A 59,393-nucleotide genomic window follows, 5' to 3' on the forward strand; every position below is an offset into this window, starting at 1 on the left:
TGTCCTTATATACTTTGAAAAACAGCAATGTAATTACTGGTATTTTTCTGATAGGAAAACTATGTAGGATTTACTTTCTAGTTGGGCATCTTGATAGTGATCCCAGTAAATGAATAACACTTTATACCCTGTATATAAGAAGTCAAATTGTACAGTGAGACTCTGAAATTGAATGCTTCCATGAGAAATAAGGAGCAGGCAACGGTGCATGGACAAATGAGATATCTCCCCTTAGAACACACCCCATTTTTGAAGTGAAATAAGGAGTAAGGGAAGACATTTGAAAATAGCCTTAACCCAAGAGGAAAGAGGCATGAACGGAGGCACGGTGGGGATATTTAAGAGGCTCACTCTACTCAAGAAGACATTCTCTATGATAATCCTCTTGTGTCTTTTGATACAGATGCCTTATTGGAGGAACTGGAACTTTCCACCCTCCAGGACAGTGGTGAATGTTCCAGCCCAGTCCCTCCTCCTCTGGATCAGGGGCCCAGAAAGGAGAGAAACCCTGCCAAGACTTCAAAGGTCCTGCCTGCTGAGGACCGCACAAATCCTTCGTCGGTAACTGCATGAAGTTCCTTGCTTATAGATGCTAAAGTACATTTCTGAAAATCAGTTGTATCGCACATGAAATGATGTGAAAGGAGAATCATGTACCTAAGAAAGAGAAAAAAGTCCCCCCCCTTTTTTTAAAGATTTATTTATTTTTATACAAGAACCAGGGTACAGGCCAGATGCGTGGGAGGGTGAGAGGATTCACCAGAGACAGAGCGGGGAGCAGACTGACAAAACAGAACAGGCAGACTGACAAAATACACTGCTGAAGGGAGCAGTGGGCATGACAGGATAGGTCTGCCGTGCCATGTGGGACTCTCGCCGGCAGGCCAGAATCGAACCCGCATTGCAGAGGCTTCGGACAGCTTCACAGTGCTGCGCTCAACCGTCAGTGCCACCAGGGAGTCCCAAAATTCCCTTAATGATATCTTAAAGGTGGTTGCTTTTGGAAAGGACAAGAATTGAGAAAAACCAGCCTAGAGAAACAAAATATGAGAAATAGAAATAGAAGGCATGGTCATAAGCAGTGGATTTCCGGCTTCACATGGGAGATTCTGAAATCCCTGTTCAGCATCTGAGATGTATGAGGTGCTGGATAAGGCCAGCACTCACCTGGACAAGCCGATGACAGCTCAAACGAGTGTCCTTGGGGTGACTTTTTAAGGTTATCACTTTCCAGGTCCTATTGTCTGATGAATACATTAGCAAGTTCAATTAGGGGACCATCACAAACAAACTAAACTCTTAAGAGATGATGTCATTTATTTAAAAAAAAAAAACAAATCCCAATTTTGAATTTCTAATTAGAGTGAAAAAGTATTAAGTTGCATAGTATTTGCTGATAGATATAGTTTCTTCTTGTGGCTAAGTCTGCATGCATCTACATTACAGATTGCTTGATGAAAATGGAATTAGCATAAGAGGAATTAAGTAGATGCTCTTCTAATCTGGTCTTCATCCTTGTACTGTGTCATATCACCTGTAGCACAGGCCTGAAATCTGAACCCATGAGTTGGTTCTCCCTTTAGCTGTTCCTTCTTCCAGCTATATACACACAGTTTTAAGCTTGCTTATTTATCCTTCTGCTGGAGAGTTGTTGTCTTTATTGTGTTGGTTCTCCCTTTAGACTATAGCCTGAGGCTCCTGGCAGGTCCCCTTCCCTTGCTCTCACCCCCATGCCCTGCAATTCATTCTCTCAACAGCAGACAGGTGTGAAAACTTAGTTCATATCATTATTAAACTCAGAACCCCACCATGACTTCCCTGTCATTTGGCAGAAAAGCCACAGTCTCACACTCACCTTAGTGCTGTAATCACAAGTCTTAATACACGTGAAAGAGCCCTCGGTTTACGTGTGTTTTCCTGACATTCCATTGGCTTTATTTATATGATGTTTTCTTATGAATAAATCACCATGGACCTCCATAGGTGGTTCTTCTATTGTCTCATCTAGTGGCATGTAAACACACACACACACACACACACACACACACACAGAGAATGAACAGAGTTCTCGCTTTATTATGGCTAAATCCAAAAGAAGAGCATTGATGATTTGACTCTCTTATCCTGGTACTGATCAGATAAAACCTAGCTGGTAGTGCCCCTGTCAAGGATAATACGTAGGGTGAAGGCTGTTAAAAGTTAAGAGCTCAAGCACCAAGAGTCAGCACCAGCTAAGTCCTATGGTTTTAAGGGAGTGACAGGAAAGCTTTTGAGGCATTTTCCCCTGCTGGCTACTTGGTATACCAAACTTCAGACCCTGCTGTGGTCCATGTGTTGACCTATGAGGTGCACAGGCCCTCCTCCTGGCCAGACAAAAATACAGGAAATTGTAGCTTAAGGTTATGCAAATTATGTTTAGGAAATAGAGGCCAACCATTCTTTCCAAAACATTCTTGTTAAAGAAATTTTATCATTTATTGTACATGTAAAGCTATTTATTTTATTAATTGGTAATGCTTTTTAATATTTTAATTTTGCAATGAGTGCTTTTATGAGCATCTGCCTCAAAACAATACCAAAACCCAAAACTAGACATTCAAATTCCTTAAGGGGCCTCCCTGGTGGCACAGGGGGTTGGGATGCAACCTATGAAGCTATTCACACCCACTGCGGCACGTGTTTGATCCCCGGCCAGGGAGCTACCCACGTGGCACAGCAGACCTCTCCTGGCTCACCTGCTGCTCCCCTCAGCAGTGTATTTCATTCAGTCTGCCTGTTCTGCTCCCTGCTCTGTCTTTGGTGAATCCTCTCACCCCCCACACCTCTGGCCTGTCCCCCAGTTCTTGTATGAATAAATAAATCTTTAAAAAAATGTTCTTAAGGAAGTCAATGATGTCTGTGTAATTTGCACAAAATACTTGTCAATGTTTCCCATCTCCACTGTTCCTTTGAAAATCAGAAGACACGCATCTGGCAAAGTCACAGCATCTACTTCAAAAGTTAAAGGTTAATTTAAGAAGAATGGGCCTGAAGTTGACATTTCAACATGCGCAGCTGAGGAGATGCATTTGAATGTCATCGTGAGGCAACTTTGCCATTTAATATGTCAGTCGTTTTCATGTCTGTGTAGCTTTAGAGCTTGGTCTTACTCCTCCACATGCTGCACTCATCCTCCACTAAACCTTGGGTGCCAGTGCCCTTCCCCTTTCCCCTCCCCATTCCTGCTGGAAACCAAATTTTCCACTAGTTCTAAGAATTGCTTTTGCTGTGCCTTGCCAGTCTGTGTGCTGTTGTTCTTATTTATTTTCCAGATCAGTGAGTCCATTAGATATCTCTTTCACTTTCTGACTTCCCTTAGCATCATCACCTCGAATCCATCCATTTGGTCCCAAAGACACTTTTTTATCTTTTTGTAACAGCTCAGTAGCATTCCACTGAGTTTATATTCCATAATTTCTTTATCCACTCATCTGTCGTGGGGCACTTTGGTTAGTTCCAAGGCTTGGCGGGTGTGGAGAGCGCTGCTATGTGCTCAGGAGCAGTCTTTTCATAGTAGTGTTTTCATGGCCTTTCGGTAAATACCCAGCAGAAGTATTACCGGCTCATATAGTATTTCCGTTTTTTATGTTTTAAAGGTGTCTCTAAACTATTTCCCACAGAGGCGGCCCCAGATCGCCTTCTCCCCAGCAGTGGTTGAACACTCCCTTCTCTGCGGGCTCACCAGCCTTTGTAGTTTCGTGTTCGCTTCTTGTTCCATGCTCCATTCTCACAGGAGTGAGGTGGTGTCTGGCTGTGGTTTTGGTTTGCATTTCTCTTGTCATGAGTGACGTTGAACCATTTTTCATCTGCCTTAGGCCATCAGAATGTCATCTTTAGAAAAGTGTCTACTTCGTTCTATTGCTCATGTTTTGATCGAGTTACCTGGTTTTTATTTATTGTTTTATTTTTGAGATATATATGTTTATATTTTGGAGATCAGTCCCTGATCAGATGTGTAATGTGCAAATGTCTTCTTTCATTCTGCAAGTTGCTTTTTAGTTTTGTGATGATTTCTTTTGCGGTATAATACAAGCCTTTTAGTTGATAACTCTTCTAGATTAATTTTGGTCATTTTTCAATCCCAGGTTTTCTCGTGCCTGTAAGTAAAATGAACTGTTAGTGACGAATGAGTCGATCCCTTAGTAAACCACCAGATAACAGCTGCTGTGTATCTGTTCTATCAGAAACCTCAATTATGAAATTTGTTCATTCCAAAATGGTTTAATTTTGTCATCTAATCCAAAGGATCAAAATTAAGTATTTGCAAATTCATTCTTTTCTCAAAAATGAAACATCTGATGTTGTTAACGCCCTGGCTCATTTCGCTGGAGAGTTAAACATTAGTGATAAGAGGTTTGTGAGTGTGTGTGTGTTGGTAATATGAATACAAATTTTGCTGGAGCACAGCATTGTGGTAAAAGCAATGCTCATATATTATTAAAAACCTGCGAAGCAGACATAGAATTGAAAAGAACAACAGTTGTGATGTGTGCCAACTTCATGACCACATCCAAACAAGTGGCAGTTCAATCGATCTACCATTGTCAAAAGTTACAAATATTACAATTTTACATGTATATATGTATATACACCATCACATGTATGTATATGTGTCACCTGCAAACTTTTGTGCCAGAAGCTGATGTTGGTACAAATATTTCAGCACAGCTGCATGTATACTATCTCTCTATTGCCTGTCATCTGTTGGACTTTAGAAATGCCTGAGCCTTTGAAAAACCACTTTGAAAAGCCACTTAACTGTAGGTTGCATTATGTGCAAAATCAGCTGGAAATATTTAATCAGATTATTCAATGAATGTAGCATGAAAATTAGCTTTTGAAGCTTTTAGCAAGTTGCAATTATGTAAAACAAAGCTCGCAAAAAGAAAGCAAGCTCAAATTTCTCCGTATCAAAGCAGGGGAGGAGTTGAACAAATCAGAAGATGAGAACTCACATGGTCTATTACCTAATTTGAAAATTATGCTTTGGAAAAATCTCGAGCTCTGAATTTTAATTAGATAAATTTATATTCTCCTCCAGAATGGGATGAAATTATAAATGTCTATGATTTTGCAGAATCTGCATTTGATGAAATGTTAAAAGGAATCACAAATAGAGTTAATTGCAGAGATGTGTCTTGAAAAAATGTTATTAAAGAAAAGTGTTCTGAATGGAGGCAGAAAAACAGCATCTGAGAAAATATTGGGGCTAAAATATTTACATATTTTAATATAAAATAGAATTAAGATTATCTTCTGTTTACTAGAATTTGCTCTGAATTTATAGATTCATCAGGACCTCATGAGAGAGGATTTTACTAATTTAAAAAATCATATTTTTTAAAAAAAATTATTGTGTACAGAGAGGCATTAATTAAAAGGGTCAAAAATTTCAAATATATTAACCATAAAATGCATCTTTGTAGAAGATTGCATTTTTATGAAAATTATGAAAATAGTATCATGTGAAAAAGCCTTTTTTCAGAAAAATTTCCACATCACATTATTAGAGACAACAATGGCTAAGAAACCAATTGACATACATGGATATATATCAAGAACAGTTACTCATTGTACTACTTTTAAATGTTCAAATAATCAATGTAAAAGATTTTTTAAAATCTGAGGTCTGATTTTGCTTTATTATTCAGAGGTATGTGTACTTTAAGAATAGGCTATAAAATTTTATTTTGAAACTAAATTATTTTAGAGGACTGCCAATATAATAAAACCAAATTGTAGTCAATGTACATAGTTCAAAATTATGTAATGTTAATTATTTTTTGTACCTACTTTACTTTCTTTCCTAGTGCACTTTCCTAACCTGTCTCATTGGTTCGTTCTGCTCAGACCACACTAATCTTTTGTTAGTGTGTGACTGAGGGGTACCTAGGGATCCCCTAACTTGCATGCTTAAAGGAGTCCAGCCATCCACACACAGACAAAGGAGACTTAGTGGAAAAGCACTTTAATAGAGAAGGAGAAAGCATAATAGTTTCCAAATAAAGCACCAAAGTTACCCATCCCCTGCTGTGTAAATACCCAGCCAAATAGAGTTGGCCAGAAGTAGGCCCAAAAGCTTGCCAAAGGTCTAAGGCACCATTTGGCAGGGAACCACAAGAAAGGGGCCAAAAGGGCCAGGCGAGTCTGGGACAGAAGGAGCAAATCAAGGTAAGAGCTGCCATTGTCAGCCTCCCCATGTGTCCCTCACCCACATCTCTTTCAAGTGTCTCTGGACTCCACATGTCTCCTCCAAGTCCCCCAAGTCTCCGGTGCAAGTCCAAAGTCAAGAAGCAAGTGGGCCCTTTTTCTCTATGACTCATTCCCATGTCTCCCTTCCTGGGTCTCCTGAGCTCATCTGCCGTCCCTGCTAAACAACTGCCTGCTCAGCTCCACCCCTCATTAAGTAGGTTAGGGAACCTCCCCTTTCTAAGGACAGGCCTCTTTAACACTTTTGTTTTCTGAATGCCGCAGGGTGCTCTCTTCCTAGATCTTGTGCCCTGAGGTCTGCTTGCTTACCTCACCTCTTGTCAGCCCTTGCTCAATTGTCTCCTTCTCATTGAGTTCTTCCTGATCAATATAGTTATAATTGCCAAGTCTCCCCCATTTCTGGTCACCCACCTCCTGACTGATTTTACATATTAGTTCATTGATTTTTTTTTTCATATTTTTTTAAATCTTTTTCTCATCACCATAATATAAGGGGAGACAATTTTAGTCCATTTGTTTCTTTTTTGGCTGCTGCATTCCCGGCCCTGGCACATAATAGGCACTCAATAAATACTTGTCTGATAAATAAACGAATTTCTGGCCAACTATCCTTAGTGTCAAATGTTATTTCTTTCTCTGTGTTAAATTTAATCGTGTTAGATTCTTCCTCTAGACCCCATCCTATCTGGTTCAAGGGCTTTGCTCTGACTCATTTTGTTTGTGGCATGATTCCTGACGATGACTGACACCTCTATTTCAGTGTTTGGGGGCAGGGAGGGGGCTGTTATTTGTTCACATGCCAGCTCATCTGCTTAGAATTTGGCCTTGCTCAGTGGAATGGCTGGTATTTCTCTGCCTTGTGAAAGGAGATCTCAGAAATAAGCTAGAAACCTCTGCTAGTGTGAGTGTCCAGAAGCACTGACATACTAATAACAAAATTCATTCTTGTTCTTCTCTGTCACTTATAATATATCTTAGGTGGAGCTGGTGTACACTACCGACATCCCGGAGTCCAACATCTACAGGTATTTTATTTTTATTAAATATTTTTTAAATCAATGTGATTAGATGATTGCCATCCATTTGTTTTTGGACCGTAATTTACTTTGCAAGTGTTTATTATTAGAACTCCCGCCACCCTCCCCCACCTCCCACGGTCAGAGCAGAGGAGGCATTCGCCAAGCTGACGTGGCAGTTTCTCAAAGTCCTTGGCTTCCAGACAGGTCGTCAGGCTGAACTGCTCTGCTATTTCTTTCACCACCCAAAAAAATATAAATACACTGAGTCACCACAGATGTTGTACCTGGTCATTCCAGATGTCATGTCCCAGTTACAAAGAAAAAACACCTGAAGACATTCAGCAAGATGCCAACAAAAATCAAAGCTGGGAAAGGGACAGAACCAAGAGAGTGAGTCTCCCGGCAGACTCATGAATATGTCCTCCTTTCTTTATTGGCTCAAAATTTATTTAGTGGAAGGAGGGATCTCTCCTTAATTAAAGTTACATGTTAAAACAGACCCACTTACTAAATCATTTCTACTTGGCAAAAGCAGAATTGACAAAATTAAGTGGCTACTTAGCTTGTTTTCTGTTTGGGTATAGCTGACAATTTCAGAGACCAGATAACATTCTGGAAAACCAATTGAAGGACTTAAAGTTGGACGGCGAAGACTTGTGCTGGGTACTGAGGACCACACCCTGTCTTGGTTGGCCTGGAGCCAGCAGTTCACACACTTGATGCGAAAATAAGGGCAGGGCCTGTTCTATCAAGTCTTTTTATAACTTCCCACTTGTGGACACTTTCTGTTTGCTGGGACTGAGGACAATGTATGGATGCATATTGCCAGTTTACTCCAGTTCCAGGAAGGTGCCCGCCAAACATGCTGGCTAGACCTCCCCTGTCCCTCCATCACCAAGAAAAAGTGGAAACAAACAAACAAACAAACAAAAAGCAAAAAACTATCAATAGCAACAAAAGAGTGCCAGGGACACAAGGGATCCTTGGTAAATAAATTTTGAAATCCAGAAAACCAAGACTTTAATAGATGTTCTAGAGAATACAGAAACATGTTATAAGGAAACCAGCTTAACCAGTGGCCATTTTCCCATGTCCCTGGCATTGCCATCAGTTAGGGAGCACCAATACCAATGTACTGATACCCCTTCTCTGCACCATGAGTCTCTGGCCTACTTCCCTCAGAGTCAGTTCACCCTCTTTTGCCTTTTGTGGGGTTCCAGGAGAGTGACCTCTGGAGGTTGGGTTTTCAGGAACCAAGGTCAGTGGGTTTTTGCTGCCTCCATCCACTGGGAGATACTGTGGAGAAACTGCGTGGTGAAGGGGAAATTTAGGGTTTCCTTTCGCCAACCCTGTCTCCCCACGGTGTCTCTGTCAGAAGTTACATCTCAGTGGCCTCAGCTACAGCAGCACTGGTGTGTGTGGTTCCCATCTGTGGCTGTCCACATAGTCCCAGGCCTCTGGTGACTTTGCCTCATTTCTTGGTCCCTTTGGCTTCATGGCTCCCTCCCGTGGCTAAGCTCTGGGGTCCTGTGACATCTTCCATTTTGCTTCTTAGCTCTGGCATGACCTGTGTAATCAAATTTCTGGATGGAATTCCTTGTGTTTAGACCCAGTGTTTGTATTCTCCTGAGTGGGCCTTTCCAACACCTTCCTGCTGCTGAGATACTAGCTGTGTGGGCCGGTGTGGAAGAGTGAGAGGAATCCAGGTGACCCAGTGAAATGTAACAGACTGATGCAAATCCCCGAGCCTGGTCTAACTCAGAGCCACTATGGCTCACACACACAGAGATGACTCGGAAACTCAATTCCTACTTTCTGTTTCCACCACCCACTCAGGCCTGCTTAAATGAACCGAACACAGCTTTCAACCTTGAACATATGTTCCAAACCAGGTGTGAATCTAGCCCTGCAATATTTCTAATGTAGCTCTATATCAAGAGCAATAGCAGCAGCCATTTTGAAAGGATCTTTTACATGGTAAAAAAATAGGGAGAAACAATTCGTTAAAAATATCACCCAGAAATGAATGGGGATCAAAGCCCATCCCGTGCAGCCCTTCACTTGAGAAGCCTGGCTTCTTTTCAGCACAACTCCTGTGGTGTGCATTCTGTTTCTGAGGCATGCAGGAAGTTGTGGCTGATGGCAAAGCACTGTCACTATCCTAAGAAGCCAGGGACAAGTCAAAGGGTTTCTGACTCGAGTTCCTCTCTTTCCAGGAACATTTCTTAAGGTGATGTCATCACCAACTCTTCCAGGTTTCTCATTTTTTATTTAGAATGTCCTGTTGTTGACTCAAGGACTATTAGGGCATCATGGCAATGATCTACTTTCTCTCAGTGTGTTGCACTAGGAACCTCTTTAAACACTAGTGGGATGCATCACGAGTTAGACCTCTGCTAGGGAGCTGACCCACATAGCAGACCTTTCCTCTCTCGTCTTTCCCTCAGCAGTGTATTTCAGTACATCTGCCTTTTCTGCTCCCCACTCTGTCTCTGGTGAATCCCCTCGCCCCTGTACCTCTGGCCTACATGCCAGTTCTTCTATGCAAATAAAATAAAATAAAATAATTAAAAAAAAAAAGCACCAGTGTGTGTTCCCACTGAGAGAAGCAGGTTTTCAGGATTGTACAGACCCCAAGAAGAAACCAGCTCTACTCTATGGTGGGACACAGGGCCCAAGAATGTGCTCCCTGTCTTGCTGCCTTTTGTGCTTCCAAGGAACATGTCCCTGGGGACAGTCACCAAGGGATTATGAATGAAAAGACTGGAGAACCATGAGAGGGAACTCTCCATGGGTTGAATCATCCATCACTTGTGTGTCTCACTATCTTTGTTCCCATATTAAAAAAAATTTTAGGCTGGCAGGAGGTTTATAAGACAAGGTCTTTTATCTTTTTTTTTTTTTTTTGCAGGGAAAAATGACAAATCTTTATTGACATACCTAGAAATATATACTGTATGTGGACACAAAGACTCAGCCCATGGAGATTCTATTTTTACTTCAAATTCAACACAATTCCACATCTCACCAAGTTCCTTATTGTTGTGTGGGTTTGGTTTCCAGACAGTGACAGCCTGATCCTAAAATGAAAGATTCGTCAGAATCCTTCCAATAAAATGGAGGAGCAAAGGGCAAAGAGTAGTCAAGTCACTTGAAGAAAAACTGCAAAATGGGGCACCTTCTAGATTTACAATTTATTGAGAATGGTCATTCAGAGAGTGTGGCATTTGCAAAAGAATAGATAAAAGAGACCAGTGGAAAAGACAGGAAGACCAGAAAGAGAACCAAACACAAATGGAAGTGACATTTAACACCAGGGACATTGCAGATCAGGGGGCAAAACTGCCTTCAAGAATGCTGCTGGGCTAGTGCCATGTCCACACAGTGGGGCAATGAAATTGGATTCTACTCCCATGCAGAAATGTAGCCCAAGTGGAGTAAAGAACAAGGGCTTTTATCTTAAGAGGGGAAGGAAGCCACGTTCCTCCTCCATTTTACTTCTTGTTAAGTACTCAAGAGTAAGTCAGTCTGTAGTGGGACGTGTTGATTTAGTTTTTAAAGAGGGAGATACTTCTTTTCCCCCTATTTTCCCTTCTTGGTGTTAAATATATAAAAATAAGTAAAATAGTCTGCATTTTCATTTTTGAAAATATATTTTCTGAAATACTTAGAATATTTTGAAAATACTTAGAAATATTTAGAATGTGTATAGCTCTGTGTGTGTGTGTGAGAGAGAGAGAGAGAGAGGCAGACAGACAGACAGACAGACTTACACAATTCTTCCAAAACACTGTCATTTTTTTGGTTTTGTTTTCTGTTTTGTTAATTTATGCTATTTCTCCTCTGATTATTTTAGCTTAGCTTTTTTTGTTTGCTTTTTAAAAAACTTGTTGCATTAGTTATTTTTTGTTGTAGTCTTTCTTATTTTTTCGATATTACACTTGTCTATTAATATATTCTCCTTTCAATAACATTTATTCTCAATTCTGGGGGAGGTGGGGTGTGGGTGTGTGTTCCTGCTCTCATTGCCATTTATAAATAAATAGCTTAAAAATTCAGATATTTTTCTTCATCCCAAGAGTTATTTATAAATGTTTTATGTTTTTCTAAATGGATAGATTTTTTTCCTTTGTACTTTCATTCACCAAAATCTACGAAATATAGCCTTTATGATATTATTCTTAGAATTTATTAAGCTTTATTTTCTATCCTCAGACGGGGTCATTTTACTAAGGATCATGCCAGTATTTGATGGTATCTGTGTTCTATTTGTTCAACCTAAAATTGTCTTGTCAGTAATTTATTCCCAATCATACTGACATGAAGCCAACATCATATACAGTATCTAAACTCCACCAAGGCACATAAACTTATTCTATAAAGGGCTGACAGTGAGTCTTCCAGGCTTCCTGGACCCAGATCTCGGTCACCACTATTCAGCTGGTAGGGAGGCAGTGTGTGACTGAAAGGGCATGGATGACACTGACCCAGTTTTAGCTTATGTTTGTTCTATATTCCTATTGATTTTTTTGCCTTTTGCCTGACAGTCACTAAGATATAGTACTTCATAATTTAAAAAGAATAATGTGAAAATTTAAAAATACAAGCACCTGGTCTTAAAGCTCTTTGTAGAAGCTGCTTTTGGTTGTTGGGGGAGAGTGGCCTGCAGCTACATGGCTAGCCCTTTGCTTCCTTTGCTTGAGAATAATCATCAGTTTTGAGATGACCAGAGGCAGACACAAGCAAAAAAGGATGGAGACCATGTAATGATTTTTTAATCTAGCACTTATTTTTAAAAGTATCTTCTGTCTCTGGTTTTATATCTAACGGATTAATAGTTAAAAATCTGCCCCTTCTGATATTTTATATGTGGCTTCCTATTCAGCTTGATGTGTTAGGATGATGTTTTTTTTCCTCCTGTAGTGAGATTGAAGAGCCACAGAAATCAGCTGCACCCCCTAAGACCTCGGCAGCAGCTCAGCTGGATGAGCTCATGACCCACCTGTGTGGGATGCAGGCCCAGGTAAGCCCTCCCACCTGTGTACATTCTGCTCTGCTTCCCCGGTGGGAACTCAGTTCTGTGTGGTTATTCATTCCCCAGACCTTAAATTTAATTTAGCAGATCAACTCAGCCTTGTGCTTTGTCTTACCTGAGTAGGAGAGATAAGGTCATGATGGCTTTGACCTCAAGGAGCTTGGTGTTTAGTAAAATGAAGCAAACACTGCTGTTAAAAACAGGTGTTTGCCCATCTGTGGGGAGTGACAAATAGATAAATATTAGAATTTTATCCGAATAGATAAATATCAGAAACAAGTTTTAATGTCAACAATAAAGTCTGGTAATTTTCTTATTATTCTGCATATCTGCAAATACTAGCAAAACACCACCAGTTGGATTCTTAATGGTATTTTGTACTCTAATTGATTTAGTGTATGTCTTTTTTTTTTAAATAATAAATTTTATTTTTATATTCCCCATACAATTTCAACCCCCCTATTTTGACCCCAATTTATTTAAACTGAAAAACAATACCGGTGTATTTCTTGAATTAGCCATCCACTCACATGAACAAAAATTGGAAGTGCAAAAGTTTATACTCAACTGCACCCCATCTACTCTGTCCCTAGTCATCCAGTTCTGTCCCCTGGAGCTAGGCAGTCTCTCCTGCATCTTGGGTATCTGTTCAGAAGTGTCTGGAATATACAAGCTTGTAACTGTAGGTGTAAATGTAGATAAATACATAGCTATATTATTGCGGTTTTTAAAAAGATTTATTTTATTTATTTATGCATGCAAGAACACCTCTTGGGTGCAGGCCAGAGGTGCAGGAGGGTGAGAGGATTCACCAGAGACAGTGTGGGGAGCAGAACACATGGATCTACTGAAATACGCTGCTGAGTGGGCAAGACAAGAGAGGCCTGCTGTGCCCTATGTGGGTCAGCTCCCTGGCCGGGGATCGAACTCATGCCACAGTGGCCGGCGATAGCTTGATAATGCTGAAACTTTAACCCCTGTGCCACCAGGGAGGCCCTATATTATTGTGTTTTTACTTGTTATTTTTCATACTTAATATCAGTTACCCTCAAGGCCTTTTAGACATTCACCTTTTGCATTAATCTCTTCAACATTCACAAACCTTCTATAATAGAGGAGGAAGGAAATTCGTCAGATGACAAAAATTTCTTGAAGACAAAATGAATTCTTGAAGGGTGAGATAATGTGAGCCTCTTGCTGGCAGTAAAAATAGGGTTGTGGAGGCCTAAAGGCAGACAGTAACTGATCACACTCAGGAGACTCGGGAGCCTGGCAGCCTCGGACAATGCAGGCTCTTTACCAGCAATAAAAGCTGAGATTAGGGAGGTAAAGTGAGGGGAGACGTGGCTGTTGGATGCATGCACATTTGAATGCAATGGTGAGGCGGGACATACTACGTGAGTGGTAGCGGGAGCGCCATTGTTGGAAGGGAGCAGAAAGAATCAGGACGAAAGCCAGAAAGTGATGAAGGGTAAATTGGGAGGGTTTTGTTTTGTTTTTTTTGTTTTTTTTTTTTTGGTGGTGGTGGTAACATGAGGCTTTTCTTCTGAATGATTTATAATAACTGTTTTGGAGTTTTGCTTACATAAATCCAGTCCATCACCAAGTCTTATCTGACAGCTCCCCACCTTGTCCCCGAACACTGGTCCAGTCATTATTTCTGGTTCCAGCTGTTACCATAGGCTGCTGTCGAGAGCCTCCATTCCCCTTTCTCTTGCCCACACACGTCCCCATTCAGATACCGCAGGGATCTTATCCATCAGAGTCTTTCATCTTCATGCTTGAAAAGCCTCCTGAACTCGCCCACCACCCTTGGAACGAAACCCAAGCTTTTCCCACAAGGGCCGTGTGTCATCTTTGCCTTTCTCTCCATCCTTCTCTCCTTGCTCATTCTCACCCTCTCTGTTCTAGCCCCACTACCCTTCCTTCACCTTTCTCCTAAGAAACAAAACTGTTTCTTCTAGGCGCTCGCTTGCTCTCGCGCACGCTCTCTCTCTCCCACAAATATCTGTGGGGTGTAGGTGTCTAAGTACGTAGCTCAAACATCTACCCAAAGAACACCCTTTTCCAGGACCTTCCCCTCTCTCTCTTACCTCTATCAAAACCTCACACCCCCCCCCCGTCTCCTCTAACTTGATAACTAATATCTCCACCCGGCGTTACATCACATGTTCATATGTCTAGCTGTTTACTGTCTATCACCATTGTCAACCTCACAAGGCCAGACACACGTGGGGCTTGGGTATTGCTCCATCCCAAGAGCAGGGATGGCACCAACCAGCTGATCAATAAATATCTTGGGGTAAGTGAATGGAGAGAAGATAGGATTCATCGTTGACCCGAGATCATCATGGGCGCCGGCATGGGAACAGGAGATTATCTTCCTCCTCCACTTAGTCTCAGAAAAGGCTCATAAATGGAAGATTTATCTGATTTTGTTCTGCCCAGAAACTTAGAATGAGAGGAAAGCATTTTCATCAGTGTTACAGGGCGGCTTCGTCCATGCCGGTGCAGAGAGTGAAGGAAAGGGCCGGGGTCCTCAGCAGAGGGGAGCTCCTTGGGTCACGTTGCAGGTGTCCTTGAGGGAAAATGGACTCCTGGCTGGTTCTCTTCACAGTTCTCTCCTTGGCACCAGATGGCTGTGAGGCCAGATGCCAGCAAGTCACACTCGGTGGACAAGAAGGAACACCAGGACTCCCTGGACTCCATGCTGGGGGGTCTGCAGCAAGACTTGCAGGACCTTGGAATTGCCACCGTGCCCAAGGGCCATTGTGCTTCCTGCCGGAAACCCATTGCTGGGAAGGTGGGGGCACCAAATGTGTGTGTCTGTGCATCTCCCACTCACCCAGGACGGCTCTATCCCCATCCACTCTCAGTGCTTGTTCTAGTGCTTGTTAACAATTGCTGACGCCTATAGTGCCCTGGACACTGAGCTAAGTGCCTCAACAGTTGCTCCTCATTTACTGGTCCCTTAGCCCTGCCAGGGAGACTCTGTTTCAGCTACCTTTGTGGAAATGAGGAAACGGAGGCTCAGGGACATTAAATGTCTGTGCCCAAGCTGTAGTAAGAGGTAGAGGTAAGACTCGACCCCAGGAGAGTGACCTCTGAGTTTGTGCTTTAACCCCCTTTCTGGGCTGCCTTTACTGAGAAGGACCTTCCCACTGCCCGCCCCCAACACTTGACCCCCTTCTCACTTGACTGACTGCCATTTTCAGCTGCCCTCAGCTCCTATCACACCACAAACTCCTCTTTCAACATCAAAACCATAGTAAAGGGCTTTGAAACCCTGCTGGGCGCGAAAGATGTCCAGACCAAAAACTGCCACTTCTCCCCTCCCCAGAACGACTTCCCGGTCGTGCAATCTTGCCTGTCACTGCTGAGCTCTGGTTAGTCCCCAGCCCCCCGCACAAGGCAGTGGTCACAGGCATTTCCAGTCTTCTCTGCGCACAATTGGCCAGGAAAGTGGACACCCTTTTACTCTCCATCAAACATGGACCCCTGGAGGGAAAGGGTGGGAGAGGCCAGGTCCTGGCTCAGAGCCGTGTGTGTGTGTGTGTGTGTGTGTGTGTGTGTGTGATTGCCCCCTTTTCCTAGACCATGTGGGAAACGTGCCCCAGAGTTGTGCAACCGGCAGGCCCCTAGCACCTCCTGTGGGCCCTGCCAGGCTTTCTTCCTTCCTCTAGGTGATCCACGCTCTAGGCCAAGCGTGGCATCCGGAGCACTTCATCTGCACTCACTGCAAAGAGGAGATTGGCTCCAGGCCCTACTTTGAGCGCAGCGGCGCGGCTTACTGCCCCGAGGACTACCACCAGCTCTTCTCGCCACGATGCGCTTACTGCGCTGCCCCCATCCTGGACGTAAGTGGCCCCCGCCCCATGTGCCTGATGGTGTCTGACATGCCGCTGCCTTCTGACCTGCCTGTGGGTTCCTTTTCCAGAAAGTGCTGACGGCCATGGACCAAACCTGGCACCCAGAGCATTTCTTCTGCGCTCACTGTGGAGAGGTGTTTGGGGCAGAAGGTAGGACACAGGGTGGTTGCCAGGAGACCCGCAATTCTTCCTTGATCTGCCAGGCCCCTGGCTCCAGCTGTCCTGTCCCATGCGGTGCTGGGTGCTGGGTGCGGGGTACTGTCTTCACACCCACTGCAACGTTCATATATGTTGCTTAGTGTTGTTATTAATACCACAGTGTTCCAACCAACTGAGTTAACTGGCCACGTTATACATTTTGTTTAAAGTGATTTTTTTGAACATCAAAAATAATACAACTGCATAGTTAAAAAATTCAACTATTACTTCAAGGGGAATATGAAGAAAGAACTGTCAGCTCAATTATACATAAATAAATTTAAAAAATAAAAATAAAGTACTATTTTAGAATTAAAAAAAAGAAGAACAGTCCCTGGCTTTTCTTATCACATCCAAATCCAGTTCTCTCTACAATTTTTTTTAGATGTTTCTGTTATCTGCTTGTGTTTTAAAGAATACACTTCTATTACTATAGATTCCCCCCGCCCTCCCATCCAATTTTAACCATTATGTATTCACTTTCTACCAGGGAAGATAAGGATTTAGGATTTTTGTTTCTGCCTCGCCCCATGCCAGCATAGTCACCGCCTCCCACCCCCCCACACCTCTCCACCCCCCACCTCCCCCCTCACCTCTCTACCCACCTCTCAGTGCACAATCTGGTGCTTGCCCAGGTCAGGGCAGTAATCAGCGAGCACAGGCTGATGCTCCTGGAAACAGTCCTCACAGAGGAGCCAGGTGGCAAGTGGTGACGGCCTACGATGTTCGAGTCATCCAGCCTCTCACGCCTCACTTTCCTCATCAGTAAAATGGGCCGAAGAATAATGCTTACCTTATAGGGCCCGTCTGAGGATGTTGGAGACAAGACAGGGCCTGACCCAGGAGGCATAGTCATAGCTCATATTATTATTATTGCCATGGTGTCCTTGATGTAAGGCGATTTTTCACAGAAGCTAATATTCGGATCCCTTCATCATTCACTTCATTTTCATTGTGCTTATCACTAATTGATGGGCCAGAACTGTGAAATCCTTCCCCACAATGGTCAGTGCCAACTGGGAACATGGTAGTTACATTTCTTTTTCTTGGAGATATTAATTTTGGAGCTTTCCATCCTCCCTCTCCAGACTGAAAGGGCTTCTCCTCAGGCCTGCTGAGAACATTTTAGTTGGGTTATTATCTTGAGAATCCATTTTACTACATTGCTCTTTGGGTCCATGTCTTTGAAAGCTTTATAACTGCCTTTGTTTTGGTGGAACACATCCTTTAGTAGCTCCCAAGAAAGAATGAATAGGAGATAAACTGTTGAGATTTTGAATATTTGAAAATATTTTCATTCTGTTGTCTCCCTTAACTTGCCTGGGCATAGATTTCTAGATGGAGACTAATTTTCTTCTTAATTCTAAAGAGATTGCCTCACTGTCTCCCAGCTTCCATCGTTGAAAAGATTTTATTAGGATTTCATTCCTATTCCTGATTCTTTCTAGATGGTTCTTTTCTATTTTTCTCTCTTTGCCAGATTTTTCCCTTCTGTTTTGTGAATTGTGTTGATTTTTTTTTTTTTTTGACTTCTTATGTTTGTCTCAAACAAGTGTGACTCATTCATGGAATCAGAAAGCTTCTTTCTTTTTTTTCTTCTGGTATTAACTAAGTGGGAGAAAGTTTTGCTACTTTTTCCTAAATAAAAACTTGGACAGCACCCTGTCTTTTCTGATTAAACATAATACACAGTTCTAAATAGAAAAGCAGTTTAAGATACAAAAGACAAAACTAAGTCCCATGGTTAGTCTGTGTTCTAGCTAAAGCTTCCCACATATTCAAAATGACAGCTGTCCTGTCCCCTGGCAGGGTCACTAAGCTTCAGGAGACCAGGGGTGAGCAGTGGCCTTTCATGTGCCCTTTCATCAGCATCCACCCCCCTCCCTCACCCCATGGCTAAACTCAGATGACCCTGACCCCTTGAGGCTTGAAACAGGGCTGGAAGGAGATGAGACTGGATGGCGGGGGAGTTCTAACTTGCTCAGCACTGTCATAAATTTGCCTCATGCTCTCTGGGTTTGACAGTTGTTTAACGTTGACTTTTTAATTTGGGGGTATCCTGTTGTGGATTCATGCCAGGTCCAATGGCAAACACTTGCCCACCTCTTCCATGTCTGGACAGGCTCTTCTGCCCTTGTCACGCAGATATCTTTGAGATCCATTCCACACAGATATTTTTCCCCATAGAGTTTTTGTTGTTCCCTCTTGGTGCTCTTTTGGAAAGGATTTTGATGGTTCAAGATCATCCCTTTCTCATTTTCATATATGGATCACAGGAAGCTTGCACCTTTCTCTCTCTCTTTTTTTAAAGATGTATTTATTTATGCATATAAGAGCTGAGGTGCAGGCCAGAGGTGTGGCGTGCAGGCCAGAGATGGAGTGGGGAGCAAAATAGGAAGACTGACTGAAATACACTGCTGAGGGGAGCAGCGGGCGAGAAAGGAGAGGTCTGCTGTGCCCTGTGGGTCAGCTCCCTGGCCGGGGATAGAACTCCTGCTGCAGTGGCTGCGCATAGCTTCATAGTGCTGTGTCTTAACCCCTTGCACCACCAGGGAGGCCCCATGCACCTTTCTCATGCAGTCAGTAGGATGGCAGCTCATTACCAGGCCCTACAGCCAGACTCTCACCAGTGCACTTTTTCCAGGCATGAATCAAATGCCTTCAACTCTGTCCCATGAATGGTGGGGCACACTTGTCCAGTTCTCTGGGAAGGTGGTGCCCCTGAAGTCCCTATCTTGGCTCAAGTCAGCACAAACCACCCCTTTGGAGGGGGCAGCAGGACACCATTGCAGTTTTCTTCCTCTTCCCATTTGCCTGCTAGACGTGTTTTCTATCCTCAGTGTGAGCAAGGAGTTCAAAATTATGTGAGCAGTCCATGCTGTCTGCCTTAAGGGCTGTCTTGCAGCTCAATTTGGAATTCAGTAACTACTGCATCTTGATACTTTATATCTGGCTAGGTGGGTCTTCCTTGCCAAATGCTGCTGCTCGTTGGCTGCTCTTTTCCTCACTGAAGAAGGAGACACTAAAATGCTAATTGGAAGCTCTAAGGAGAGAGGCCCAGCTTGGTGACTGGGAGACTCCGCTGTGTGGTCCTCAGGGAGAATGCTCTGACCATTTTACTGCAGGACCCCTGAATACTAATATTTGAGGTCTTTTATTTTGAGTCGGTTTTACCAAGGACATGTTCTCTCTGCCAGTATTCTGAAAATGAAAAAAGGGAAACAATTTCACCATTCAGCGTGTCCACTTTTATTTAATTCCCATTTTTCCATAGAAAGCTTTACCTTTCCTCCTGGTGCCTAGTATCCCTGGTCACTGAAATGCACCACACTTTGCATCGCCAGAAACAATCCTTGCATTACATGGTGGGATGGGAGAGCTCTGCTAACAACTGACACTTTCAACCTATCCTATTTCCAGTGTTGAAGGCGATTTGATCCTTTCAGTCCTGAGCCCCTCTGATGTCGGGGAGCTCAGGACGTCTGAAGTATTATTGGCATCTGAAACTGCCCAAGTTTCAGTCTTTATTTCCGCCAAGCTGGTTGGCACTTTTTACCCACTTTAAATTCTGGAAAATGTCATTGCTATCTCATCAGTGACATCTCCTTTCCTTTTCCCTTTTTCTTTCTAGATAGTTCTCTTTTAAAGATCATGTTAGTGATGTTTCATGAGGGAGTGAAACTAACCCACATGCCCTGCCCTTCACCAGCAGGAGACTCCCCCTAAATGTCAGGCACATTGTCATGTATTCTCTTAACTCTTAGTCATCGAATCTCCACCACAACCTCACAGGAGTTATTTTATTCCACATTTTAGCTAGTTGTAGATGGAGATACTGGGCCTCTAGGGAGATGAAGTGATTTTCTTAGTCCTACACCTGCAAAGTCAGAGTTCATTTGAACTCAGGTCTCATTTCTGCAAGTTGCGTGTTTTTTCTCACATCCCCTACATTCCCTGCATTACCATAACTGCCTCTCGACAGAGAGCCAGCCCTCTCCTGCTGCTGGGCCACTTTTCTTTCTTGGTACTAACATGACACATTTTACTGGAGGGTAAATTCGGACACAGTGGCACTGATATAACTCACTAGCAAAGTGCCTTGTAGTAATTTGCTTGTTCACTGAAGCCTGTTGAGGGCTTTTCACAAACCATTAGGTATTGCATTGCTAGATTGCACTTTATTTAAGCAGCATTTTTCACTGAGATTTAATCAGAAGCATATGAAATGGTGTCATGGAAAATTGATGTTGTATTGGTAGCCATGGGTGTCTGTCAGCCGAGTAGGACAGTTGACAAGTGGAAACTGCCCTTGAATGATTAAGGTGTGGAATCTGCTAGAGAGCATCAGGGTGCAGCCTTATCTCTGGGTAGAGAAAGACAAGCCATGAAGAGACATGAGTCAGATACAAAAACAATACACTGTTGACCGGAAAAGTACCACAAATGCAGCTGGCACCCAGTGTTTACGCATGCGCCTCTTCTGATGGATTCTCTGTGACCCCCCACATAGCAATGTGACTTTAAGTGAAATCACATTTAAAACATATTTATGGAGATGCTGACCATAAAAATAAATCTCTGTTAATCAAGTCAGAAGTTCCTCTTGGACTGTATTTTGGTCTTTATCTTGCTTTCTATTAGAAGGTCCCCTACCATATGGTTAGTTGATTAATTAGGAGGTGTCCTGCCTTACCCCAGTCACATAGTCACACACACAGAGTTTCTCTAATGACAGCCTACCCACCGCACCTTCTGGGAAATTAAATTCATCTGCATTTTTGTTTCAGTTCAGAGAATTCCTCTTTCAAACTCAAGTTTCTGAGCCCATCAGGCCCCAGAATCCTCCCTAGGGACTATGTCCTCAGCACCTACGTGTTCCTTTAATTGTTCGTTATCCAGGCCAGGGAGGTGCTTCCTAATTTCCCCTGCGGTGTAGAGCCTCACCACAGTGTGACTGCCCCCTCTCTCTCGGTGGCATCTCTAATTGTTAGTGTTTCTCATCTGTCCTCCTGGGGTAATTGGCCCCAGAGAGAGCCTCTAGGAAAGTAAGTGCAGAAAGTTTCTCCGTTTATTGGATTTCTAAATGCAGAGGTATCACAGCAAGTTCGGCTGATTGCTTTTCATTCCTCTCCTGAGACTCATCTGAGCTGAAACAGAGGCTGTTATTTCCCTGCTGTCTTATTCTTGAGAACAGCCACCCTGCACAGGCTGAGATGAAGGTCATTCCTAGGTCAGTTAGCATGTCTTATGGTTTTCTCAGGTAACACCTTCTTATAGGCAAGCTCGACTTTGTGTCATTTACTTTAGGAAGCATTAACATCACCCAGGGAAGTTTGGAAATGCAGATTCTCAGGCCCCATTCCAGATCCACAGAGTCAGAAACTCTGGGCAAAGGGCCCAGCGATCTGCATTTTGACAAGCTCTCCAGGTGATGGACGCATGCAGGGTTTGAGAACTACTGTGCTGCACAAAAGCAAGAAAGGTGGTGATGGGTGTTGGTTTGTTGTCTTAAACAGTAGGCCTTCCTGCACCAGTTGCAGATGACAGATTCCAGAAATTCTTTGATAAAGTGAAAAAGTAAAGTGAGCTCTTCTGTATCTCAGGGGTTTAGAAGAAGAATGTGAGCCAACTTGTAAAATTATGAACTTGCTCTTAGATCGATAAACCTTGGAAGTCTGTTAAATGGTCTTTTTAAGAAAACATAGTTGAACCAGGCAAGGCGTGTCAAGAAGTGACTAGAGATAATGGAAAAAGTGCAGCTACGACTTTCTCTGGCTGCTTCTACTGCCTTCCCCCCTGCACCCCCCCCCCCAACCGATTTGGATGCTAGTACCAAAGTGGATATTTAGAAAAAATGTTTCTTGACTGGGCTGCTTTCCAATTCACTGTGCTTGCTTTGCTTGCATGCAAATTTAGTAGGAGTGCAGATAGAGCTCTCATCATTCACAGAACTATTGGGTAATGATAGCTGGGCTCAGCTGATTCTGTCTCTTCTCACAGGTCAAGGTCAGCATGCCATTAAGTTAGGAGTGTGACATCCAAGTTAGGCTAATGAAGTGAGGCCTAGATTGGAATTTAGCTCCCTGACTGACTAGTTGGTTATACTAGAGCAAGTAATTTCTCTGAGCCTCCCTGGCCTCATTTGTTAAATGGGAGGGTTGCTGTGAAGAGTCTAATTTCAATTTAGTAGCCTAGGTAGGGCCATCGGTTGGAGCCAGTACGAAGCGGAAGATGTCTAAATGGGATTGCTAATAGTCATTTTCATGTAGACAGACTTTGCGAGTAAATACTAAGGAGGGTTCCTTGCAGAAAAGTTGACCTGTCTTTACATATCTTTGTTTATCCTGGGGTGAGACTTTAAAGGACAACTACTAAATTTGTGGCAATTTAATTGTTGTAATATTGTTTCCATATCTGCTAGCTCAGTAAATATTTATCGAGCAGTTACTACTTTTGTGTTAGATACTATTCTAGGTACTCGGGATACCTTGACCAAAAGCAAACTAACCCACACATGTGTTAGGAGAGAGAAAGCTGTGGGGTGTATGGGGAGTAGGGTGGTTGGGTTAGTTGTTCTCTTCAGCAGACCTTGGGGTAAGTGAAGTATCAAGCTATCTGGACATCTTGGGGAAATGATTTTTCAAAGCAGAAGAGAACATATCTCTCGAATAAGTGCTTGAAGATAAATTTAGTTTATTACATTTTTCTTTTTTAATATAAAACAATAAAAAGACCTCACAGAAATTTTCACTTATAATCTATTATCCTGTTCACCTAATACAACATAAAAAATTTCCCTACCTCAGTTTTTCTAGTTATTTATGCATCTATAAATACAAATAATATAAATATAACATGCATATATAAATTATAGTGTATGTAAAGTTGTTTTTTCTCCCCTGAAACATTTCCCCACATTACTCTACATAATAGTATAATCAGTTTAATAATATCAGTTATTCCACTAGAGTTTTATGTAAACAAGTTATAAAAATAACTATGTACCTGAGAATGTTCAATGGGGCATTATTTATAGTTACAAATATTGAAAATAATTAAATGTGTTCCAAGTAGTATATTTAACTTATTTCTGGTGTGTTAGTAGTGATGCAATGAATATCTTCAAATATAACATTTTCTTCTTTTGAAATAATTTGTATGGATTAGTTTCCAGGATCAAGATAACTCTATCTTTTGAGAACAATTCTTGACGTATATTATTAAATGACATTTCAAAGGAATAATTGCATTTAAACTTATTACCAGGACTATATTAATATTTAAACAATTCCATACATTTTCAGTTTTGGGTATAATCACTTAATACTATTTTTACTACTTAGCTAAGATTAGAAATTAAAATAATAATTAACAAAAAGTAGAACTTCATTTATTTTTTGAGAGTCATGGCTTACTTATAATGTCAAACATATTACTACTGAAAGTATTTCTTCTTGGACTATTGGTCTGTTTGTGAAGGGGACTTATTTTAAAGTGTTTAACTGAGTAATCACTATGAGTTTCTCATACCATTCTCTGAGCATAGAATCTGTAAAATTGAGGCCAGAGGTTTTCTAATAAATACTTAACATGGAATTTTAATGTGTAAAAGAGAAAGTAAAAATTAAGCTTGTGAAAGAGAAAGCATTTATGCCTCCATAATTGATTAAAAAAATTTGTTATGGAAATTTTTAAGTACCAAAGTGTATCCTTATCTAGCTTCAATAAGTATCAACATTTTGTCAAACAAATTTCCTCTAATCCCCACCCAGCCATCACCCTTTTTCTTGCTGAAATATTTAAGTAAATTCTAGAAATTATGTAATCTCACCATTTAAATACTTTAGCATGCATCATCTTCAACTAAGGACTTTTTAACAAAAATAACTTCACACAATGAAATCAATAAATATTCCTCATTATCACTGAGAACCCATATCCAAATTTTTCAAATGTCTACAAATGGCCCCAAATAGCCAGAGCAACTCTGAGAGAAAAGAAGGAAAATGGAGGTATCACACACCCTACTTTAAACTATACTACATAACAACAGTAATCAAAACAGTATGGTATTGGCACAAAAATAGAAATATAGACCAATGGAATAGACTAGAAAGCCCAGAAAAAAGCCCACACGAATATGGATAGTCAATATTTGATAAAGGAGCCATGACCATCTAGTGGAGAAGAAAGCCTCTTTAAAAATGGTGCTGGGACACATGGATGATTCATACAAAAAAATGAAACTAGACCCTTACTTAACTCCATACACAAAAATAAATGCAAAATGGAGTAAAGGTTTGGATTTAACATCTGAAGCCACAAAAGAAAACAGAGGGGGTGCCCTCTTGGACATCAACTACAAAGATGTCTTTGGGGATGCAATCCCAACAGCAAGGGAAACAAAAGAAAAAATAAGCAAAGGAGATTACTTCAAACTGTAAAGCTTTTGTGCCTCACAGAAGCAAAAGGCTACTACAGACTGATAGAAAATATCTACACATCATATATCAGATAAAAGGGTTAATTTTAAAAATATGTGAAGTACTTATATAACCCACAAGATAAAAATAGACAACCTGAACACATTCTTAAATGTCATTTAGTTGGTTTGTTTGAATCAGGATCTTAGCAAGGAATACATATTGTAGTTGACTGTTTTTTTTTTTTCTCTCAAACTTAAACATCTGTAACAATCTTTGCTTTCCCACATTTACCATTGATTTATTAAGAAACTGCAACCTGTGTTCTGTAAAATGTCTCATATTCTTTAATTGACTAACTGCTTCCTCATGATGTTAATTCATCTGTTTACTTTAACCAGCCTTCCTTTCCCTTCTGTATTTTGGTAAACTATTAGCTTAGATCTAGAGACTTGATTAGGTTGAGGTTCAATATTTTGGGAAGTTAGGGGCAAGAATAGGTTTCGGAGGGTAGATTCCATGTACTTCTTATTGAATCACATCAAGAGATTAGCAATGACTGGTGCCTACTTTTACTCATGCTAAGATTGATCACTGGTTTCAAATAGCATCAGCCTGATTTCCCCATTTGAAAGTCTCCTGTTGATGATTACTGCCTACATTCAATGATCTAAGTGTCTAAATCATAAAATCTGCATTGATTTCTACATTTATTAGCTTGAATTATATAAAAGGTAATTTTCTATCATCAACTATTTGCTTATCTTGAAATACATCTCACAAAGAAAAGTCGGGGTTAATGTTTGACCATTCCCTTTGTAAAAGTAACGACTGAGTTCATTGGCAATACCTAGTGGAGACTAATGAGGTTTAATTTTCTAAATGTTATTATGAACGATGGAGTTACATATAGTTGATGTTTTGATGAATTGCAGTAGTTTTGTTCATTCTTAAATTGCTTTATCTGAGTCATGGTCCCCTCAAGTACTTTACTGTATACTTTTGATGTGATACCAATGATCTACAATGTCTTTCTGTTTTCTTGGCACATCAAGATATTCAGGCTTATCTTGTCAATCCTGTCCCATTCATGAAATCATCTGTTTCTTTAAGGAGACTTGGCTTTCAGTGGGAAAATGTATTTAGAAACCACACTCTGGGCAATAGGAGTGTCCATTCCTTCTAGGATATCATTGCTTTGAGGTTATTTCCTAGACCGCTTAAAATCCATTTTTAAAAATATTTCTAATTTATGCGTAAGATTACAGGTAGCCCCCCCAACCCCATGTTTTATTTTATATGGATGCTCTTTTTTTTCACACTGAAAATTTTGCTTACCAAGTGCATTACTACACTTCTCTAATCAAACTACTGTGCTTTAAATGTGCTTGAATGAATCATGACTTTTCTTTGGTGGTATTGCCAGTTTGATATGCAGTTAAGCTAATTTTTTTCAACTCAATTCAATTTTTTAAGGATTGATTATTTTTGTGTTTTTTAATGCTATAAAACAAAAATTTAAATCATGCATGTATTTAAGAGTGCTTTGTGTTAGCTATATTTTTCTGAGCTATAATTAGCAACTATTTTCCTCAATTTGTCTTTGGCTTTTTAAATCAGGTATAAGGCATTCTTTTTTTTTTTTTTTTTTTTTTTTTTTTTTTTTTTTTTTTTTTTATAAATTTTATTGTTATATTCCCCATACAATTGCAGCCCCCCATTCTGACCCCAATCCCTCCCCTCCCGCCCCCGCCCCCCTAAAAGTGTCTCTGGTTCATAGTTTTTTGTTGATTTTGATTTTCACTTTCTTATAGTTATTCATTTTCCTGGTCCCTTATTTAAGTTTTCTAGATTCCTGCTATGAGTGAGACCATCCGGTATTTTTCTTTTTCTTTTTGGCTTATTTCGCTGAGCATGATCCCTTCCAGCGATAAGGCATTCTTTTTTTAATGTATCTAAATGTATTGCTCTTTAGCTTACTTTTGGAATTTGAACCATATTTGTGACAGTTTTCTCATTCCCTGATTAAATAGGACTCCATCCATTCATAATTCAAGTATCTGTGTGGTTTGAATGATTAAATCACTTAGATATTACATCTGCTTGGAAATTATTATTTAATAGCTCTTTATTTATTTTCAAACATTAGGCATTTTCCCCAAGATACTGTTTTAGAAACGGGAGATACAATGTAACAAGACCAACAGTATCTAGTTTCTCTTAGAGTTAGTGTTTCACTGAAGGAAGAGACACCACATGGATGATTTCAGATAAGCTGATGTCTGGGCTGATGTCTGAATCACAAGAGTTAACCAGCCCTGTCCAGTCCTGGGCAGAGCAGTCCAGGTTAAGGGAATACCTAGCAGCAAGGCAGGTAGAGGAATAGACCTTCATGCTTATTAAATACTTGTTATGAGCCAGGCACAGAGCTGACATACCCTCCCTGCAGTATCTCCTGTACTTCTTATAACAACCCTTGGAAGCAGTTCCCTACTAATAACCCTATTGTGAATATAAGGATACTGAGTTTGGGGGGCCTCAACCATCGGCTTCGTCTGAGTTTCCAGCATGGCCCTACAGTGTCTCCAACTGCTGCACTGAACCCTGGATTTCCTCTCTCCAGGCTTTCATGAGAAGGACAAGAAGCCATACTGCCAGAAGGATTTCTTAGCCATGTTCTCGCCCAAGTGTGGTGGCTGCAACCGCCCCGTGCTGGAAAACTACCTTTCGGCCATGAACACCGTCTGGCACCCAGAGTGCTTTGTTTGTGGGGTCTGTATACTCAGTTATCTCTTGGATTTAGGGGAAATGAGGGGTTCACCTCTCTGTGAGACTGACATGCAGCCGGTCCAAGGGAACACAGCTTGGGGTGAGGAATCAGTGCCAGCTTTCTGAATACCAAACCCAGCATCTGGCGTGGGCCTTTGCTTGTGCATTTTGCAAGTGGGGGATGTTCTAGCCGCTGTGTGTAGAAGGTCCAAGAGAATCCCTGCAACATGATAGGTGCCTGGCAGGGATTTCAAGGCTGAAAGGCCTTACCTCTTGACATCTGCCTTGACTTTCTTTCTCTTCTCTCTTCCCCTAGGACTGCTTCAGCAGTTTTTCTACTGGCTCCTTCTTTGAACTGGATGGACGGCCTTTCTGTGAACTGCACTATCATCACCGCCAGGGCACCCTCTGCCACGGATGCGGGCAGCCCATCACTGGCCGCTGCATCAGTGCCATGGGCTACAAGTACCACCCTGAGCACTTTGTGTGTGCCTTCTGCCTGACACAGCTGTCGAAGGGCGTCTTCAAGGAGCAGAATGACAAGACCTACTGTCAGCCCTGCTTCCTTAAGCTCTTCTCAGTGTAACCCCAGCTGAACCTGGGCCCTGCAGAGCCTCCACTCACTGTCACCCTCGCGATGGGGCCTCAAGTGCCATAACTGACCTTCTGTCCAACAGGCAAATAAAACAAGAGAAGGGGAACAAATCAGGTTCTTCTAGATGCTTAAGGGACTAGGCTTGTTGTCTAAACTTTAGCTTTCTGGGCCTCCCTAGTGGCACAAGGGGTTAAGCACCGCACTATGAAGTAATCCGCAGCCACTGCAGCACGAGTTCGATCCCCTGCCGGGGAGCTGCCCACATGGCTCAGCAGACCTCTCCTGTCTCGCCCACTGCTCCCCTCAGCAGTGTATTTCAGTATATATGTCTGTTCTGCTCCCCGCTCTGTCTCTGGTGAATCCTCTCACCCCCCACACCTCTGGCCTATACCCCAGTTCTTTTATGCATAAATAAATAAATCTTAAAAAAAAGAATACTCTGCTTTAAAAAAATGAAAGAAATACTCACCCTCCAAGACTGCTTTTCCCCCAATGAGTGAGTGTGAGTGAGTGAGTGAGTGAATGAGTGAGTAGTGACTCATTGTCATGTTTGGAGACAGGCCTTCTAATGTTGTATGCTGAGCACTCCCCAGGACACACCTGTGTGTCTTTTATTTACATCCACACAATAGGTACTTTTTTTAAAATCAAAAGAAATTTTAAAAATAAATTTGAAATGGATTCCTACTCACTAACTTAACTTTTAATTTAGGCTCATAATAGTCATATTCTTTTTTTTTTGCACTAAGATGATCAGATCAAATCATTTTAAAAGATGACAAATTGTTTTCATCACTTTGTTTGCATAAGGAGAAAAAGAAGATCTCCACAGGGCAGGTGGAGATTCATGCTTGTGGATGTATAGCTAGCTCCAAGTGCTTCAAATTGCTATGAAATATTTTCTGTTTTCTTTGTATCAGTTATAGATTAATAAAGTTGTTTAAAAATGAAAAATGCATTTTCTTTGACTTCACAGCTGTCTCATGAAGACATAGAAAGTGACTGTTCTCAGTACATCTCTGAGGAAAGAGGCTGTAAAAGAGCCTTTGATCATTTTCCAGTTTGGATTAAGGCTCCAAGCCCCAAAGGAAAATTGCCAATTATTTGTTCCTCTGCAAAATATTTGTAGAAAGTCACATTTGTAGAAAAGCTGATCATGTTATTAAAGAGCTGGACTCTCTCATGTCCTATTTCCAGTAAACTTCAGAAGTCTCGCGGCCTTAGAAGAGACAGATAAAGATCTACATTATGCTTTTCTTACTACAGTCTTAAAAATAATTTCTTGTTATAAATTAAAAAAAACAAAGTTATAAAGGAAACCTCTTCACTGGAAGTATTTAAAAAAATGGTACAGAATCTGGTAACTTTAGATGACAGTGGGAAAGAACTTCCTGGAAAACAGATGGATTAAGTGATTCTGGTTAAGCATTGTTACACCTATATCCTTTGTTGGAATGGACGAGAAAGGGATTTTGAAAGATAAAAGGGCACAGTAACAGTTGATTCTACAGAATTAACTGGAAATTAACTCCAATGTGTCCAAGCTCTGGGGGAGGCCACACAGCAAGGGGACCATCTGGCCCTCTGTCCGGTTCAGCTGAGAGCCCCAGACTAAGCAAAATCTGTCTTCAGCTTTTGAACTTGCTTCTGCCACCGTCCTCACTGTGTGATATCAGGCAGGTGTGGACCTGGCACAGTTGCAGCTGCCTAGGCAACTTGACAAAGTAAATCTGGGGTTTTAGCCCTTAAGAAAGAATGTCCAAGGGCTGAAAGCTGTTTTTTGGATTAGCTATTTCGAGATTTCAGTAGAATCTATTTTCAAATGTCAGAGAAAAGCCAGAGTCTCAAAGGTGTAATTAAGAAAATTTTGAGTCTTCTTCCAAGGAATGTAAGTGGTTTTATTTGTCAAGAAGTGATGCTGGGTCTCCCAGATGGCGCAGCTGGTTGAGCGCCATGCTGTGAAGCTGTCCATAGCCTCTGCAGCGCCAGTTCGATCCCTGCAGGCTGGTGAGAATCCCACACGGCACAGCAGACCTCTCCTCTCTCACCAGCTGCTCCCCTCAGTGGTGTATTTCCTCAGTCTGCTTGTTCTGTTTCCCGCTCTGTCTCTAGTGAATCCTCTCATCCTCCCGTGCCTCTGGCCTGTACCCCAGCTCTTGTATCAAAATAGGTGAATCTTTCAAAAAAAAAAAAAGTAATGCTGCCTTAAACTAGTGTTTTAATAATAAGGAAACCATTCACAAGTAAAAGTTCCCCTTTGAAATAAACCAGAAATACTATTACTCAAACTGATCATCGCTCTGCTTAATTTTGGTACTGAGAACCTTCTACTCTGAAAAAGAAAGACACTCTCAGAGGACAGGGTTTTTCCACCAATGAGTGAGTGAGTGTGTGTGTGTGTGTTCACCATCACCAAGACAGAATCTAAGTGCTGAGAACACAGAACTCAATTGGAATATAGGAATCCAGTAGAGGAGAATGAAATAAATTCTCTCTCTCTCTCTCTCTCTCTCTCTCTCTCTCTCTCTCTTCTCTCTCTCTCTCTCTCTCTCTCTCTCTCTCTCTCTCTCTCACACACACACACACACACACACACATACACACACACACGAGTACATATATACAGAAAACAATTATTTTCCCTACAAGTTCTAGTCTGTACTTGCCCTGGAGCTGGAGGATGGTGGCCCCATGGCCAGTAGAGGCCGACAGAGTGCCTTTCTCTAGCTCTGCTGCAGAAGTCGGGATTCATCCCAACTGGACTAGCTGGCAGCACATACCCACCAGTCATTTTTGCGGGGGTTGGGGGGGTGGAGGGGGGGAGAGAGGGAGGGGAGGGAGTGGATTGTGCAGCATGGCTTAAAGCAAAATGGACTATTTCTGGTATTAAAGGCAGGATTAAAATCCTGAAAACACAAAGACCCAGTAAAGGAGATGTAAATACTTAGGAAATCTGGGTATATGCACGAGGGCCATATTGGAACTCAAATTCATATGTTCAAAAGCAAAAGTATTAAAATGTTTCTGAGTTCCAAGGTAATACAGAAGGGAAGCAAGTGGGGAGCATGTGGAGAATGTCAAAAGCAGCAGGAACCAGGGATGATGGCAGCTGCAGAGACAGGGGCTGGTGGTCCCCCTGGGGCCCCAAGGGCACAGCATGAAGAGGCATCAAACAACTTCAGAATGGGGATCTGAGAAGGGAAGTCTTTGAGCTGAAACAAAGGTGAAGTGTGACAACTCTCTTTCGAGGCAAGAGTTTAAGGTATGAACATGTCCATGAAAGGGAAGTGTGGGCTGCATCCACTGAAATATGGAAGTGAAAAAAGCATAGCCTTCCCCAGAAATACCGCAGGGACTGGTTACCAGTTGAAACTCACCACTGGCGGAGGTGGAGGGGTGGGGGGCATACAAGTGCCGAAAACTCAGAGCGCAGAGAGAAATGGAAATCTACAGGGATCGACTGGAGAAGGAAGAAATCCCAACAAGGGCTGGTACTTGAGAGCTGCTTGTTGCAGTTTTATAACCTCCCTGGCGGCAGCAATATCTCAGACCTATTCTGCAAAAAAAAAGACAGTTTCTGTAGGAGGTTGCACTTCCCCAACTGTGGGAGCGCCAGGTAAACACATGGTGCTAAATTAATTTCCTACAGGAAGGCATTAGATTCAGAGACCAGGAATTCTGGACAATTGCACAGATTTTTGGGCACGCTGGGGAAAACCATCCATCTTCCTTTCTACCTTGGATCTCACCAAATCTCAACAAATACCATAGTCAAGGAATAACAATTTTGCTGGCTACCTCAGTTCAATGAGGGGTATCTCAGAACACAGGTCTGATGGGATGACTATAGCTGAGAATGAACAGGCCAAGAAATCGAAAAGCACTCTGTGTGCTTTAAATTTTAACTCAGAGGAGGTGAAGCAATCTGATTTTGGATTTTACTGCCTTTATACTTCACTATGCTATGTTGAGTCATATTGGCTCAGGGCAGGCATGTGATCTTAATACAGCCAATCAGATTGTTCCCCAGGACTTTTGATGGATTCACTGGGAATGAGGTTTCCAGATTTTGCTGGGATTCTAGCTATGAGGATAATAAAAACCCTTTGCTGCTGAGAAATACCTTCATCATCACTTAGGAGGAAACTGCCTTTGAGAGAAGCTAATACAGAGAACAGTAGAGCTGAGTGATGAGGAGGAAGATTCTTTCACATTTTTTTGTGCACTCAATCCTAGTATATCAGCATGCTAACCCCAAACTGAGAAGTTAAGTAGCAAATAAATTCTTTCTTTGTTTAGACTGATTTGAGTTGAAATATGTCATAAGAACAGGCATATTCTTTCTTGCACAGGCCTAAGAATTGTGAATGAATGAGTGAATGAATGAACAAACCCAGTAGTGGTTCAGAATGTGCATTGTATGAGACCTCCAAATCAAAGAGACAAAAATGATGCTTTTTTACATGAAAGCACACAGTAAGACTCTTTGTATTTTAAGTCTAAAGCAGCTATAGTTAGCTCATGTGTCTAGAAAACAAACTTCTGGTTTCCTGTCCAATTTATTAATAAATTTGAAGTGTTTCAATGTCGCTAAGGAGGAGGCGGGGGTGATGGGTGTTATCCTTTGAAGATACAAATATGTGCTAGAATCCATAGTCTACGTGTTGCTTTCTTTAGTGCTTATTCATAGAAAATTATTCAATTTTCAATGTTTCTGTAATGCTGTGTATTTGTAGCTAAATATAATTGGAAAATATTGATGTCCTATTTGCAAGCAAAAAGGAAAAAACAAATTGGAAAATTATAAAAGCATTGGCTCTACATTTGCCCTGAAAGTTGGTACTGGAAGAGCAGTGGGTTTATAAGAGTTTGAGGGAGAGGAAGAAGACATTTATAGTGATGCTGAGGGGACATCTTAGGACAGTTTTCAGGGCTTTGGAGGCTGAGAGGGATGATTTTCATTATGTCCAACAACACTTGGAAAATATTTTTCTTCTCCAGATGCTCTTGCATTTCCAGATATGAGTTAAGAAATATTGGATGCTCAAAGGAAAGTCAGGAGCTTAGAGAAAGGGATTTTCTTAAAATAATCTAAAACTTTTGAAAGAGAGGGAAATAGGTGTGAAGAAAATTAGAGGAGATATATATATATATATATATATATATATATATATGGAAATTTGTGAGCTGGGAAAGTGCCATTTCCAGAGCTTCCAGCAAAAGAGGAAGCTGAGAAACTAAAAGGCTGTGTTGTCCCATGCTGTGAGGGAAAGAAAAGTGATGGTGTGTGGAGGTAAGGGGAGGGGATCTGTCACTTAATCCCCTATACAAACTGCTTGGCGAAGCTATCACTTATCTTGGAGTGTCTCTTAATTTGGTTTTCCTAGAGGTGGACCCCAAAACTAGGAGTGGTGCAATTGTCTATTTAGGAGGTGATGTTTGGATGAAGAGTTAGGAGAGTGGGAAGTGAGATAGCAAAGAGACGCAGGCCAATTCAGCACTCGTGAGGACCTCTGGGCTCTAATATAGAACACGTGGGAAGCCCACCACCCCCACCCACCTCTGCTTCTTCTCTGCCCTGAATGCCAGCTGGCCAAGTTGTGACCAAAGAAAGTCCTAAGTCCCAGTTCCTGTCATGTTTAATAGGAGGCACGAGCTGTGAGTGCTGACAGATGTAGGCGAAAGTTAAGGGAGTTAAGAAGGGGTGAGCATCAAAGAAAAAGTTCACAGCAATAGTCTTCACATCACTGATAATCACAATACTTTGGATGCGTGGTAAGCCATTCATTTGCAGAGCCTTAAAATATTCCCAACTCTAGGAAACTCGGTGCATTCCAGCCAGTGTAAAAATAAGTAAAGAGGATTAAGGAAAAGAGAGAAATGCAGGGGTTATTATTATTATTTTACCTCTATAAGAAATGATCAACTGTATGAATAGGTCAAGATCACTTCATTTTAACAACCCTATCACCAGTAACAAAAATGGGCCTAGGAGCTTCCCTGGTGGTACAGGAGGTTAAGTGTCAGCACTATGATGTGTTCGCAACTACTGCAGCACAAGTTTGATATCCGGCCAGGGAAGTGACCCACATGCCACAGTAGACCTCTCCTATCTCGCCTGCTGCTCCCCTCAGCAGTGTATTTCAGTAGGTCCACCTGTTCTGCTCCCCTCTCTGTCTCTGGTGAATTCTCTCATTCCCCGCACCTCTGGTCTGCACCCCAGCTCTTGTATGCATAAATAAATAAATCTTAAAAAAAAATGGGCCTAGTTCTTACCTGGGACACTTTCTCTTAGGCTCCACACCTACAATATAAAACCCATCCCACAAATAAGGCCAAGGAGATGAGTTTTCAAGGGACAAGTGAGGACACTGGGGCAGGAATGTGATCACTGTTGTAGTCTGTGTTGTTTTGGGGTATAGCAGCTAGGGCTGCAATTTGGCAGAAGACAAACCAAAGTCCAAATGTTGATTCTTCCACTTACAAACTAGTTGAACCTTGGTTAAGTCACTGATCTTAAAACATCAATTTCATAGCATGGATAATAATACTTCCTGCCCAGGTTTGCTGTGGGGATTAACCGAGATAAATAAGTGAGAAAGGGCTTTGTAAACCACCCACAACCGTACATAAACGGTATTAAGGAAATCGTCCAGGAGATATGTGAAGACGTCAACAAAACTTGCATCGCTAGCATTTCCATGGAGACTGAAACTGTAGCAGCCTTTTGGTCTTCTTTGTATGATTTTAGAGATCTTTTTTAAGGCTCAGGAGGAAAGCTTATGGAATTGAAAATGCTGAGAGATTAGAAAAAGAGCCCGAGTTTGAGCTCATAATCTTCCTTTGCTGCAACATATTGACAAAGTAATGCTCAAGAGCAAATGGTTTCCATGGCACAGGAAATCCATCTAGTTAGCTGCTTCCCGGAGATAGAAAACAGCTAACCCGGTTAAGGAAACATGGGAAAAGTGTTCAGGAAACTTCCACAGCCATGATTTCCACCTGCCATCTAGCCACAGCTCAAGGAAATGCCCAAGAAAATTCTTGTCGTCATCATCACTTCTATTTGATTGCTCTGGCTGCCATAACCAAATACTGCCTGAATAACAAATTTATGTTCCTATACTTGGGAACACTGGAAGCCCAGATTCAAGGTGTCGGCAGCTTGGTTTCGCCTGAGGCCCCTTTTCGGCTTGCAGGGAGGAGCTTTCTCTCACTTTCTTGCCATAGTCTCCCCTTGGTGTTCGTCTACGTCTTGATCTCTTCCTACAAGAACGCCAGTCTTGCTGCAGGAGTAGGGTCCCACGCTTGTGACTTCACTTAACCTTAATTCCCTGTGTCTCCAAACACAGACATGCTGGGCAGTAGGATTTCAACATATGAATTTTGTAGGGACACAATCCAGTCCCTAACAGTACTCAAAAGAACGCTGCAGTCAAGATGTAATTCCTGACCTTCCTGATCACCAGTGAGGTGGTGTCCCTCTGTTAATTAACCCCAAACTACTTATCAGTAGCCAAGTTTTAGTCTCAAAAAAAAAAAAAAGACGCTTTTTAAAAACTACATATTCACTGGTGATAAAATATCACATTTTCTGTCAGGCACATAATAAAGACCTTGCTGAATGTTGAATATCATCAAGCTCGTGTGACTTGAGCACGGTTCTGAGACCAGCAACTCAGCACCTCCTGGGTGAGAGCAGGATTTTGTGGGGCACATTTCTGTCCTCATTTCTGCAGTTTCCTTTCATTTGATGAATACCATTCTTTCACTCTGCTCTTTTCCGGACTGAAATCTAATTTTGTTATCTATTAGGAATTTAATCATTTCTTTCATAAACTGTTTTTTCCCCCAAAGGACACAAAAATATTAATTGAAAAAGACACTTGCACCCCTATGTTTATCGCAGCACTATTTACAATAGCTAAGCTAGGGAAACAACCCAAATGCCCAAAAATAGATGACTGGATCAAGAAGATGTGGTGTGTGTACACAATAAAATATTACTTGGCAATCATAAAAGATAAACTCATGCCATTCACAGCAACATGAACTGTTGTTTTAGCTGATGTCTTTCAAATTTTATTTTCTCATTATCTGTTGGGAGGTAAGCCCATTCATTCTTCTGAAAAATAATCATATTTTCACATTAGCAATATGAGTCACTGCTTGCTGAAGTGTGATCTGCTCTATCTCTGTGACCATCTCTTGGAGATGGTATCCACATTGGCCTCCATGATCTTGGCCAGTGAAGATACAATGATTCCTGCTTGTTGAGTAGTAGATTTATTTTCTCAGGAGCAGGCAGGGGTATTTGGTTCATTTGGGGACCAATGTATTTAAGCTCTAGTTGAAAGATGGGGCAGACTTTATGACGTGTGTTGACCCAGCTCTACTACCATCAGTTCTGATACTGTGCACGGTATCATTTGATTTTTGATTATTTATTCACTCAGTGAATGTGAACATCTCTCTTGAGATACTTTGTGGAAATGAAAGGTGCATTAGAAGCATAGCTCTAAGGGTGATTAGAGTTGATGTTTGTGCTGTGAGGAAGAAGGTCATAGAGATGGAGGTATTAGATGAAGATTAAGATGAAGCTTTAAGATAATAATGTGATCAAAGCAGCCTCTAAAATTAGACAGATGAGGGTATCATCTAAGGAATGAGGTGGCCCATCTTCTATGACAAATGTGGCGTGACACAGCTGAAAGATACTGGGTTCCTTTTGAAAGGTGAGAGGAAACTGTGTATCAAGGAACCATTTTAAACTGTTTTCCCCCCACTAACAATCTCACAGGGTTTGCAAACTTAAAAATAGATCATTTTCCATTTTTGTTTCTAACAAAGAGAAAACACAGTGCTATATTTAAACTACCATGTCTGGTGATCTGAAATCGTTTGGTGAGTTAAGGACAAATAAATTTCCCTTTAGTGAGTTCCTCAAATGACATCTCTGTGTCTAGACCCACTTACTAAATACTCAGACAGGATTTCTATAATTCAACAGACTCAAGCTGCACTAAGTTCCAGGAGGAAGCCCAAGATGAGTGAGAAAGAGTCTCTTTCCTCAAGGAACTTCCAGTCTAAGAAGAGTCAAACACGCAGTCTTTTTTTTTCTTTCTTTTTCTTTTAAGATTTATTTATTTATGTATACAAGAACTGGGGTACAGGCCAGAGGTGTGAAGGGTGAGAGGAGTCACCAGAGACAGAGTGGGAACAGAACAGGCAGATTGACTGAAATACACTGCTGAGGGCGAGATAGGAGAGGTCTGCTGAGCCATGTGGGTAGCTCCCTGGCCGGGGATCAAACTCAGATAGCTTCATAGATTGTGTCTTAACCCCTTGCACCACCAGAGATGACCCAAACATGCAGTCTTAATGTGAGCTAGTCCATGCAAAATGACTTCCCCAGGATGCAGAGGTCAGGGTGAACCGAGGGGTGTGGAGGCCAAAAAAGTGAAAGCTGTAGGTTCTGGAAAAGGAAACAAAAGGAGGAAGATAATATAGAGAACTAAATACTACAAAGCAGTGTGGAAAAGTGTTATAAATAGAAGGACACACATATGTTTCTCATAATCTTGGAGAAAAACTTCATGGTGGAGATGGCTGTAATTTGAATCTATAAGTGAAAGAGATAAAACGGGACATTCCAGCTGGGAGAGGGTGTGGGAAGCATGAGGCAAGGCAGAGGGAGACAGTGTGCCTGGCCTGGAGGGAGTGAGAGAAAGCAACTCATTTATTGAGGATTGTTAAACTCTGTGACAGGTGGCTTTTTTAGGGGGTGGGTGTGGATAGAACATGGGCAACTGGGTGGTTGTAAAAGACATGAAGCTGGAAAGGTTGGTTGGAGCTTGTTTGCTTTGAATGTCAAACTGGAGAGTCTCCACATTACTGGGGAGGCAATAAGCAAATATTGATGACCATGTAGGAGTTGAGGGTCCAAGCTTCCCTTACATGCCCCACTGACCCCTTGGATTTTACTATAAAATAATGAATCATTTGAATATGGTAACTGCAGGGCATTAAAACCCAAGTATGGGGAGCTTCTGAGCACAAGGCCCTGGGTGATTATAATGGCCCTGCGTGTTTGACTCTTCTGGAGTGACACTGAAGAATGTTGTTTCTATAGAACGTGGGTGGGGGGGAGGTGGGGGTGGTGGAAATAGTTGAAATCAGAGTGTGGTGGATCAAGGCTCAAATGAGAGATGGTGTAGACAGCTCTTGATTATTTTGATGACGGAAAGAATGGGGTGAGTGTATGTCAGGGCAGGAGAAAGGCTTTGAGAGTATGGGAAAGGGGAGGGAGAACTTAAGCATGTTTGTGGATATATGAGGGAGAAGTATATAAGGGAGGGCATAAAGGTCAGGGAGTAGGTCTCAAAGAAGTATCCCACAAAAGCAAGTAGAGGCAGGGTCAATAGAATAGGTGGAGGAGCAACCTGGGCAAAGGATGGAGAGGTTGAGGTCAAGTCAACATTTGATGATCTCAGTGTTAGTAAGGAGCCAAGATGTATCTGCAGAGATTATGGATACCTGCATGGGACTGAAGAGTCAATAGAAGCTCAGGAAATTCTGGGGAAATTGATGGGTAGAAAGAACTTGGGTGTTACAGGGGCATGGATTTCAATTATGCCACTAATCAGCTGCTTGGTTTTTAGGCAGATCACTCCACACCTATGAGTCTCCAGTTATTCCTTGATAAAGTTAGATATTTACAAAATAACACATGCTTATACAGTGGCTGGCATTCTACTTTTGCTTTATGACTATTAAGTTAATTCTCACAACAATCCCATAATGAGAGAGAGGAAGAGAAAGGCTATGTGAGTCTTCCAGGACTTGGGGTGAGATCTGCGATTTGAACCCACACATCTGGCTCTGGGGAATGTACTTGTCCCCTCTGGGCTATGATGACTTGTGCACCTTACTACCTGTGAGATCTTAGGTCTTAAAAGACCTTAGGTCTTAGATCCAGACACAATGACTTTCGATGTGCCTGTGAAATCACTTTTTTAACCAAGCTAGCAGATTCTTGATTCGTATCTAAGTATACAAAAAATGCTTAAGTGAGTCAAAAGCATTTTTCCTCTGTGAGTTTTCTGATCGGTGTCTTGGAAGACAAGCGCTCTCATTTTCTTGCCATCACCCCAGGGAAGATTTGAATGACCGCGAGGTGGCAGCATGAACTCAAAGATGAAAGGACAGACACATCTGCTCTCAATCAACCCAAAAGTCAGACTTGCTCCTTTTTAAAGAAACTACTAACGTATAGGGTTTTGAAGGTGAAGTCACTTTTTGATCTTGTGAGAAGGCAACAGTGAAGGGGCCAGATATGTGTCAAAGCAGAAATATTCCCCCAGGAATCAAGAGATGGGGGAGGGAGAGAAAGAAGTCAGTATTAGTGCCAGGAGGAACTGCTGAGGCTGAGACTGACCATTTATCTGTTATCCGTTCAGGAAGCAGCAGGTCATAGGTCTCTACTTGCCAAAACCCGGGGGCCAATCCACTTTTTTCAATGACACTTTCAACAGTCATCATTTTAAGCTGTTTAATTTTTAGAATATTAAGCACCGAGGAAGGAGAGAAATTATTTTATAAAGCCACGTTTTGGGTAAATTGTCTCCCTCGTTAGAGTGTGAAACTACAGGTGAAATTTTTCCTTTTTTCTCTTCCCACCCCCTTCCTTTTTCTTGATCTTCTCTCTTCTTGCTCTTCCTCTTTCTCCCACTTCCTCTCTTTGTTTTCCCCATGGCCATTGTATTGACCAAATAAAACAATGGGGAGGAAATCTAATATTTGGTGTTGGATGTGTGGATCAGAAGTTGAGATCCTGTGACATCCCCAGAGGGTGCAGGAACATCCTTGGCCTCCTGTCACCTGACTGGACACCTACCTACCTGGCTGCCTCAATTTCATCTTTTATTTTTAAAAAATATTGATTTATTGTAAGGGAAATTTTTTCCATGAAAGCAATAAAAATACACATATAAGTTTTGCTTTTGCAAGGGACTTATTGGAATATGCATTTGTGAGAACTCTGGGAACAGGGCTTATTTCTAGCTGCTCCTTCCTACATGGATTCCCAAAAGGAGCAGCAGAGCACCATGCAAAATTATAAAGTGTACAAACTTTGAGTCAGGCAGACCTGGGCTTCTCCCTACTCTCTAGAAGTCAAAGATGCTCTGGGCTTGTCTGGGATAGTCCCTGCTTTAGAATCACTCATTTCTCCAAAGAGCTCTGGTTGTCTGTATTGGAGGATAACATTAGAAACCAAGATTGGGTACTAGTTTTTACTGAAGTTTTCACATCTGTAAAATTGGAATGGTAACCTATTTCTGAGAGTTGTGTGAACGTTCAGTGGAATAGGATGCATAGAGCTAAACTGAGGGCCTGAAGAAGGGAAGCACCTCGTAGATGTATTCAGAAGGGACTAAAATAGAATCCTTGCTTCATTTATGCAAGGTAGAGAGAAACCAGAGTTTTCTTCACTTCTTGTAAGTTCCATGTGAAAGCTCATTTAAAACTGAATTGATCAGGGGAAAAAACCCCAAAGAGCGTGTTTGATCAACAAAGCCCCTTAGAACCTGGGGCTCTCTTGCTCCAGCTTGGTTCAGGGAAAATGGAGATTCTGGTGAATATTTGACATTTGAAAACACTTCTGCTTTCAGACTTAGAGAAAGTAACACACCCCAACATTCATAAGCAATCTCCTGTGGGTGAATGGGGTTGGTCGGATCCTCATTCCTTTGAAGGCTTTTTTTTTTTTTTTTTAGATTTATTTATACAAGCACTGGGTATAGTCAGAAGCCTGGGAGGGTGAGAGAATTCACCAGAGCCAGAGCGGGGAACAGAACAGGCAGACTGACAAAGTACACTGCTGAGGGGAGCAGCGGGCGGCAGGAGAGGTCTGTGCGCCACCCTTGCCCAGCGGCCGGGGATCGAACCAGCGCTGCAGAGGCTGTGGGCAGCTTTGCAGCCCAGCGCTCAACCACTGTGCCACCAGGGAAGCCCTGAAGGCATTTATAATGGGGGTTGATCATCAGTCATTTTAGCCTAGGCCTGAAGAACTGAGGTTTCCCTTGGTTTCAGGCTCTTTGACTCTCGGTAATGCATTATTCCCTCAGGAAAGTGGTGTTTTGATTATTTTCAGATTGCTGAGTCCTTAACTAGGGTTGAGACCTTAGAGAAACTCCTTCTAGAGGACCCCAAATCTACCTAAGTGCTGGCTTCTGGCTGATCCTAGTACTCACAGAGTTTGATGCAATTGACTCTGAAACAAACAGCAACAGCAGCCAAAGGCTTTCACATCTCCCTAGTAGCCTGAGGGAATCTCTTACTATTTGAAATCAGAGGTCCTCAGGGACAAAACAGCTTTTTTTCTTTTTCAGATTTCAAAAAACTCTGTAGTTGAAGGCAGTTCTGAAGTGAGATCTCATAATTCATAATTCCCAAGAAGTCAGGTTTGTTTTCCTGACCTTTTTAAAAGAAGTATTCTTTACACTATGGGTAGAAATAATGGGTTTGTTTAGCAGCAGGGAGCTCAGAAGTAAAGGACAGAAAGAATGACTCAAATCCATTCTCCTCACCTCCTCTGCTGTCTCATAAAAACCCAAGACAGGAAAAGCCTCCCATAGGTAATTTTGGGTCACCGTTTCTTAAACAGACATTGACATAGCTCCCGTGAAATAAATCATTACTACCAAGTGGTGTTAATAAAACCCCGGAACCATTTTCATATGATGGACAGTTTAATAAAAACAAAAATAAATGAGTTAAGTTTGCTCATCTATCATAGTTTATGTGGCAGCTGGATTTTTTTTTTCACATTTTATCTTATTTATTCCTCTATTGATGGAGAGAAATTGACTTGTCTCAGTCCCACAGTGGGTAAGTATTAATGCTGTGATTTTAACTTAACTGGTGCATTTCTAGTCCATTCATTCACTTAACAAATATCCAAGTCTTTTTGTGTCTGGCACTGGCCCAGGCACTGAATAAAGAGATGTAAAACAATGTCAGATCTTGTCTCTCCCTTCATGGAATTTAGTCCAAGTGGGTTGTCTTCTTTGGAAGGTTCCCTAAGTATATGGGATGGTTGGGCCACTGGACCAAAATCAGGTGATAAATATTAAATCTTTCCAATCTCCAGTCTTCTCTGCTCACCCATGTTCTCACTCTTACTCATTGGTTATGAATTTTTGTATCCTCCATCTTCTTCTCCTAAAGAGCTGGGACAACTTTGATTAAAAAACAAACAAACAAGGGCCTCTCCTGGTGGCACAGTGGTTGAGCGCTGGGTAGCGAGGCTGCCCGCAGTCTTGGCAGCGCCAGTTCGATCCCCGGCCACCAGCGAGGGTCCCACAAAAAAAAAAAAAAAAAAAAAAAAAAAACCAGCAACAATGAACTCCTTGTGTAAGTAATTTCACAACATAAATTTCAGTAGATAAATTGCTTCAACTTTAACCTGAATAAATATACCTTCCTTGGCAAGCCTGCACTCTGTTTTAAGTTTTTGGCCTTGTTCTGAAATAATTATCAAAACTTGCAGAAGGTTGAGTGAAAAAAACATTTTTCCCCCCAAGGACTGTGAACAAAGATATTTGTCTTCTGAATGAAACACTTGAATTTCTCAGCACCCTTCAGTTTGGTGAATAATACACATAATAGTTTTCTGTGCCCTCTTTAATTCTGTTTTTTTTTTTTTCAATAATTCAGTTTACCTCTGGATCCCTGTTCTATAATTAGCTGCTGGAAGGATAAAAACCTTGTGGAAATTTATTTCCTAAGATAGGAAATAGGCACAATGACACATAGCTCAAGTCCAACTTCAGGTCTTGTTCCACGTGCTCGAGGGTGAGAGTGAATGTGGGTGTGTGGGAAGGCAGTGGTGATTAATTTCACTTCTCACATCTCCACTGCTTGGTGGTGTGATAGCTGCAATTAGTCTAAGTCACCACATATTTTATGATTTCAAGATAGCAAGAAATAAGAAAAGCCAAATGGATTTTTATTTTAAATGTGAAAACCAGAAATCTTGGTGGACTAAATCAGGTGATTTAGAAGATCAAAATAGTTTTAGGATCATAAAGCTCTTTTTATGTGTAGAGAATCTTCTGAGGAAGGTTGATGTTGGGTCTTAGAGAGAGTGCATCAGAGAGGGGTCTAGAACATGAGGCCAATTTATAGGAAAGGCCTTCTCAGGAACATGGTTGCCATTGATGGAGGACAAGAATAGAAAAAAAAAAGAAAACTGAAAAAGAGGTGCACCACAGGACCAGAAACCTGGCTCACACAAGGAGGTGGGGGTAGAAGAAATTAGCATAGCCATTGACACAGCTATGGAAACCAAGATCCTTAGGCACAGAGGACACAAGTTATGGAAACTAAGATCCTTAGGCAAGGACTATGATTCTTAGATGGGGACGCCTGGATTGCAAAGCATAAAATCCAAGCAGGTATCAACCTGCTGTCTAGAGCACAGGTCCAAGGGTAAAGATATGGAGATTGAGCCCAACAGACCTCAGAGGTAAAGATATGGAAATTGAGCCCATTGTGGAATCTCTGGTCCCTTTCAGATTCTGCATAGTTATACAAAATTGGCTTACAAGGAGTGAGCCCCTCCCAAACAGAAGAAGTGCAGTTTCTGCACAAGCTCAGGGCAGCACTCTGTCTGCCCACCTGTGACTGTGCAGGTGCTTTTTTCACCAACTCTTTCCCTCTGCAGGGCAGCAGCTTCCTGCCTGCCTGTGACCTGTACTGCCGGGACTTCTCTTTACTGACCTCCCTCAGGGGAGGCCGCTCTCTCCAAGGCTGCCCCCTGCAGCCATGCAGGCCTCTCTTAGCAAACCTGTCCCTTTGGGGCAGCTCTTCCTGCCCGCTTGTGTCTATGCAAGTGTCTTTTACTCTTCCTCCTCTTTCCCTAATAAACCTGTTCTTTAAATATAACTAATGTCTCTGTCTCGTGTGGAACTCGCCGCGTGTCGCTGAAACAGGAGCTCTAGTGAAACCTTTCCCAGAGTGAACCCAAGGACCCCGCACTCCAAACCCACAGACTCCAAAAATCACAACACCATCACCGAAAGAGACCAGGAACTTCTGGATCCAAGGCGGTAACAACCCAAAATGTTCGTGTCTCTTCCTGCCTCCCCACTTTAGCAATGAGGTTTATCCTGGGGACACACGTAAAAGGACAGACTTGAAAAGCAGGCACCACTTCACATAGGATCCCTGGCCAGTGGCCTCTAGAAGTTACAGAGCACAAGGCCCAGATTTGGAGGTGAGGCTGGGAGACAGCTAGGCACCATTGAAAGCACCCCCGTTTTATCAGCTTCTTTTCCTATTTGATAGATACTATTAATTTATTTTCCTGCTCCCTCTCTTTTACTTCTTTTCCCTTCTCATCTCATCCTTTTCTTCTCAATGTCTTTCTATCCTCAGGCCAACCAAGAACTTTCCATACCGTTAAGTTGTTAGGTCTCTGAAAAATTAAATAGTTTGTATATCATAATGGCTAACACACACAGTGAAGTGTGTCCTGGACATGTTTCCTCTTATTTGTACACCACAGCTTAGGTAGGAAATCGTGTGGCTCTTTTAAGAGTTAGAACCTTAACACTGACCTATTTCTTTTTTCTTGCTGCCATTGACGGCAAAGTGAGGACAAAATATTACTAGTTCTAGTACAAGAGCTGGAAGAAAATCCTTACTCTGCTTATCTGTAGTGTGACCTCAAAAACACATTTCATCTCTTTGAGCCTAACATACAAGATAAACTGAAGATAACTTGAAGTATAAGGGCCGTGAGCGGGCCTCTTCTAGCCCATGCATATTTAATACAGCTGAGATTCCTGTAACAGTTCTCACTTAGCTGTCCTGGAACTTCCTACTTCTGCCCCCTGAGCTCCCTAACTCCATTCCATCTTGGCCCAAGTCTTTATTTCTAGCCATTGTTTAATTTCCTTTCCTCTGAGCTCCCAGTTCTACAGCAGACACATTTTGAGCTGGCATTAGACGATTATTTATTTACAGAAGCTACTCAGAAGGAGACATCTTGTCGCCAGCAAGACATCAATTTACAGAATACACATTACTGTGGGGAGCTTTTTGCTTCCACATGGGAAATCTGTCAAATGCAGACTAAATGCCCATTTGGTTATTAACAATCCCCACCCTTTCCCTGCAGGAACAGGCTGATGAATGAGAGATACTGTGCTTCAGGCCTATAGTTTAAGATAGTGCAAAAAGAGCTTAGGAAGAGTTTCTTCCTGCAATGTCTAAAAATAGAATATGAAAACACAGAAACCAGGATGATTATTTATATCAGGATAGATTATCCTTTTGATTGAATTACTGTAAATAGGAGGCTCCCTTTCAGCATTAAATGATTTGCTTAGCTTTATGTATCAAGAAAGGAATACTAAAACTTCAGGAGTCCTTGCCAACTGAAGCTAGAATTCCAGAAAAATAGTCTTTGATGAGTCAAAAGTCATATTTATATTTTACCTTCATCTGTTCACCATGAGATTGCTTTTTGTGTTTCGATTTTGCAATGGAAGAAGCCAAATCTCTATGAAGTTAACAAACCACAAACATTAAACAAGACGAGCCAAGATGTGCACAGAGTTATTGCCTCCCCCTGCCCTATTTTCCAAGAAAAGAAAAGTGGCCAAAAGTTATATTTTAGTAAATTTCAGTAGAGGACTTATTTGATGTGTAATCATTTACAAACAGTCTTTCATGAGTGCCATATGGAAAGGCAACCTGGAGAGTATGAACAAATAAGACTGTGAGAGATAGTTTCCACCTCAACAAAGCAAACCCTCCTTCTTTTGTGGTGACTGATATCATGGGCTTTGAGATTAATGACTTGGTTCCCTAACTTTGTCAGTAGGAATTTTTCCTACACTCTCTGAGACACAAATAGATCAGGTCACGCTTGTTTTCAATCTTGATGCTTGGAGTTGGCTTTCAGAGAGAGCTAAGTTCAGACTCAGTTTGCAGGGGACAAGCTGCAGGAAAGATGGGGTGTGAGCTCTGTGACAGGACCAAGAGACATGGGGCCGACTTGCAAACAGTGCAGGGAGTAATGCACATACTTTACGCACATGACAACTCAAGGCACTTGTGGTCGTCGTCGTTAGGTGAGTAGTGTCCAGCATCATAACTAGAACTCTTCAGAGATGAGCAAGAACACTATGGGCAGGCAAGCCTCCTCAAGTTCCGAGGAGACAGAACTTGAGCCATCTCTGAAGGGATGATGTAGAAATGTGGGTTTGCTAGATTTAAGTAGCCTGCTCAGCCACCTTTATGGTTACCTGCAGCTCTGCATTCCTATGCAAAGGTCAGAGCTGTCTGGTCACAGTCATAGTGTAACAGGGTGGTCCCCAGGAAAGGGGGAGGTTCCAGGTTTCCTGCCCCACCCAAAAGGAGGGTAGAGCTGAGCAGGGAGAGAAGAAGCTGGAGAGGACACTGAGGAAGGAAGGAAGCAGGATAGAGAGCCAGGAGGAGACCTGGAGGAGGCACATGGAGCCAAGAGACATGTGAAGAAACTGCACTTTCCTTTTGATCATGGACTGGATGACACAGATCTGGGTGAGACCTGTAGGGAGGTGACAATAGCAGTTTTTGTCTTGATTTTGATTTCTCTCTTCTCCTCCCAGATTTGTCTGGTTGTTTCTGATCCTTTTCTGGGGGTCCCCACTGGAAAATACTTTAGACTTGGGGCAGTCTTTGGGGCCTTGCCCTGGGCCAATCCTGCTTGGGTGAACTTTTACCCACGAGGGGACAGGGAACTTTGGGTGCTTGATTTAGATACTATATTCTTTGCTTTTCCTGTTTACTAATTGTATTAAAGTTCCTTCTCATTAAAGTCTCATATATTTTGTGTTGATGCCCTGGATGGCAGAACCTGTTTAGAGCAGGCAGGTTTGCAGGGTCTAGGGTGTCCCTCCCCCTACCCTGTAATAATAGGAGCCAAACCTTACAAGGTGCCTTTCATATCAATCAAGAGCAGAAAGCTTGATCACTCTGGGAAGGGTATGCATCATGAGGTATGACCAGGAACACCCTGGGGGCCGAGGACTGATGTATGACAATGGATCCCAGAAGGTGATCAGTGGAATGCCTTGTTGATAAAATTAGGACCATGGCCAGGGGTCTGGGGTCCAGTTTCAATTACAACACTTGGTCATCAAGCTGATAACATGGCCAGCAGACTCATGTCCCCCAAGCCCTAGATAACATTCCTAAGTTTCACCATCCTTTCCTCCTTGTCCTCCTAACACACATAGCTGATGCTGTATGGTTATTCTAACAATAGATCTTGCCAGGATCTTGCTCTCAGCAGCATCCTGCACTATGTAGCCTGCCCCACGACTCCTGTGTCTTTGTCAGTGTGGTGTTGCCCGATGCAACACAGAAAGAGCAGAATTCCAGCACAAGGAGACTCAGCTTGTTGTCAGTGGTGGGACTGGCAGGAGCCATTTATCTCCAAGCCAATTTCCTCCTTATCAAGGAGGACATGATAACATCAGCCACAACCCTCCTCAAGGGAGTTGCTAAGGTCAAGCAAGGTATAGCTGGGAAAATATTTAAAAAATTTCTTCTTCCCTTTAATGATAGTATTGCTAGGAGTTCTTGACCACCAGGGACCCAGGTCCTACGAATGATGTGGGATTGCATATGGAAGAAGCTTCTTGTTGGCAAGAGCTTGTAAGAAAAACAAACCACTCAGATTAGAAGTAGGTGGTCCACCGGCTTCTCACTTCATTACTTCTACAGGCAATTAAGACTAGTCCCTATTAAACTGGATGAGAACAATTGCATCCCCATAGAGAAATCACATTTTTATAGAGAAACTTCTGAGAACTATAGAGAAGTTTCTATAGGATCACACCACTCAGCGCATTTAAACACAATAATCCTACCTTCTGTTCATAACGTGGGATTTCTCACTTGTTGGTGCGTCATTGTTTCATAAAGGGGATGTGTGTATGTAGGGGGGAGTGGGGGCATATGATTTTCGTTCATAGCATATTTAACTAGCAAAAAGTTAGCATATATGTATGTAGAAACGTTTTTTAAAATTTCGTAGAAATTGGTGAGAAAAAGACCAACAACCCAATAAGAAATATAAAATTGGGTTATATAGGTCTTTGTTTATGCTCATCTGACATCTTTAGGGTAATAATAAACAATATTGGTATATCTTAGTGCACATGTGTATCTGCTGATAGTTCTCTGGTGTGTGTGTGTGTGTGTGTGTGTGTGTGTGTGTGTGTGTAGAAGCATATATATTTAATGATAACTAAATTCTACCTAGTTGTTCAATGCACTTTTTTTTTTAGTGTCGCTATAGATATAGATCACAGGAAAATGTTTTTAAAAATAGAAAATCAAATATAGCTCTTATATTCACAGTTTTTAAATAAATTTCTGTTATGCACTTTTCTGTATAAAATATATCTAAAAATTCAATGTTTAAAAAAGATATATTCAACAGAGCTCCTATTTTTAAGAAATTTGTAACATAAACTAATGAGGCAACAACACCTACATATAAATAACTTTATTTATTTTTTTTAAGATTTTTTTTAATATTTTATTCTTTTTTTTTTTTTAAGATTTATTTATTTATGTAAGCACTGGGTACAGTCAGAAGCACGGGAGAGTGAGAGAATTCACCAGAGCCAGAGCGGGGAGCAGAGCAGGCAGAAGGACCGAAGTACACTGCTGAGGGGAGCAGCGGGCGGCAGGAGAGGTCTGCACGCCATGTGGGACCCTCCTCCGGTGGCCGGGGAGCAGCCAGGGATCGAACCGGCGCCCCAGAGGCCGCGGGCAGCTTTGCAACCCAGCACTCAACTGCTGCGCCACCGGGGAGGCCCCATATAAATAACTTTAAATCTATGTAAAAGATGATAAAAACCAACAGAAATATGTATAAAATCCTATGGAATAATAGAGAAAGAATGGATTCCAAGGTGGGGAATTGAAGAAGATAACATTTATTCTGGACAAGAAAGATATAAGAAGGAAGTTAGGCAGATGTATTCAACAAATGGAGTATCATATTCATGAAGAGAAATACTGGAAAATAAGTTTGGAATACCCTAAATTGGTGTCCAACTCTGGCCAGTATTCCCAAAGATTAAGATTTTCAAATTTGAACTACAAATTCCAAACCCACCAAGGAAAGTCTGGAAGCATGCAGCTGTCAGAACTAAAGGCAGAAACCGGCTACCAGTGGAGAATGTTCAGAGCAGTTCTTCTTGTGTGCCCGGGTTAAGGTGAACCATCTTTGCTTCAGCCAAACTCTCCAGCATTTTACGAGGGAGCACGTCACTATCTAAAAGGCTATTTGAGCAGCAGTTGCTGCAGACATTGGTTACTTTTTGATGTATCCAGAATCCTTTCTTCTTTGTAAAATTATTCTGACTTCCTTGGAAAATGATCTCCTAATCACTGAGTTGAAGGAAGAGTTGCCAGTGAGTGAGTGTTCACTTAAGTCTGTGGAGGCTGAGTCCAGGAAGGTCTTTCCTGTCTGCCCCTACACAGATCCCCATGGAGAAAAGTGCAGAAGCTCAAAGAGGACCAGGCCTGAGTCCTAAACTCAGTCCACAAGCAGCTCTTACTCCACCAAATCTGAATGCAAAATAGTGATGCCAGGAAGGCGTGAAAGCTTGGAGCTAACTAGCCCCAGGGATGGGGTTCTGGTTGGGTCAATCCAGACAAGAAATGGGTTTTTTGCTTCTGATTTTTGTTCCTCAATCCTGAGATGCTCTTGGTTCCTGCCTTTTGCTCAGTTTCCCTTTGAGTCTGTGAACCTCAAGGCCCCCTTTGCATTACCACGTTTCTGCTTTACGTTATTTTGAGTCAGTCTAGGTACTAAAACATAACGGCTGCCTCTAGCATGTAAGAGATACTAGGTCAAGCACTGAGGAATAGACAAGAGACAGTCTCTGGCTTCAAGTAATTGAAAAACAGAGTAGAAACATGAAATGTTAACGTGGGGGCGAACCCTCAATTACACAAGAGAAGTTTATAAGCGTTCCCACAAGCAAATCAGTAGGAAAATGAATAATGCATAGAAACATCGCCACGAAATCTAATTTACTTCAGAATTGAAGTAATTAACAAGCCGTCTATTTTGTGATCATTTTCCCTCGCTAACAACATGAATAAAGATCTGGAGTGATGGGTACATAGACACACATGGCTCTTTTGATTCTGCTATTGCATGTTACAGACAAGGAAGTTGAGTCCTGGGCAGGGGAAGTGGCTGAGCCCCAGCTGTTCCACCCCTGCAGACTACCCCGCACACCACAACTGCCCTGGCTGGTGGCCACTACCCATATTGTGCGCCTGGGCACCCACATGTCCCTGGAGGAATCACCCTTTGTCCTTATAAGCACATTCCTGTTTTTTTTTTGTCAGATATTGGTCACTTTGTAGCCGAGTAACATGCAGGCTTGGCTGCCCCTGGGGAGGAAGCCTGTCCAAGTGCTGCCATGCTGCCTTTCAAGTTTGCAGTGACTCTCCCTGTGGGGCCCTACTTCTCTTCTCTCCATTCCGAGTATCTCTTGTATCAATAATAGTGTCTCCCAGACCTCCCTGGTGGCACAGGTGTTAAGTCTCAGTGCTATAAAGGTATTGGCAGCCACTGCAGCATGAGTTCCATCCCCAGCCAGGGAGCTACTCACATGGCGCAGCAGACCTCTCCTGTCTTGCCTGCTGCTCAGCAGCTAGGCAAGTGTATTTCAGCAGTGTATTTCAGTGTTCTGCTCTCCATTCTGTCTCTTTTGAACCCTCTTACCCCCCACACCTTTGGCCTAAACCCCAGCTCTTGTATGCATAATCTTTTTTTCTTCTTTTATTTATTTTTTACATCGTTGTTCATGTTTAAACAATATTGGCTCCCTCCCCTCCCCAGGAGTAGTCCCCATAGAATTTCCTTCACCAAGCACCTGTGCACCATCACCATAGTCCCCTGTGCTCCTCCCTCCCTCCCTCTGATCTTTCTCCCTCCTCCTTGAAAAGCGCTTCTGCACAGCAAAAGAGACATTAACCAAAACAGAGAGACACCCCACTGATTGGGAAAAAATATTTTCACTCCAGTCAACTGATAAGGGACTGATCACAAAGATATACAAAGAACTCACACTACTCGACTCAACAAAAACAAAATAAACAATCCAGTCAAGAAATGGGCAGAAGAACTTAAAAGACATTTCTCCAAAGAGGAAATGCAAATGGCCAACAGGCATATGAAAAATGTTCAACATCCCTTATAATCAGGGAAATGCAAATTAAAACCACATTGAGATACCACCTTATACCAGTAAGAATGGCACATATCAAAAAAACAAGCAACAACAAATGTTGGTGAGGATGTGGTGAAAAAGGAACTCTCCTGCATTGCTGGTGGGAGTGCAAACTGGTCCAACCACAATGGAAAGCTGTCTGGAGGTTCCTCAGTCTACTAAAAATGGAGCTACCATAAGACCTAGCAATTCCATTGCTAGGGATCTTCCCAAAGGACACAAAAATATTGATTCAAAAGAACACCTGTACACCAAAGATTTATTTATTTTGATACAAGAGCTGGGGTACAGGCCAGAGGTGTGGGAGGGTGACAGGATTCACCAGAGACAGAGTGGGGGACAAAACAGACAGACTGACCGAAATACACTGTTGAGGGGAGCAGCAGGCAAGAGAGGAGAAGTCTGCTGCACCACGTGGCAGGCTGGGAATCGAACCCTCGCTCAGAGGCTGCAGACAGCTTCACAGCTCTGCACTCAACCCACTGCGCCACCGGGAAAGCCATCTTGTAACATTTAATTAGTTCCATAGTTGGCAAAATCAAGACTCAGAGATGTGATGTGACTTTTTATGAAGGCCCAATAGCTGGAGAGTCACATATGTCCCAGTAAATGATAAGCAGCTGAGGACAGGTGCTCTGTCATCTTCCTCTTTGTGTCCCCTGCCCCTGGCTTAGTACCCAACACTTGACAGAGGCTCCATGATTCTTACTGAGTGGTTGAATGAACATTCAAGGAAAGGGGATTGAGTTTTATTGAGAACCTTTATCGTGGAAGTTTATGTTTTCTATATTTAATGCACACGATCTCTTCAAAATTAACAAGAGACCTTAAAAGGGTAAACTCCCCATTATGCAGATGGGGAAACTGAGGTGCTAAGTGGTAGAACCAGACTCTAATCCCTTCTGTTGTCTCTCTCCCACCTTCCACTGTTAGGGGGAAAAGATGTCCTGAGCTAATTCCATACAGTCTTCATGGACTCCACACCCACTCCAGACCAAAGCCATCAGGACATTGGGAAAGACAAATCCCATCACCACCAAAGGGAAGGTTGCTGGGAACTGAGGTTGGAGTCAAGCAGCCAGGTTTTGTATAAAAACCAGACACGTGGGTCTTGGTGCTCTCTCTCCCTCTTGGCTTCATGGCTCTTGGCTCTCTGCCAGTTCTCAGCATGCCATTGTGTTTCCAGATCAGCGGAATGGGTAGGACGCATTTAAGACTTTATCTCCCACTTTTCTCCCTGAGCTGTACATTTCCTCATTTCCCCTTCCCTTGTAAATAAACCTTTTTTTAACCTTTTGTGTGTGCCTGCAGTGGTGTATTAAGTCCCTTTTAAGGGTGCGGGTGGGGACCCACAGTCAGGCAACCCGTTTTATATTGGGGTTGCCCTTTAACACCACTGTAACTTGGTTTCTTCCAACATCTTCTACTTTGCAGATGAGGAAACTGAGGCACAAAAGCCTTAGGCGGTTCTCCTCAAGGTTTTTAGCTAGAGTGGCAGTGCTAAGACCCCAGTTTTCTCTCTGCTGCTCTACACCACCATCAGTCTGCTGTTCTGCTCCCAGTCCTGAGGACTCAGGTGGCCTTTTCCAAATGTGGCCAGTGGAATGGCATTCTAGCATAGGTCTCAGCACTCAAATAGAAAGCTGAAATACAGGCCACCTGCTCATGTGATTGTATTTCATAACTCAGAGCTAAAAATCGCTCAGGGCTTGCTTGGCCTGTTTATAATACATCAAAAGCTCATATTTAAATTTACTTGCCTCTTGGATTAATGTCAAGATAATGGCTTTCCAGGTCTCTTTCTCTTTCCATCTCTCTCTTGCCCAGCAGGGGCTGGATTATGTTTGTCCACATTATTTTCCACATGAATTACTGAATGCTTATTTTCAAAAATGCAATTCATGCTTATTCTCTTGATTACCTGCAGAAATCATTCTGGAATGAGAGAGGATCTAGGCTCTCGATCCAGCCAGGGGATAAGGTTGTTTATTCTTGGGCAAGGCTTGGACGCTTTATCTTAGTTTCCTCATCAGTGAAATGGAGGCAAAAATAATAGTTATTTCCTGGGATTGATATCAGGATTAAATAAAATAATTCATAGTGAGCACTGGGCTCCTCTATATTATATATATATATATATATATATATATATATATATATAAAGAGAGAGAGAGAGAGAAAGGGAGAGGGAGAGAGAGATAGAGAGATCACAAACGGGACAATGAGATAAAAATCAACAAAACTAAGTCACCATCGCATGGCATGACCCACTTGTCCCCTTTTGCCTGGTACTTTGTGGTTTTGGCATTTAAAGTCCCAAGTCCCAGGAAATCCCTCAGTTCTGGACAAGTGGGAACGGTTGGTTACTCTATTCACTACGTCATTTTCCACAGGAATTAATTATCAATGAGATAAACAAAAAGTTCTGAGTTATTTTTTCAAGAAGCATTTATTGATCATACATTCCAGCCATTTTGATGGCATTTGAAAGGTGAACATGACAAAAAAAAGTGTCTTCAAGGATGTTCCAGCTCGTGGGGATGAGAACCACGAACATGGGCACATCATATAACCCCCCAAAGTTGGCACAGAATATTCTTAAGCTGGAAACATCTTGCTCCCAAGGGCTGAGTTGGTGGGAATTTCATGGGTTACGCAATCTAATATGGAGTATTTTTATCCAAACACGAACGCCCTGGGAGTTCCAGGTTTACATATGAAAGAAAAACATTTCCACGGGCAGGCAAGTTAAACAGCTTGCTGGCTGCAATGCTTCTCAGCGTCTTCAAGAGGCTACCAAGCATTTGGCTCTCTAGGGTGTGTGTTTTAAGTGTTTCCAACGCTGAACCTTGTTTTGATAGCAAGGACTTATTTTTAGGACTTGCGGAGTGATGCCAGTATTCCACAGGATCCAAGAGAAAGAAAATCAAGGTGGTACAATCACTGAGATGCGGTGAGAAAGAAAATCGAGGTGGTACAGTCACTGTGATGCGGACACTCAGACTGGGGAAGGAGGGGCTGAACTCCAGTCAAGGAGCCTGGACCTGGCTTTCTAGCAGCTGTTGTAGTTGTTCATGAACCTCCTTTCAGAACTTGTTGACCCCTAAATAAATGGGCAGAGGGTAACAGGACCCAGAGGCTCGGGCATTGCCGAGCAGATTGGAGACACAGATTGGAACTGAAAAATCTGGTTCTCTAAGAGAATTCTGAGCCTCATTATCAGCAGAGATGAAAACAAACACACAAATACCCTGTAAAAGCTGACCATGGATTTGGGGTGGGGTGAGGGGACCACCCTGAGGGGAGAAATCAAAAATTGTACAAAAATGAACGTTGTAGGAAAATAAAAAAATGTAATAAAGAGAAAGACTGCAGAATGAAATAAATTCTGACCTAAGAAGTGCTCTGGTGTAGGTGAGCACAGGATCATGCAGGGCAGACAAACGCGGAACTTGCAGGAATCAAACCACAGCGCCTCCGCGGCAGGAGGCCTGGGTCCCGCACCTGAGTCCTCACTGAGGCACTTCCTGGTGGTCCTGCAGGCTGCGGCTTCAAAAGTCACACTTCTAGTTTCGAATATTGTTTTTACCTCTCACAGGGGATGGAATCGTGAGGAAACCACTAAGATCTCTCTTGGTTTTGGAATTCCCATCATGCTTGTTTTTCACGAGGCTGGTGGAGTTTATTTTTATTTTTTTTAAGTTTTCATTATCCTTTTTTTTTTTTTTTTGGTTTATTTATTTTTATGCAAGAGCTTGGGTACAGGCCAGAGACGCGTGAGGGTGAGAGGACTCACCAGACACAGAGTGGGAAACAGAACAGGCAGACTGACTGAAACACACTGCTGAGGGGAGCAGTGGGTGAGAGAGAGGAGAGGTCTACCATGCCATGTGGGTATCTCCCTGGCCAGCCAGGAATCAAAGCTGCGCAGCAGATCTGCTGCGCCACCAGGGAGGCCCAAGGCTGGTAGAGTTTACGTGACACAATCAACCCTGAAGTAGGCATCAGTGTTATTATTAGGTCCTGGGGATCGTGGTCATGGTCTCCATGTGACAGAAGAAACTGCAGACAAGCACACCTGTCCTCTCACCTGAGAGACACCCATCTTCATCAGAGGAGCAAGTGGGAAGTGGGTTGTAGTTCAGCCTTACTTTTTCCTCAGAGAAAATTTCAGTAAAACACAGTGAGAAAACTTCAGTAAAACACAGTAATGCACTTGATCTGTTTCTAGATCATTCATCTGAATCACCACTTGCCTATGTGAGTCATAGCTATAACTTGGTGACTCACGTCTGTATCTATGTGAATCATCTTCAGACTTGTGAGGTTTCTCTCCTTGGGCCAGAAGAGCCTTCAGGGTGTCTCTACATTTTGGGGACACTGAGGGTTGTTCTTAACAAGAGTTACATAATCTTAGGCTGATTCTCTCTTATGAGTTCAGACACAAAGTGGTAACTCGAGGACTTGGTGCTGCAGTCTTTCCTCACAGACTTTAGCTTCCACTCATAATCTCTGTGCTGTCTGAGAGGGGAAGGGGTGGGGGAGATGGTGAATGAGGGGGGTTTACAAAAACTTGATTATTCTGTGACTAACTTTTAAGTTGAAAGTGAATTTCTTTTCTCCTTTTCCTCATTTTCTATTCTAGTAAGAACACACCATGAGGTTATTTACCCTCTTCAGTTTTTAAATGCCCAATACAATATTGTTAACTACAGGCACCCATGCCAAGACCAGATCTCTAGAACTTACTCATCTTGTAAAACTAGAACTTTAATTCCTATTTCCCCGTCCCCTCAACCCCTGGCAATCACCATTCCACACTCTATTGACGAGTTTGACTACTTACTATAGTTGTAAAATCTTGCAGTATCTGTCCTGGTTTTGGCTTATTTCACTTAGCATCACTTCCTCCAACCTCACCCTGTTGTTGGATGTGGCAGGATTTGTTTCTTCTCTGAAGCTAGTTCCCCTTCTGACTTCTAGTTCTTCCAGGGTGTGTGTGTACCCTGTTTTGTTTCATCTGTTGATGCACACTAGGCTGTTTTCATATGCTGACTCCTGTGGATAATGTGGCAGTGAGCCGGAAGTGAAAATATCTTTTTGCGATTCCAATTTCAATTCCTCTGAATCTATACCCAGAAGTGGAATTACTGTAGCAAATGGTATTTCTGTTTTAAATTTTTAAAAGAAATTCCATACTGTTTTTGATAGTGTATTTCTACTGCATTTCTGTGAGTGTTCTAATTTCTCCCATTCTTACCAACACTTTTATTGATCTTTTATTTTACTTTAGTTTTAATAATAGATATTGGACATGTGTGAGGTGATAACTCACTGTTTTGGTTTTTATGTTTCCTTGATGATCACTGGTGTTGGATCAACCTGGTGGCCATTTTGTATGTTTTCTTTGGAACAATGTCTATGCAAATTCTTTGTCTATTCCTATCTAGCTATTTTTGTTGTGTTTGTCAGGTTTTAGGTGATTCTTATATATTTTGGATACTGATCCCTTTTCAATTTTCTAAATATTTTCTGCACTCCACTTTGTTTCTAGTTTCCTTACCTATGCAGAAACTTTTAGTTTGACATAGTCACAATTGCCTATTTTTGGTTTTGTTGCTTGTGCTTTTGGTGTCAAATATGAGAAACTACTACCAAGATCAATATCAACAAATTTCCCTTCCTAAGCTTCCTTTGTGGAATTTAGAAACAGAAACTAGAATGCTTGTGGCCAGAGGCTTTTGAGAAGGGGGATGACCATGGTTTTCAATGGATATAAAGTTTCTTTGACACAAAATGAGTAAGATCCAGAGGTATGATATAAATAAATTATCGTGGTAATCATTTCACAATATATACATATAAAATAATTATGGTAAATACATTCAATGTATACAATGTTATATGATAATTATATACCAATAAACTTGAAAAAATTGAAACATAAAATATTTAGAATAACCTTAAAAATTTCATCAGAGATCAGACAAAAACTGTTTCCCAGTATAGTCTTTGTAGTTGAATGGGATTGGAATGGATAGGATTATTTCTTACTGCTCTTTGGTCACCTTTATGATATTTCTGCCTCCCTTACAATCATATTGATAATTTTATAATTGGCACTTTTTGGATTGTGACAGAAATCATGTGCTTATTATATAATCTTTTCTTCTTAGGCACAGAGAGAGTCCTTTGAAAATATACTAGGATTGTATGATTCAATCCAACTAATATCCATACTTATTTTTATTCACATTTTCTCTTCCAACCCACAGAAAACTTTGGAGTCACTTGTGGAAGATATCAGTATAACCAAGAACTAGAAGGTCAAGGTTTTTTTTTTTTTAACCATTTAGAGATCAATCATTTGCTAAATACACAATCAACATCTAAATTTCTACCTTATATCCTCATGCTGCACCTGTTGTGTTAATGATTAAATGCTTATCTGTGTGTTTGCTTCATATTTAATGTCTCCATTACACTGAAGAAAACATGAGAGTAAGAAGCGTGTTTGTGTTGCATGGACATTGTATACAGGGGACCCAAGAGTGAGGCTGACATTCACATGGGAACAATAAATGAGCGGATATTATCATCAATATGCAGATACTTCAGGTGGAATCAAGGGAGGCGACAATTTCTGGGATCTACTTGACTTAATGACAAAGCCTGTGTCCCTCTCCTCCAATGTTTGTGTCAAATTGCTTTTCTAGAGGTAATGATGTCACTTGATTTTGTATTATCAAAGAAAATTCGTACAAATAATGTAAATAAACTCTTGATCTCCCTTCACAAGCCAGAGCCATCTCCACAGACACTTAAATTGCTTTTCTCCAGTTGTGTGAGAGGAGAGCTGTTGCTCTCAGGGGCCTTTATCCCTTGAGTGCTCCTAACCTTTCAAGTCCTACAGGACTCCTTTGGACGCTATATTGGAGTCCCAAGTCTAAGTGCCACAGCCCCTTGGACCATTCATGCTTCCATTCACGTGATTGTTCATAACAATCTAGTACAACAATGACCTTCCTGCAAACTGAACTCCAATGAGAGCATGTAACAAAGACCAGGACAAATATCTGCAAATAATAATTACCTTAATTATGACCGTGATGATCACGCCTTTCACCCCTCTGGGTTTCTCATGACAGCTGCAGACCTCCCACGAGGGGTTGGATGGGGGTCTAGCTCTTTATTATTTCTAGTTTACAGATGGAGACACAGAGGCTACAATCAGCCAAGTGAGTTATGTGAGAAAAGAAAACGCTTAGGTAAGAAGAGAAAGATAATCTAGAATTGGTATTAGGAACTTACAAGCTAACACATAATTTTTCTTAATATTTCCTTGCTCTGGAGAACTTTTACCCTTTTGACCAACTGCTCAAGAACCTCTCATAAGATGTTTCCTTACTCTTATGGACTGAATTTCTGATCTGAGACTCACATGGGAATGTGCTGGATTTGCCTGTTGCATTGTTCAGGGAGCAATGTAAGCCTCTAGATTAAATTTACAGCCTGTATAAATTTGCAGGGGCAGAGGTATCCAGGCAGACATATCAAAGTAGCCATTTCACCCTGGGTTTTTTCAGAAACCAGTAGTGACTGTTTTGAGCATTTTTATTTATCTGTGATTAATAACACAAGATACCTATCATGACCACCATGCAGATCCTCAGGGAACATATGCATTTATCACCCCACAAGACTCAAAGATGGGAGAGTATCCTGTCCCTGTTTTGCAAAGTACAGGCTTGTATAACTTGGACAAGTCATTAAGCCTTTCTCAGTTTCAGCTTCCTCTTTTGGAGAGTGGTAACATCAGCTATTTAGGCTGGTCCCTGGGTTTGTCAGTTTCAAATGGGATCTTGACATGAAAATTAGTTATAATATGGAGAGCACCTGGCATCAATGTTAATGG

The 59,393-nt window shown here is 41.9% G+C and overlaps 1 protein-coding gene across 1 annotated transcript; it reads left to right on the forward strand.

Moving 5' to 3' along the window:
• Positions 1-403: 403 nt before the first annotated feature.
• LPXN (leupaxin) lies at positions 404-28,259 on the forward strand (the record flags this gene model as incomplete). The annotated part of the gene is made up of 7 exons (XM_084232609.1): positions 404-561; positions 12,192-12,291; positions 14,939-15,106; positions 15,987-16,160; positions 16,241-16,322; positions 27,417-27,565; positions 27,879-28,259. The coding sequence occupies 7 exons, from the start codon at positions 404-406 to the stop codon at positions 28,146-28,148; spliced, it is 1,101 nt and encodes a 366-aa protein (XP_084088735.1). The 3' UTR covers positions 28,149-28,259.
• Positions 28,260-59,393: the final 31,134 nt, after the last annotated feature.

This window comes from Talpa europaea, assembly GCF_964194135.1.
Source record: "Talpa europaea genome assembly, chromosome: 1".
In the NCBI taxonomy this organism is placed as follows: domain Eukaryota; kingdom Metazoa; phylum Chordata; class Mammalia; order Eulipotyphla; family Talpidae; genus Talpa; species Talpa europaea.